The sequence below is a fragment of the Asparagus officinalis genome, chromosome 3 (assembly GCF_001876935.1).
Source record: "Asparagus officinalis chromosome 3, Aspof.V1, whole genome shotgun sequence".
In the NCBI taxonomy this organism is placed as follows: Eukaryota; Viridiplantae; Streptophyta; class Magnoliopsida; order Asparagales; family Asparagaceae; genus Asparagus; species Asparagus officinalis.
In genome coordinates this window covers 6,864,134-6,932,506 of record NC_033796.1, presented here as the reverse complement: position 1 = coordinate 6,932,506, position 68,373 = coordinate 6,864,134, and the positions used below count along the sequence as shown (strand labels likewise).

Sequence of the window (68,373 nt, the reverse complement as noted above, 5' to 3'; positions counted from 1 at the left end):
GAGTCAGTTGACAATTTTGTCAAGCGCTTCCGTAACATGGCAATGAATTGCAGAGATCCTATCACGGAGGAGTTCATCCTGCAAACATGCCACAATAATCTCTCCATCGATGTCCTGAAAGCCCTGGGGGTCGTACCATCCGAGACTTGGAAAGATTTGAAAATGCGTGGTGAACAAGCTGAACACTTTCTTAAAAGAAAGAAAGTTAAGAGAGGTCAACCAATGACATCCACAATTCCTGTGAACGCAACTCTCGATTCGAGGTTCCAAAAGGAGTATTCTTTCCAAGATGATGAAGCTCCAGCCATATTGGAATACCTCCTCGCCAATGACAAAATCGAGCTACCGCCTATTAAAGAAAGATCAGGAGGGAGCTAAGAGGATTACGGATCCAAACTACTATGTGTACCACAGAAGGGTTCTTCATCCCACTGAGATTTGCTTTGGACTCAAAAATAAGATCCAAGCCCTAATTGACTCCGGCGTCATAACGACGAAAGAAGTCGAGTAAAGACGATCATCCAACTCCAGTGGGTGCACGAGTATAAACTGTTTCCCCTCACTCCGAAAAGTATACGAGTATAAACTGCTCCTCGATACTCCAAAAGATATATGAGTCTAAACTATTTCCTTTCCTTCACGGGAAGTTCCTGGAGAATGCCATGCATGGTACTTTTAAGGATAACCCGATCATACAGCTAAACATGATGATAAACCCAGCTTCGCAAGAAAAGCTGGGGGTGGATGGGATAACCCGATCATTACAAACAAAGTGATAAACACTACATCCCCACGGTGATTTACGAATACTCTTTTGCTGAGGTGAGATTCGATCACTTCGTTGGATCAATCTTCCCTCACAAAATTCTCTCATGGTCAAACCTTTAAACAGTTAGGACCAAAGCCAAAATCCCCTCTCGATTCGTTCCATGAACGAGAGGTCCACAAATTGAATGATCAAACCTTTAAACAGTTAGGATCATCTCAGAACTCCCACTTGGTCAAACCTTACTACAGTTAGGACCAAAACCAAAATCCCCTTTCGATTCCTTCCATGAACGAGAGGTCCAGCTTCGATTTGTGCAATCAAAACTATAAAAGTTAAGATTGCTTCCAATCTCAATTGATCAAACCTTATTCAGATTCTCTGAATAGAAATCCCACTTCAAATTTCCTTTGTACCAGGAGATAGAATATAAAATTCTTCCTCTCCATCATCGGGTTCATCTCTACCAACAAACAAGAGACCAGGAGATAGAATATAAAATTCTTCCTCTCCATCATCGGGTTCATCTCTACCAACAAACAAGAGACCAGGAGATAGAATATAAAATTCTTCCTCTCCATCATCGGGTTTATCTCTACCGACAAACAAGAGACCAGGAGATAGGATATAAAATTCTTCCTCTCCAATTTCGGGTTTATCTCTACCAACAAACAAGAGACCAGGAGATAGAATATAAAATTCTTCCTCTCCATCATCGGGTTCATCTCTACCAACAAAAAAGAGACCAGGAGATAGAATATAAAAATTCTTCCTCTTCATCATTGGGTTCATCTCTACCAACAAAAAAGAGATCATATTGCTCCAATAGGTACATGAGTCTAAACTGTTTTCCTACCATCAACAGGAAGTTTCTGGAGAATATCACTCAAAATATTCTTAAGAATAACCTGGCTACCTCCCAACGGGTATACGAGGTTAAACTATTTCCCAAGAACTCTAAAAAAATACATGAGTATAAACTGTGTTCCTATGAAGACTGATACAGTGATTAACAATGCGGTATCAATTTCATGATAAAAGCTGAATTCACAAGTACAAATTTCAGCTTCAATTCAAGATCTCGACGACGGTCAAGCGATGAACGCCATGCCGAAAGGATCTTAACTATTCTACAAAGCACTGAATAGACTGAGAGACAAAGAGATCAAGTGTTGAAGCCATCTACAGGTTCTTCTATACGATCTACCCAACCAAGCATGGAAAAGATCATAAGTAAGACCTATCTTATCCAAAGCATCCCAGAACTCCTCTATAAAAGATTGAGTATGGAATACTTTGGAGGGGGTATCTGTAGGCGTCAAAAAATGCTGAGAGATATCCAAACACAGCTCAAAAGGAAGTCATCCAAAATGTCAAAAAGAACACAAGTATAGACTGTCTCGCACGCGAGACAGTCTTTACTGTCTCGCACGCGAGACAGACTTGACTGTCTCGCCGTGCGAGACAGTCTTTACTGTCTCGCCGCGCGAGACAGTCTTTACTGTCTCGCGGGCGAGACAGACTTTTACTATCTCGCCCACGCGAGACAGTCTTCACTGTCTCGCCGTGCGAGACAGTCTTTACTGTCTCGCCGTGCGAGACAGAGTTTACTGTCTCGCACGTGAGACAGTTCTCAGATGGTCAAAACCGCCTTTGTAACTGCTCTACACGTGGCCACTATCTGTTCAAGAACGTGGGAAACGTCGTGGGCGAGAATCACGTGGATAACTGCCAAAATAACGGAGTTTGAAACGTGGGAAAGCAGTTACATCGAAAACTGCCAGAAATGTAGACAGTATTTTACTGTCTCGCTGGGCGAGACAGCAAATTTACTGTCTCGCTGGGCGAGACAGCAAACACTGTCTCGCCCGCCGAGACAGCAAATGCTGTCTCGCGAGCACTGTTCATCCAGAGGGTTATAAATACCCCCCGAAGGCCATTTTCACGAGGAGGCTGCCAGCAGAGATCCAAGGCTGATCATTGAGAGCAATCCAGAGCAATCCAGAGCAGAGAGAGAGCAGAGGTGTTGATCTTACGGCCAATCTTGATAATCAGGCTTTGACTTGATTTCAAGAAGAACGACTATCTTACTTCGATAAGATATCGTTTCAATTTCTCGCTTCGATAAACGAAGTCAGAATCATAAACCCCTCACGATTCAATCAGAATCTGTGACTTGGCGGTCCACGAGTCAAAGCGCTCCCGGCATAGGCAAAGATCCCACGAAAGCAGTGATCCAAACAACGATCCTGCGTTTATTTTCTCAAGAGTTGTAATTTTCTTTTTGTTGTGTAAAAGAGTCTTATAAAAAGGCTGTTTTCTTTGAATTTATTGTAATCGACCGAAGATATAATGAATTCGACAACAAATTCGACTTTTGGCGAAAACAGAGGGGAGAGACGACGGGGAGCTTGGGGATGAGAGGAGGACGAGGGGGTGGACACGGTGGCCACGACGTCGAGTGGCGCATGGGAGTCGTCGGCGGCTGAGGGAGATGTGAAGAGAGAGATGGAGAGAGAGAGAGATGAAGAGAGAGAGAGAGATGGAGAGAGGAGGAGATGGATCTCAGATTTGAGATCTAATTTTGAGAGAGAGAAAGAATAAGACATTATATAAGAGGGAATTAGGGTTTAAGAGAAAATACAAGAAAAATACAGGGGATTAAGAAATACAAGAAAAATTAGGGAGGAATATAGGGAATGGGGTAGGCTAAAAAATCAATATAAGATAATTAATAACATTAATAATAATAATAATAATAATAATAAATAATCAAATATTAAATTAAAAAGTTTTTACTGTAACAAAAACCGTTAAAATAAATATAAACTAGATTTTTAAATCATAGAAAATTCTAGAAAATCGGGAAGAATATAAATACTCTTTAGAAAAATAAATTTTAATATTTAAATACTAGAAAAAATTATTTAATACAATATTAAAAAATTTTGGTCATTACGTAGCCGCAGCGGGTGCTATAAATTTCAATGTGTAGTGGCATCAGAAGTAAATCGTAGATATGAATTTCAATGTGTAGTGGCATTAGAAGTAAATAGTAGATATGAATTAGAAGTAAATCGTAGATATGAATTTCAATGGGTAGTGACATGAGAAGTAAATAGTAGATATGAATTTTAATGAGTAATGCCGCGAGAAGCAAATAGTAGATATAAATTTCAACGGGGAGTGACATTAGAAGTAATTATTAGAGTCCTATTTGGACCTAGGCTCTTGAAAAGAAATAAAAAAAAAGTTAAAATGCACTCCCTTGGATATTTATAATAAAAAATAAAAAATCGTAGAAATTACAGTTCTGTACCTAATCTGGAAATTGTAAAACAATCCATAATTACAATTTACTCCCCGACAAACCTTCAGAAATTGCATTTAAAACAACAGAAGATGCAATGCAGGCTATGCAGCCCAAAATCGTACTAAGACACACTAATAACTCATAGAAAAATCTATTATGGAGCTTCTACTAATAACTCATGTGATGGCGACTATGCAAGGACTCCATCATCCTGCGGCTCTCCGAACCTTTGTATTGCCTGAAAAAAGAGAAAACAACAAAAAGAACCACATAAAGAGCGCCAGAGCGCTACAACAAGATCACCTCCATCCGCCCCCAGGGGAAGGGCTACTAGATGGAGTGAAGGCTCTATCTATTAAGCATAGTCTATCTAGATCATTTTTTCTGTATCTAAGTGGAATTAATATTTAGAAACCTACAATACGAGACGTAGTACGTCGAGCGAAATAATTCAAATAAGGAAACCCTCATGTATATACCATATGTCTCAAATTGTGAATCGTTAATCATTGATCCCAACTAAGATATAAAGAAAGCAATAAAGGAAATAAAGACATCACTACATCGTATTTATATTATCCTCCACTATCACTATGGAGATAGAATAAATACTTTCAAGAGCAAAGTATCCCAGTCATATATCTCAATGATGAATCATATCCATAACTGACATCCACAAAAGACTCATGCTATCAATCAGCTATCTCAACGCAACTCTTTGTAAGATTTTAAAACTTAGCATCATCATGTGCAACGGACTATCCTGTAGGTATCCTAAACAGTGTACACAACTCATTAGTCTCATCGCGATCTCAATGCGTAACATGAGTGCGGGATGACCTACCATATAGGCATCCAAAAATATGGCTCACAAGCCTCATCGTACCCTCGTGCGGACGGACTGTTAGACAAGGCATCCAAACTCGACTCAATGGCCTGTACGAATGGAATATCGACGCACTACCCCGCGTAGTATTGAACTGAGCTCATCAACGATATCCATTTCATGTGTAAACTATGTAAATATGGTATATCGACGTACTATCCTATATAGTACTGAGCTGTGCTCATCAACGATATCCAACGAGTGTATGAACAATAAACAACCCAACACTTGACATAACCCCCTCTGGGATACTCACGTGTGTGCAAACGACATTGTACTTGTGCATTCGCCCAACACTTGACATAACCCCCTCTGGGATACTCACGTGTGTGCAAACGACATTGTACTTGTGCATTCGTGAATTTAATTACATGTAAAGGAGTGCGGCTCGAACCCCGTGAACACATCTCAAATAGATACAAAACACAAACTCAGAAAACAACCTTAGTAGTCGACTACTACGCTTAGTAGTCGACTACTCTGAGCCCATCCAGAATCTGAAAAATTAGACTAAGTGTGAGTAGTCGACTAATATGAATATTAGTCCACTACTCTGCTATGACAAACAATTCCGTGAGTCGCACCAGGAAAGGAGTAGTCGACTACACATGTTATTAGTCGACTACTCTGTGTTAAACAGATTTTTGTTTCTCAGGTTTTGATGTTTTTGTGATTATTTCTTAAACAAAACTCATTCATATCACATGGAACATAGGAAAAAGGTCTTAGTCTTCTGAAATTTACTATTAGAGATTAGTTCACATGATTTTTAACTCTTTGATTAAACACTAATTAGGGTTTAACTTCATAATTATTCAAACTCTCACATAAAAGCATGAATTATCACATGATTAACTTGAACAAGGTATAACTAACATTGAACAGAGATAAGCTTGTTTAAAACACGCTCATGTCATTGTGATATCACAACCTAAGATTTAAGCATGATTAATTTACAAGAAAACTCGATTAATTAACAAACTAGGGTTTGCACATGGGTTAAACTTAATTAATAAATTAAAAATGAAATTAACATTTATCATAATGATTATGATCATGTTTCTAATGTAAACAGCAAGAAAACCATGTAGATCTAACATTTGTTTACAATTTAATATAAAAAATCTAATCTTTTTCACATTAGATTAAGTTCTAAGCATCATATTTGTCATACTACTTCATAAAAACATGTTTATAAACTATGGGTAAGGTTTGGATGCAGATGATCTTGCCTTAATCCCATGTGCAAGCCTCTGAAATGAACAACAAGCAATCCAAAAGTGCAAACAACTCGTTCTACCTTGCCACACGTCGATGATCTCGCCCTCGTGTAGGTATTTTGCTTCACAAAGCTCACAAAACTCACAATAAATTGATCTAGGGGTTTTGAGGGGAGAGGGTGGTTGTAGGATTCAGAAATATGATAAAAGAGAAGAATTTTCGTAAAAAAATACAGGTATTTATAGAGGCAAACCCGAAACAAACCCGTTTAACACGAACCAGGAAACCTAGTCTGACTGGGAAAATAACATTCGGTATTTTGGTTGTAACTTTCTCGTCCGACCTCAGAATAAGGTGATTTAAGATTTGTTGGAAATCTACTGAAGATACCTATAACTTTTAGCTTTTGAGTGTTTCCAGATTCAAACTGTATCGGCGTGTAAAACACGTATACTCTTAACTGAACTTTTAGCTTTTGAGTGTTTCCAGATTCAAACTGTATCGGCGTGTAAAACACGTATACTCTTAACTGATCGTTTTTTCAGATTTCAGGCTCGTGTATATAGTGCATGATTTCGTGCATGTTTCTCATCTATATTCACATATATACATTGGATTGATCTCAAATCATTCCCTAGCATACTCAAATATCAAAACATGTCATTTATTACCATTTATTACAATTTATTCAAACCTTTTGGGGTTTTTAAGTTAAACTGGACCAAATTCTAAATTTGACCTCCACGTCGCTAAACTGGGTTCAAAACCAAATTTCCATTTCACGTCTCCAAGTTTGATCCAAACCCAAGTTTCAACCGCTGTATCTCTAGTCTCAGATTTTATTTAAAAATTTGTACACTTAGGGTATGCCCATGGTTAAGCCATGTATATGATCAAAATAATAATAATATTATTATTGTATTTTTTGGTTTTGTGAGTTTTTCTTGTTTTGATGATTTTTTTGACTCTTAGTCGAAGGTTCCTTTCATTAATAAGGGTAATTAACAATAGGCTCTTGAGTCTATTGAGAACCATGAATCCACATAAAAATAAAAACCTCAGAATATTTTTGTTCTTAGCTTGTCTCATTTTCAGAGGGTGCGTTGGGGCAGATTGTTTAGTCATAAGACTCAAAACATTAGAAACTTGACGCTTAAGCGTAAACTTTGACACGGAAGCTCGAGCTTTCTTTATGAACCAGGGACGACGCTCGCTCTAATTTCATACTAGAGGATATTTTATTTTTCAGAAATTTTGTTTCTAGCACCTTACACTTAAATTATCTTTTGACTCGGAGATGATCGGTCCCTTTCGGTAGCTTTAATTTTTATTTATGCTGAATTTTCTATGTTTCTTTTCGCATGATAGCTACGCGTCTCTTAATTTATCTCAATAATATCGATCTGTTTTTTAAAGTTTTATTTAAGTAATTATTGGAATCCCTGCTGGTCAAATTTCTGAAATTTCCAAGCTCTGAAATTTCCAAGCTGGAACATTCATGAACCTCCTAGGTCCTAACCAACCCAATAAACAAAACTTACTCATATGCGCGCGTATAAATACCTCTCTGCTTACTCAATTTACAACGGCAGAAAAAAATCCATTTAATTCAACAGCAACATCAACATGGCTGGAGACAAAGTGAAGGTTTTTGGGATGTGGGCAAGCCCCTTTGCGCTGAGAGTAGAGTTGGCTCTCAAGCTCAAGGGAGTTGACTATGAGTACATCAACGAAGACTTGCCTCATAACAAGAGTCGAGAGCTTTTGCAGTATAATCCTGTCACCAAGAAGATCCCTGTGCTCGTGCACAGAGAAAAGGCCGTAGCCGAGTCGTTGGTGATCGTCGAGTACATTGACGAGGCTTGGGGTGACGGATACAGCATCATGCCGAGGGATCCATTTGAACGCGCACAAGCGCGGTTCTGGGCGAAATTTGTAGAAGACAAGGTACGTATTTTATGGTTTGTTCATTAAAATGATTTTTTTCTGAACTTCTCTTTGTAAACCATACTTTATTTGTGATATACGTGCTGGCTATGAGGATAAGTAGGTGCTACGCTTGAAATGAATCATAACAATCCAGTAGACAGTTGATAGTTACGAATAAAAGTAATTGTCTCAATGATTTCCGTCAGCGGCCGGGGATGATACAATTAATTCTGTATTTATCTCACTTATATAAGATTTAACTCCAAATATAATTATCATCACGATCCTCCTACCTATCTATTAAAAGATGTATGGTTATGATTGACGAAGTGGCCTCTCCAATATTTTTGCCGCTGTTTTTAAAGCTTGTATATGTGTTGTAGACTAATTTGGTCGAAATTAAATACTGAACGTCCTTTTTTCTGATCTGTTGTATATATGATTCCATCCCAGTGCTTGCCTTCAGTCTACCAAGTTTATTTTAAAACCGGAGAGGAGCTACAAAAGGCCGTCATAGAGGCTCAAGAGAGCTTAAGGACACTCGAAGAGGCTCTCAAGGGGAAGAAGTTCTTCGGGGGCGAAAACATCGGATACGTGGACATAATCGCCGGCTGGATACCTTACTGGCTTCGTATGATCGAAGATCTCGCCGGAGTCAGCATAGTGAGCGACGAGAACTTGCCGTCGATCAATGCGTGGTTCAACGCGTTCTTGGACGTGGAGGCGGTGAAGGAGGCGTTGCCTCCCAAGGATAAACTGTACGCTTTCAATAGGGATAGAAGAGAGAAGCTCATTTCAGGAGAATTGAACTACAAGAAGTGATGAGATTGACATTATTGTAATAATTATTAGCATAATAAGGAACTCCGAGTTGGTATTTTCTATTGGTGGCAGCGAAGTAAGAGTGATTTTTGAGCTGGTGAGGGGACACCTCACTTGTCCCACCTATTGGTCCCATATTTTGGGTCCCTGTAACAAAGCTTTTTCTATTGATGAAAGAGAAATAAGAGCGATTTATTGCGGTGTGGTGGGTGTATCTCGTTTATTTTCACAGGTCTGAAGTCAAAGAAGGGGAGAAAAATCATATGTTTACTAAATATACATGATACCGTCCCGATGACATTTTTAAATTAAAAATCAATATTATCGTTATACAAGTGTTTTGCCCATGTGTTAGGTTTCATTCGTTTCTATATCCAATTTCTTTGTTATCTATAAGTTTCTTTTTTGGTTATGCCTGTGCTTCTAAAATTTTATTTATTTGAGTCATTGCTCCTTCAAATTTGAATAAATTGACCGGGTGTTTCCCCCCCTTATATAGGAAATGCAAAATAAAGGTGTGCATGTCTTTTATTTCAAAATTTAAAATTTAAAATTTAAAATTTAAAATTTAAATTAGATGACTTATTTAAAAGATCTGAAGAGAAGTCACTTGACATGCACCCATACGTGTAAGATTTGGTATGAGCTAAGCAATACGTTGAGTTAAATCTTACAACATGAAGCAATCAAGTAGAACGTTGTAATTAGATAAGTATAAGGGTTTAAAATGTTCATACAATAATCTTAAGAATACAAATACTTATTTTTAGAATAAATTTAAGAACCCATTACAATTTCATTCTAATTATTAGAAAATATTGGATAAACCAATAAATAAATAACAAAAAATTGATTCATTAACCAATAATATTTTAAGAAGAAGACTAATCCATCAATTTTAAATATAATGTGACAACCCCCTAACTATGGCGGATGTCTCATGAAATCCCCCTCAAAATTTGCGCATATTATAATTAACTCGACAAACTTTAAAAATTAGAGAAAACTCCCCTTAGCTATGGGGTGTCTCGGAAAATCCTCAAATCTTTCACACTTTTCTTACCAAAACCAACCCCCTCCTCTCGATATCATTTTAAAATGTAAAATTACTAAAATACCCTTTTGAAAATCGATGCATTTAGTTACAAAAAACCCCAACCGGGGAAAAAATCTTGATCAATATACAATGCATTTCTCCTCTTTCTCCCCTCTTTCTCTTATCTTAAAAAAGTCAGAATAATTTTTAATGATTGAGGGGTATTTTAGTCTTTTCTTAATCACCTACTACTTGTCATGTGACATGCTAGACTCAACAGAGTTAGCTTTTCAGGGTGTAAAGTGAGAAGAGTTCATGGGGATTTCTTGAGCTTTTGAACTTGAGGTGGATTACCTACAATAGGCTCGAACTTGAGGTCTAATTAAAATAGTTGATGATGATTTTCTGAGATACAACCCATATTAAAAAAACAATGACATTAACTCGTACCATTGAACTGCAACTTGCTGTTGTCTCTGCAATTTTTATTATTATTGTATTTATATGAATCTCGCATGAGTTATGATAAAATTATACCACAGAATTATGTGAAGGCGAGCTACAGTAGCGCATGAAATAGCCGTAGCGGGTGCTATGAATATTAATGTATAGTGGCATGAGAAGTAAATAGTAGATATGAATTTTAATGGATAGTGGCATCAGAAGTAAATAGTAGATATGAATTTGGATGAGTAATTCCATGAGAAGCAAATAGTAGATATAAATTTCATCGGGGAGTGGCATTAGAAGTAATTATTAGAGTCCTATTTGGATCTTGGTTCTTGAAAAGAAATAAAAAAGTTACAATGCACTCCCTATATTTATATTAAAAAAAAAAATCATGGAAATTGCAATTCAGTACCTAATTTGAAAACTATAAAACAATTTATAATTGCAATTTACTCCTCGACTAACCTGCAGATATTGCATTTAAAAAAATAGAAGCTGCAATGCAGCCCAGAATTTATAATTTACACCCCTTAAACCCGGAATTTACAATTTACACCCGTTGAAAACTACAGAAATTATATTTTTCAATCCAATTTTGCAATGCAGCTCAGAATTTACAGTTTTTACACTGAAGAAACTATAGAAATTGTGTTTCAGCCCAGTTTTGCAATCCAATCCAAAAATTGCGCGTTCATCCTTAAAATTCCATGAGCTACAAATAAATCTAAAGACAGCCATCAAACTTGGTAATGGACCTCTACATCCCTAAACTGCGTGCAAGAGTATTTTGCATAAAAAGGAAAATAAACACTCAAGAATAACCTTGTGTAAAAACATATGCCACCAAGTATAAGATCAAAATGTTCAACTGTATCGACCCCCTAAGTCGTTAAAATAGTCCAAATACACACTCCAGATTTAAAATTTCCAAGTTCAACCTCTCGACAAAATTCTGGATAGAATTCCAAATTCGACCTCTACGTCGTTAAACTAGAATAAATTCCAAATTCGACCTCTACGTCGTTATATTGGAATAAATTCCAAATTCGATATCTACATCATTTAAACTAGAGCAAATTCTAAATTGGGCATCTACGTTTAAACTGGAACAAATTTCCAAATTTGACCACTACGTCCGTTAAGTTGGAATAAATTTTTAAATTTGACCTCTACGTTGTTAAAATGGGCCAAATTTCAAGTTTGATCTCCACATCGTTAAACTGGAATGAATTCTAAATTTGACATCCACGTCGCTAAAATGGGTTCAAAACTAAATTTTCATTTCACGTCTCCAAGTCAGATCCAAACCCAAGTTTCAACCGTTGTATCTCTAGTCTAGGATTTTATTTGAAAATTTGTACACTACAGGTATGCCCATTGTTAAGCCACGTATGTGATCAAAATAATAATAATATTAATATTATTGTATTTTTTTGTTTTGTGAGTTTTTTCTTGTTTTGATGATTTTTATTGATTCTTAATCGAAGGTTCATTTCATTAATAAGGGTAATTAACAATAGGCTCTTGAGTCTATTGGGAACAATGAATCCACATAAAAATAAAACTCTCTCCCGTGGGGTAAATTTGACGAAATTGATATCCAAAATAAAGTTATCTATCTTAATTAGTTGTGCTTGTACACAACTAATTTAGATAGACAATTTTGATCCCACACTGTTGAACGATAACTACCTCATAGTTTCATTTTTCTTGGGGGTCAAGTTTTCCAAATAAATCCATCAATGATACCTAATGCGTGATGTCAAAGTTGGATAATATTTCTGTTCTTAGTCCGTCTCATTTTTAGGTGGTGCGCTGGGGCAGATTGTTTAGTCATAAGACTCATAACTGTAAAGACTGAAATACTCAGCTTATCATTACAATTGAAGAACAACTTTTTAATAGGCTAAGTACAAAAACAGAAAAAACTAAATTGCAACCCACTTCTTAGCTCGTTTGAATGCTAGTGGTAATCCTAAACAGGAATGAATCAAAATCTAACTACAACCCAACAAACTAGAGATTTATTTAACTAACCATAACAAACTTCACCTAATGCAAACAACTACCAGAGAATCTCAACAAACCCTCCCTTAAACTGAATGCACTTTCAGCAGTTAGTTTTACACAAGTACCTCACAAACACCAAGCTGCTCTCGAAGACGCTGAAAAGCTTCCAGTTTCAAAGGCTTGGTTAACACATCTGCAACTTGATCATGTGTACCACAAAACATCATCTTAACAATACCTTCATTAGGGAGATCTCTTAGAAAATAAAACCTCACATCAATATGCTTGCTTCGGCTATGAATCATTGGATTCTTGGCAAGTTTTATGGCTGAACTATTATCACACATGATGATTGTTCCTCCTTCTTGTGCATACCCCATTTCTTTTAAAATCCTTCTCATCCAGACAGCTTGATAAGCACAACTAGTTGCCGCAATGAATTCGACTTTAGTAGTGGACAAAGTAACAATTGGCTGTTTCTTAGAGGACCAAGCAACAGTAGCACCATTCATAAGAAACACATATCCAGAAGTGCTCCTTCTTCCTTCCAATTCACCGGCATAATCAGTGTCGGTAAAGCCTACTAGCTCTTCAGTTCCTCCTCTTTTATACAAAATTCCATTGTTGATGGTTCCTTTCAAATACCTGAGAACCCTCTTTGCAACCTGATAATGTAACTCAATTGGACTTGACATGAAACGAGCAATTAAACTCACCACAAACATTAAATCCGACCGAGTAGCTGTGATGTACATCAAACTGCCAACTATTTGTTTGAATTGTGTTTCATTCACCTTGACTCCTCCTCCATCTTTATTCAACTTGTGGCCTGGTATAATTGGATTGCAAACTGAATTACTATCCTCTATGTCAAACCGTCTCAGAACTTCCATTGCATACTCTCTCTGACAAATGTAGATTCCGTAGAGCTCTGCAATACTTCAACTCCCAAGAAAAATTTCATTTTCCCCAAATCTGTCATGTCAAATTCTTTTTGCATTGATTCTTTAAAATTGCTCATCATCAACCCACCATTTTCAGTATAAATAAGATCATCTACATATATACTGATAATGAGAATTTTACCTCCATCTTTCCTCTTGAAGAAAAGGGTTTGCTCACTTTGGCTCTTCTGGAACCCTTCTTGGAGAAAATAAGACTCAATACAGCTAAACCAAGCTCGTGGAGCCTGTTTTAAGCCGTACAAAGCCTTGTGAAGTTTATAGACCATCTGCTCACATCCTTTCTTCTCAAAGCCCTTTGGTTGATCTACATACACATCTTCATTCAAAGTTCTATGCAGAAACGCATATTTGACATCGAGTTGAAATATTGTCCAACCTCGTTGAGCAGCAAGAGCTAATATCATTCTCATTGTGTCCATCCTCACCACTGGTGCAAACACCTCCATATAATCTATCCCATGCTTCTGTGAATACCCCTTTGCCACTAGTCATGCCTTGAATTTGTCAACTTCACCAGACTCATTCAACTTTATCTTATAAATCCATTTGACACCAATTCTCTTTGCACTAATTGGTAATTCAGTCAGCTCCCAGGTTTTATTTTTTCAATTGCTTTGATCTCAGCCTCCATTGCTTGCCTCCACTTCGCACTCTTTACTGCCTCTTCGAAACTAACAGGGTCTGTGGAGTCCACCAATGCTATATTAGCAACTTCTTTATCTTTTGAAAAACCTTCACCTAAAATGTAGTCGTCCATCCATGTAGGCGGAGCTCTAACTCTGCCCTCCTCTGCTCTTGAGTCTTCTCGGTTAGCAATGTTTGATGTGCCAATGCCAACCTCTAAAGTCTCTATTTCTGCTGCCTCTTCTTCTTCACCTTCTTCTTCATTTTCTTCATTTTCTTCCTCTCCATTAGCACCAGTTTCTTCATCTTCCTATTCCAGGTCCCTGATTACTTCTTCTTGGTGACTTGCATCCCAATTCCACAAACAATCCTCTTCGAAAACAACATTCTTGCTCACGATAATCCTTTTAGCATTAGGATCATACATTCTGTAGCCCTTGGACTCGTCATTGACACCAAGTAATACACATCTCACACTCTTGTTCTCAAGTTTCGTTCTATTAGCATATGGAACATGAACATGCCCTACACAACCAAACACACTGAAGTGTTCTACAAAAGGCTTCTCACCACTCCATGCTTTTTCTGGTGTCATCTCCTTAACGGATAAAGTAGGAGACCAATTCAGCACATATATTGTCCACTTCACAGCTTCAGGCCAAAAAGTTTTAGGAACTCTTTTCTCAGACAATATTGACCTCACCAAATTCATGTCAGTCCTATTCTTACGCTCGGCTACTCCATTTTGTTGCAGAGTATAAACTGTATTCAATTGTCTCTTTTTATCCCACTTAATTTATAAAACTCATTAAATTCTATAGAATTGAATTCCCCTCCCCTATTTGTACGAAGACACATAATAGGCAAACTACTCTCCTTCTCAACTAGCATCTTAAAACACTTGAAGTAATAAAATGCTTCTGACTTCTCGAATAAAAAATATACCCATGCGTTTCTCGAATAATCATCTTCTATAAAGCATAGGACATACCTTCTTTGGTTGTTAGAAGCTGGAGTAATTGGGCCGAAAATGTTTGCATGAATCAACTGTAATTTTTTAGTAGCCCTCCACTGACTTTTCTTCGGAATCGGATCACGATGTTGCTTTCCCTTCATGTAGTCTTCACACACAGCTGTGGATGCTAGTAACCGAGGTAGGCCTCGAACCATTTTCTTATCATGAAGCGTTTTTAGACCCTTGTGGCTGAGGTGAGCATATCTGCAATGCCATAGGTGTGCTAGATTCGATGTAGTGGCCTGGAAGCATGCTTCCTTCCTTTCTTGAACTCGAGAAAACAACACAAACATCCTACTTATTGTTATGTTTGTTCGGATGATCAGTCCCGTGAGTGGATGATAAATTTGGCACATCCCTGATTGAATCAATATAGCTAAACCCCTTTCCTGTAATTGACCTATACTCAAGAGAACTCTGAAGTGCATCCACAGAAAGAAAATTGATATCTTTCGATTCTTCTATTGAGCACACAATATAATTGAACTTCTCAGTGAGTGTGCGCAATATCTTTTCCACAATCTTCACATCCTTCATATCTTCCCTAAGGTTATGTATGTTATTGGCTACCAACATAACCCTGGAGAAGTAATCAGTGACTGTCTCACCGATTGTCATCTCTAGCACTTCAAATTCCCTTCGAAGAGCTTGTAATTGTGCACACTGGACTCTTTCATTTCCTTGGTACTTTCTCTTTATCAAATCCGACAACTGCTTGGCCGTGTCCTTCTGAAGAATGGTCTTCAAAATGGACTTGTCAATTGCTTGGAAAAGGTAATTTTTTACCTTCAAATCTTCCAGCTTCAACTCTGCTAGGATTGTTTGTTGTGCAGCCGTCAACACCTCTCCTCTGGCAGGTTCAGTGTAGCCGATTTCGACAAGGCTCCACCATTCTTTTGATCTAAGTAGATTCTCCATCAACATGGACCAGTGCTCGTAATCACCATCAAACTTAGGAATACTCACCAAGTTCTGTCCTTCTTTTACCATCTCCAGAAAAAACACCCTTTTTCTCTCTCTCTCTCTCTAAGTGTTTCTCTCAACCTCTCATTTTCTCTAGTTTAGGAGACTGCGGTTCCCAAACTCACTCAATCAGGCCTCTAAGCTGGGCTCTGATACCAAATTGTAAATACTGAAATACGCAGCTTATCATTGCAATTGAAGAACAACCTTTTAATAGGCTAAGTACAAAAACAGAAAAAGCTAAATTGCAATCCACTTCTTAGCACGTTTGAACGCTAGTGGTAATCCTAAACATGAATGAATCAAAATCTAACTATAATTGTTTGGTGGAAAATTTGTGAAATGAAAATAAAAGAATTGTGTTTGATTCTATTCTTCCTAACTACTTAGAAAAAGAATATTTACAACTCTCTCAATCTCAATTACAATTTGGATTTCCTGATTATAAAAGAGAAAAGAATTGATCTGAATTTTCCCATTTGTTTAAGTATGGGTTCTTCCCGGTAGTGATGGAGTGCCTCTCTCGAATGCTCGCGTCGAGTTTTCTCTCCGTTGACGATCCGCACGTCTCAATTCACTGGAACGATATCTTCTCCTCACGATTTGACGCTGTGGAGAACTTGCAAAGTAAGTTTTAGAACTCTGAACGAGTTTAGAAGAATTTGTAGAGCAAATTTAAAACTCTTAATGAGTTAGGGAACTCCGTGCGAGTTATAACTCTATGGAAGAGTTGATTGATTTAACCAAAAATTGGTTTATAAGCCAAGTATAAAGAAAGCTTCTGTTGTTGATCTCCAAAGCTCTAACAATTCCCCTTAAAAACCAGCCAAAGATCTCTTCTTCGCTATCAAGTCGAAGGACCGAAGGATCTGAACTCAGTTGAGTTTACTCCTATTTATAAGGGATTAAGGGGTGTAACTGTCTCCTTAATTCGCTCCTAAGTGGGGCTGAATGGGGGTGTAACCACCCCCTTAAAGTGCTCTCCAAATCGTGGGGAAAATAATTTTGAAACCGTTCAGTTCGTGCTTTAACGAGTCAAACGCCAGTCTGGACGTTCTGGGTCCGAACTCTGCATTTTAGACTTGAAACGCAAAGTTGGGCCTGTTTTTGGTTGAAAACGCCGTGTTTGCACAGCGTTGTAAATCTGAAACGCAGAGTTGAGACGCAGAGATGAACTCCGCGTTTTGGACCTGGGACGCAGAGTTGGGCTCTGCATGAACTCTGCGCTTTGAGTCTACGAACTTTGCGTCTGGACTTGAATGCTGGGGATGACCTCTGCATTTTCAACTAGAATGTTGCGCATGACCTTTGCGTTTTGACTCTGGAACGCGGGCATGACCTCTGCGTTTTGATTTGAAGAAACCGTCAATTTGTAGTCTCTTTTGCTAGATCATTACAAAGAACGTCATCATATAATCTTCGTCTTGACTCCTTAAAAATATGAGAGACGTCAGATTATAACTCCCGATGTTTATTGTGAAGTCTGTTGATTAGAACTTTCATCAGTTGTTGTAAAGGTCGTCAGATTGTAACTTTCATCGATCTACGTGAAAGTCTTTAAATTGTAACCTTCTGAAAGCCGTCGAATTGTAACTTCCATCATTGGTGTTTGATGGGGATTAGCTATATGTTGTGATTTTTAGACAGCCTACGTACAACAACACAACAAACTAGAGATTTATTTAACTAACCATAACAAACTTCACCTAATGCAAACAAACTACCAGAGAATCTCAACAATAACATTAGAGACTTGACGCTTAAGCGATAACTTTGACACGGAAGCTCGAGCTTTCTTTACGAACCAGGGACGACGCTCGCTCTAATTTCATACTAGAAGATATTTTATTTTTCAGAAATTTTGTTTCTAGCATTTTACACTTAATTTCGAATAGGTAATGAGGCCATGCAGCTAGCGATCAGAAACAATCATACAAGTCACAAGGTCATACAACTAGATAGAATTAATACTTAAAAATCTACAACTCGAGACGTAGTACGTCGAGCGAAATAATCCAAACAAGGAAACCCTCATGTATATACCATATGTATCGAATTGTAAATAATTAAATATTAATCCCGATCTATGTATGAAAAGAGCAACACTGGTCTACATCTCAACAAAACTAACAAAGTCCACCATAAAGCACGCAAGCATGTTATTCTTGTTTTACATGTTATTTGAATTAGGGAAGAATATTTTGATGTATATAATCGGGTCCTCGTAAACCTGTCCGGGGGCCGCCTTCAAGTCAAGCATTGGCCATCTGGCCCATATATATAACACTCACGATATCACGATAACAGGAAAGCGCTGTGCCCGTTTATATACATGTTATATTCTCCGTCCAATTCCTCTTTATAACCCCATGTTTGTCATATTAATTGCGCAACTGTACATTAAATATTGTGCACTAGCCACAGAGTTACCGTGGAACGACTTCTGTAAAACTATAAAAATAACCGTGACCCGTAACACGTCCGATCAAGAGTGTATCGTCTAGTCAATGTTATAATAATAATAATAATAATCAAGGAAACCTCATACCGGGATATCGATATCGAGGCAACTCGGGACTCCTCACATCGGGATATCGATGTCGAGTGAGTATAGCCATGTTTGAAGCACGCTTACAAATCATACTTTTAACAGAAGTCGTCTTCATGTACAGTCTCTCCTATTGGATAACAACTAAGTGATAACACAACAAGCTTCCACACAGCTATTCATGTCAAGCAATCCCACACAGGTAATAATATATTACATACTAATCTAATTAACCAATTACTAACAGATATAAATATTAAAATGACAAGTCAATAAGTAATGTGATCTTACCTACGAGACCAAGGGGTCTGATGACGAGCGGCGGAGACGTGGATGGGTAAAGAGAGAGAGGCGGCGGCTGCGTTTTGGGGAAGAAGAGAAGGAGAGAGAGAAAAAGATGTGTATATATATACATATATAAATAATTAGGGTTTAGGGTTAAATAATTAAAACAAAAATAATTATAATAAATAATTTTGGGCACTTAAAAATTAAACTAATTACATAATAATTATCTACAAATAAAACGTACATGTTGTGCTAATATAACAGTTGATACAGAATAGTCAAAATATACTCATATTGTACAATTAAACAGAAATAATTAATAATAAAAATATATTTACTTACATTTAAAATCATATAATTATGAGACAATTATGTACACAGTAAGACGTACTAGTTATACTAATACGACAGATAATATGTAACAGAAAAAATAATACAACAAATTATACAAATAATACGTAATTAATAATACAATGTATTATACAAAAATATACGTAATAATAATAAAAAAACCACGTATTATCCAAAACGATACGTAATAGTATCGGTAACTCAATGGATAAATTTCAGAAATTTTCACCGCATAAAATTAATTTATAAATATTAATATCATTTAAATAAATATAAAGCTTGGACTTTAAATCATAAAAAATTGTAAAAATTCGAGAAAAATATAATTACTCTTTTAAAATCATAATTAAATATTTTAAAATACCAAAAAATTATTTTAACTAGTATCAAAATTTCACGGTCCTTACACAATCTCTCTCTCAAAAGCACAAAAGGACTGTTTGCACGTCGCACAAAAAGAACGCTGCCAACACTTTTGCACCTCTGCCTTTGCACGCCGTCGTACCCCCTCAAAATTGCACTGCTGCAGTCACCAATTAATTCCTCCTCTCAATTTATAAGCAGCAAGCAATCGGGTAGGCTCGGCTTTTGTCCGCTGAACAATTTCTCTGCTCATGAATTCTTGTTCACGTGAACTTCCCTTTCACGTGCTTTGTGGCCCTCACGAGAATCCAGCACTTCACGCGTTAGCTTCATGAAGGTGGCCCCCACATGAACCATTTCACTTTCTCTTCACGCGGTTTGGGATGCGGCTGAACTCGTGACTCCACCAATCAATAATTCTCCACCTCGATGAAGTTTTCCCAAAACTAAACCGACACCAACCAAACCAAATGTCTCACTTGTTACGTCCTGTACGAAGTGAAATAATTCATGATAACGGACTCAATCCACAACAAGTCAAGAACCCAAATGAGAATGTAATCACTCTCCAAATATTGGTATCAACCCACAAATCGGCTGCATCATAAATAACTGTCTACGTATCATCTTGCCCAAGGAATCAAGCCTCATGTGGTTCACCCAAATGGCCGCGAACGACCTCAATCGAATAGAAGAGTTCGCAACCCTTCTTCAATATCATCAACTCTACGGCTGATAGCACCTCCAATGGCCTCAAACACCTCCACCTGAAGTGAACCAATGGCCATATCCAAACTATGTCTGCCAGCTGCACTCGAATCAAAACCCAACTCATCATTTGCACCTAAATCCAAGTGATCCCTAAGCTGTGTCACCTCAGCTAGAATCCTAAACAATGCAGTATGATCTGGAGTAATCTTCACCCAATGTGGAGTAGCATCCCTCTCCGCCCGTTGTGATACATCTAAGGTCTGTCCAAAACTCTCCATCTGCTGAGAGTCAAATAGCTTCCTCATCAAAGCCTCAACCTAAGTGACACTACCAAACCAAACACCCAATTGAGTTTTACCTCTTATCACAGCAGTTGACAACTCTTTAGTAAGATGGCTCGAATATGTTGAAACCTCAATCCAGAAACTCTTCTGCAGACCATTGCTTGACAACAAACACCGATCCTCCTCCAGCAAGGCACGGTTCTCCAAATTTGCCACCCTATCTCGTTACCCCAAGATTTCCTTTCCAACGAAGTGTCTCGAAATGCCGTAAGCTCAGCTCAAATACAGAAATAGTTCCATCTTGTACCTCCCAACAAAATCAGAATGAAGTATCTTCACCTTTCTGTCCATCTTACACTTCTTCAAACTGTTAGAGACTACTAGGACTTTCTCCAATGGGGATTTGGTTGCAACCCAAACACGCCTAGAATAGCCACCAATAAAGGAAACCAAATGCCTATTACCTCCCAATGATGTTCCCTTGGAAGGCCCCTAAACATCCACGTGAACTCCTCCAGAACGATCCTTAGCACGGTGAATAGAGGTGCCAAACTTCACCTCGATCTTCTTGCTCACATCAACATGTTCACTGGACTTCAAACTGTAGGTCTTCACACCTTATTTTAATCTATGCGAGGAATCAATACTGGAATGGTCAAGCCCTAAATGTCGCAGTCTAGTCGAATCAATAGAAGTCGTCATTTCTCCACCTGTCACTATACCTACAGTCAAGTAATACAAGTTATTCCTCCTGACGCCCTTCACACAATCCGAGAGTCTTTCACAATCTTGAGAACCATGTTCTCAATTCGAACATTCAGACCCTCTCCAACCAAAGCTCCAATCGTGATCAAGTTCTTCCTCAAGGAAGGAACATATCTCACATCATATAACTCCCTAATAGTCCCGTCAAACATCTTGATGCGAATTCTTCCTATCCCAAGGATTTGGCATGCACGGTTATCAGCAATGTACATCACACCACTATCCAATTTCTCAAAACTGGAGAACCATTCCCTTCTAGGGTACACATGATAGGTCGCACCACTATGTAACATCCATTCAGATTCCTCTGAATAGCTATCTGTAGGACTGATAGAAAGCCAATAAATAGAAGAGTCAGAATTATTACCATCTGATATAACGATGTTTGCTTCTGATGATGGTTGTTTCCCTTTTCCTTTCTGCTTATTCTTCATTCATTCGTCGAGTTTTGGACAATCTTTCTTCCAATGACCAGTCTCCTTGCACCAAGCACACTGATCTTTTCTAATTGTAGGATGTCCTACTCCAGACTGTGACTTCCAATTCTTCCGGTTTGGACCCTTCCCTCTTGCGACCAACGCCTCTGCTACCGGCTCAACTAAAGCCTCCTTATCCTTCTTTCGAAGCTGATAGTTCACAAGTGCAGTAGTCACCTCACTATATGAAAGAGATGCCTTCCTAATAATCAGAGTAAGAACAAGGTCTCATATTCCTCGTCGGGTAAGGAACTCAACAATAGCAACGCCTTATCCTTATCTTCAATTATGACATCCACATTTGCCAAATCCGTAAGAAGCTTTGTGTAGGTGTTCATGTGATCACTAATTAAGGTTCCCTTCTTCAACTGGAAACGATAAAGTCTCCTCTTCAAATGCAAGCGGTTCTCAACACTCTTTGTCAGATACTTGCTTTCGAGAATCTCCCAAATCTTCTTCGCAGAAGTCTCATTCATCACATCATATTTTAGATCTTGTGTCAAACAAGACCTAATTACATCATGCGCCGTTCGATTCATTTTCTTCCAAACTTTCTCTTCAATATCATCCGGCTTGCCATCTAACTCCAAGGTAACCACCAAATTCTACGCGTTCAGCGCATCCAAAACCTCGCATATCCATAATCCAAAGTTATTTGTGCCATTAAACTTCTCCACATCTATCTTCATAGAGTGGATATTCAAACTCTGAATGGTCTTCACGCCAGAAGCACCACCCTCGACACCCGAAGCACATTCTTTCCCCGACATCTTTCTCAACGCACCAACGAACGAAGAATAGATCCAAAACTAAAAAGATAGAATCTTTTACCAAAAGATCCTACTTTTATCACCAAACAAAGCCCTAGACGAGCTTTCAAATCGATCTACTCATCCAAATAGCCCAAGCGTAGCTCGAGCTCTGATACCACTTGTTGTGCGCAGCGAAAATTTCGGCATAGTTTCTGGTGCACAATAAGAGAGAAAGATCAATAAGAATTCCCGTCTCACCAAGAAAACAAGAATCTAAAGCGAATATCTCAACAAAGTGAGATATCGACTCTTCCTCTCATCAGTTCTAGGACTGACTTGTCGATGCATCCTAAAAAACTATTACAATGGTCACAAACACAAACAAACCAATTTTACGTGGTTCGGCAAACTGCCTACGTCCACGGGGCAAGAAGGGGGAGATCTACTATTAGAGGGAGAGATACAACTAGTATTTATAATCACTCAATCTAAACACTCAAACAATCTCTCTCACTCAAAAGCACAAAAGGACTCTTTGCACGCCGCCCAAAAAGAACGCTGCCAACACTTTTGCACCTCTGCCTTTGCACGCCGCCGTACCCCCTCAAATTTGCACTGTTACAGCCGCTAATTAATTCCTCCTCTCAATCTTGCATGGCAAACAAAAAACCTAGAAACCAATGTGTATTTATAAGCAGCAAGCAATCGGGTGGGCTCGGCTTTTGTCCGCTGAACAATTTCTCTGCTCATGAATTCTTGTTCACGTGAACTTCCCTTTCACGTGCTTTGTGGCCCCCACGAGAATCCAGCACTTCACGCGTTAGCTTCATGAAGGTGGCCCCCACATGAACCATTTCATTTGCTCTTCATGCGGGTTGGGATGCGGCTGAACTTGTGGCCTCACAAAAAACCGCTGGATCTTTGTGATCCCCCCCACGTGACTCCCCACGTGACTCCACCAATCAACAATGATTAAGGAAGTGGCCTCTCCAATATTTTTTAAAGCTTGTATATGTGTTGTAGACTAATTTGGTTGAAATTAAATACTGAACGTCCTTTTTTTGTGTATATGATTCCTCCCAGTGCTTGCCTTCAATCTACCAAGTTTATTTTAAGGCCGGAGAGGAGCTACAAAAGGCCGTCATAGAGGTTCAAGAGAGCTTAAGGACACTCGAAGAGGCTCTCAAGGGGAAGAAGTTCTTCGGGGGCGAAAACATCGGATACGTGGACATAATCGCCGGCTGGATTCCTTACTGGCTTCATATGATCGAAGATCTCGCTAGAGTCAGCATACTGAGCGACGGGAACTTGCCGTTGATCAATGCGTGGTTCAACGCGTTCTTGGACGTGGAGGCGGTGAAGGAGGCGTTGCCTCCCAAGGATAAACTGTACGCTTTCAATAGGGATAGAAGAGAGAAGATCATTTCAGGAGAATTGAACTACAAGAGGTGACGAGATTGGCATTATTGTAATAATTATTTGCATAATAAGGAACTCCGAGTTGGTATTTTCTATTGATGGCAGCAAAATAAGAGTGATTTTTGAGCTGGTATTTTCTATCGATGAAAGAGAAATAAGAGCGATATATTGCGGTGTGGTGGATGTATCTCGTTTATTTTCACAGGTCTGAAGTCAAAGAAGAAGAAGAAAAAAAATCATATATTTACTAAAGAATACATGATACCTGTCCCCGATGCCTTTTTTTCATTAAATAAGAAAAAAAATCATATATTTACTAAAGAATACATGATACCTGTCCCCGATGCCTTTTTTTCATTAAATTAATATTATCTTTATGCAAGTGTTTTGCCCATGTTCGCACGGATGAGTTTGGTTTCATTCGTTTCTATATCCAATTTCTTTGTTATCAATAAATTTCTTTTTTGGTTATGCCTGTGCTTCTAAAAAATTATTTCTTTGAGTTGTTGCTCCTTCAAAATTGCATAAATTGACCGGGTGTTCTTCCCCCCTATATAGGAAATACAAAATAAGGGTGTGCATGTCTTTTATTTTAAAATTTAAAATTTAAATTAGATGACTTATTTAAAAGAGCTAAAGAAAAGTCACTTGAAACCCATATGTTTAAGATTTGGTATGAACTAAGCAATACATTGAGTTAAATCTTACAACATGAAGCAATCAAGTATATGTTTAAGATTTGGTATGAACTAAGCAATACATTGAGTTAAATCTTACAACATGAAGCAATCAAGTACAACGTTGTAATTAGATAAGTATAAATGTTTAAAATATTCATACAATAAACTTAAGAATACAAATACTTATTTTTAGAATAATTTTAAGAACCTATTAGAATTTCAATCTAATTGTTAGAAAATATTAAATAAAGTAGGGATATCAAAACCAATAAATAAATAACAAAAAATTGATCGATTAGTCAATAATATTTTAATAAGTAGACTAATCCATCAACTTTAAATATAATGTGACAAATGTATAATTTTACATATATAGTACTAGGATAGTTTTAGAAAAACCCCTCAACTATGACAGATGTCTCATGAAATCCCCCTTAAAATTTGCGCATATTATAGTTAACCTAACCAACTTTAAAAATTAGAGAAAACTCCCCTCATCTATGCGGTGTCTCACAAAACCCTCGAATCTTTCACACTTTTCTCACCAAAACCAACCCCCTCCTCTCGACGTCATTTTAAAATGTAAAATAACTAAAATACCCTTTTGAAAATCAATGCATTCAGTAAAAAAAACCCCCAACCGGGAAAAAAATCTAGATCAATATACAATGCAATTCTCATCTTTCTCCTCTCTTTCTCTTATCTTAAAAAAATCAGAATAAATTTTAATGATAGGGGTATTTTAGTCTTTTCTTAAGCACATACTTGTCATGTGACATGTTAGACTCAACAATGTTAGCTTTTCAGGGTGTAAAGTGAGAAGAGTTCATAGGGATTTCTTGAGTTTTTGAACCTGAGGTGGATTAACTACTATAGGCTCGAACTTGAGGGGATTTCTCAAATTAAAATAGTTGATGAGGGTTTTCTGAAATACACCCCATATTAAAAAAATAATGACAGCAACTCGTACCATTGAATTGCAACTTGCTGTTGTCTCTGCACTTTTTTTACTAGTGTATTTATATGAATCTCGCATGAGTTCTGATCAAATTATACCCCAGAACTCTGTGAATACGAACCACAATAGCGCATGAAATAGTCTACCACGCCCCGCTTCCCAAAATTTTGGGGAATCAGAACGTGAACAAGTCCGTGACATAGTAGATTGAGGAGAAATGTACTAACCTTTTACTAAATCTAATACGCTAAGCGTCAAGCAATATAAAGCAAAGTCACAGGTCCCCGATCACAGTAGCAAGAATATAATAAACAACCCATAATAACATGATACATATCATAAGAGAAATATCATCCAAGACATCATATACGAGTCAACATGTTCTGATACAAAAAGTACAACTGAAACTGGATAGTCATAAAATACATCAACTGAACAAAAAGGGAAAGTACTACAAAAGTAATCTACGACATCAATAACTATGGAAAAGAAATGGCTAAGATTCAGATTGTTCTTCTGCTCCATCTGGAAGACACTCCGGCTGAGAATACTCCGGCTCTAATGCATCTCCATACTGGACCCGTCCGTCCTTTAAATCTGACGTACACCAGAGAAAACAGGTATATGTCAGCGTGCATGGCACACAACAAGATCCCATAAGGGAGAAATAAAATGGTCGAATGACCAATGCAATGACAATAATAATAATAGAAACATACAACTGGAATTCTAACAGTCTAGATGCAAACCACTACTAGAGTATAACGATCAGAATAATCATCAAGTAACAAGATCATGTAACTAGCCATCCTATAACATGTCATTGGTCCAATAACGATCAGAATAATCATCAAGTAACAAGATCATGTAACTAGCCATCCTATAACATGTCATTGGTCCACATCTCACACAGAGTCAACGCTTATATAATCGGATAACTGACTATTCACAAATCCCCTATGTGTATCCAAACCCGCTAAACAAGCAGAAAGGGGACTACACACAATCCGATTTCGGCCTGGTCTCAAGCAGAACTCGGGTGACGAAACAAGTCACTGACCACGTGAAGAAAAAATTCACTGGCCTAACAGACTAACCCTAGGCCAAAACAAGACACTGGTGCGAGCTTGGAAGATACATCAATAACCATAACCGATTACATGAACCAAGACTTTCCCATCCCAACTCTTCTGGTTAATTTTCTAAGTCAACCAACATGACCTACAATAGATCTCTGGTCCACTTCCTAAATTTAGTCAGCACACACACATGTCACTAAGTATTGTTCATGACACGCAAAGCCACTAAGTCATGAACTACTAATGGTTCTCAATCACAACAAGGAAAATAGTAAATAAATACAACCAATCATGTGCAATAATATCATAACATGTCAAGAAATTAAAATAAAGATTGTAAAACATGTACGGAGACTATGAACAGTACAGTGTGTATGTAAAATAGCAGTGAGCAGATCAAATAATAATTCCTTTTTCAAAATAAATTCTTTTTCAAGATAATTTATTTAATACTCATAATAATTATTCATAAATAATTTTCTTTTCAAAATAAATTCATTATAATTATTCTAAAATGATTCTTTTGTCAAAATAAATTCTTTTTCTTACGGTATATTATTTATTATTATCATTCATCAACAAACCCACGCAGATAATCATACTATAGTATACACGCTACAATTAATCACAATACAGCTAAATATATGCATATAATTTATAATGGATCTAAAATTTAGATTTGAGTAAGAGGAATCTTGCCTCGGGGATATTGTCGAACGAGACGACGCTATCGTGCGAGGCTACGAGCCCGCGAATGAGACGACGACGACAAGGGATGGCGACGACGGGGCTGAGGCGGTCGGCTGTCGAAGGAGGCGAGGCGGCGGTGACAATCGGGGCTGTGCGCGGAGGCTGGTTGAGGCTGCGGATCATAGGTGGCTTGACGGAGCGAGGATGGGGAGGGGCTGGGCTGGAGAGAGCAGGACGATGAGGGGATGTGGGACGAGCGGTGCAGGGTCGGGGCTGCGGAAGAGAGGCGTGGACGAGGAGGGGTAGGTGGTGGTTGGATTCGGCGTTGCGGGTGGCGGAGGGGGCTAGAAGGAGAGGCGACGGGGAGCTTGGGGATGAGAGGAGGACGAGGGTGGACGCAGTGGCCCGAACGTCGAGTGCGCATGGGAGTCGTCGGCGGCTGAGGGAGATGTGAAGAGAGATGAAGAGAGAGAGAGAGAGAGATGGAGAGAGAGGAGAGAGAGAGAGAGAGAAGAGAGAGAGAGAGAGAGAGATGGAGACGAGAGAGGAGATGGATCTCAAATTTGAGATCTAATTTTGAGAGAGAGAAAGAATAAGACATTATATAGGAGGGAATTAGGGTTTAAGAGAAAATACAAGAAAAATACAGGGGATTAAGAAATACAAGAAAAATTAAGGAGGAATATAGGGAATGGGGTAGGCTAAAAAATCAATATAAGATAATTAATAACATTAATAATAATAATAATAATAAATAATCAAATATTAATTTAAAAAGTTTTTACTGTAACAAAAACCATTAAAATAAATATAAACTAGATTTTTAAATCATAGAAAATTCTAGAAAATCGGGAAGAATATAAATACTCTTTAGAAAAATAAAATTTAATATTTAAATACTAGAAAAATTTATTTAATATAATATTAAAAAATTTTGGTCATTACGTAGCCGCAGTGGGTGCTATAAATTTCAATGTGTAGTGGCATCAGAAGTAAATCGTAGATATGAATTTCAATGTGTAGTGGCATTAGAAGTAAATAGTAGATATGAATTAGATGTAAATCGTAGATATGAATTTCAATGGGTAGTGACATGAGAAGTAAATAGTAGATATGAATTTTAATGAGTAATGCCGTGAGAAGCAAATAGTAGATATAAATTTCAACGGGGAGTGACATTAGAAGTAATTATTAGAGTCCTATTTGGACCTAGGCTCTTGAAAAGAAATAAAAAAAAGTTAAAATGCACTCCCTTGGATATTTATAATAAAAAATAAAAAATCGTAGAAATTACAGTTCTGTACCTAATCTGGAAATTGTAAAACAATCCATAATTACAATTTACTCCCCGACAAACCTTCAGAAATTGCATTTAAAACAACAAAAGCTGCAATGCAGGCTATGCAGCCCAAAACCGTACTAAGACACACTAATAACTCATAGAAAAATCTATTATGGAGCTTCTACTAATAACTCATGTGATGGCGACTATGCAAGGACTCCATCATCCTGCGGCTCTCCGAATCTTTGTATTGCCTGAAAGAAGAGAAAACAACAAAAAGAACCACATAAAGAGCGCCAGAGCGCTACAACAAGATCACCTCCATCCGCCTCCAGGGGAAGGGCTACTAGATGGAGTGAATGCTCTATCTATTAAGTATAGTCTATCTAGATCATTTTTCTGTATCTAAGTGGAATTAATATTTAGAAACCTATAATACGAGACGTAGTACGTCGAGCGAAATAATTCAAATAAGGAAACCATCATGTATATACCATATGTCTCAAATTGTGAATCGCTAATCATTGATCCCAACTAAGATATAAAGAAAGCAATAAAGGAAATAAAGACATCACTACATCGTATTTATATTATCCTCCACTATCACTATGGAGATAGAATAAATACTTTCAAGAGCAAAGTATCCCATCGTATTTATATTATCCTCCACTATCACTATGGAGATAGAATAAATACTTTCAAGAGCAAAGTATCCCGGTCATATATCTCAATGATGAATCATATCCATAACTGACATCCACAAAAGACTGATGCTATCAATCAGCTATCTCAACGCAACTCTTTGTAAGATTTTAAAACTTAGCATCATCATGTGCAACGGACTATCCTGTAGGTATCCTAAACAGTGTACACAGCTCATTAGTCTCATCGCGATCTCAATGCGTAACATGAGTGCGGGATGACCTACCATATAGGCATCCAAAAAGATGGCTCACAAGCCTCATCGTACCCTCGTGCGGACGGACTGTTAGACAAGACATCCAAACTCGACTCAATGGCCTGGAATATCGACGCACTACCCCGCGTAGTATTGAACTGAGCTCATCAACGATATCCATTTTCATGTGTAAACTATGTAAATATGGTATATCTACGTACTATCCTATATAGTACTGAGCTGTGCTCATCAACGATATCCAACGAGTGTATGAACAATAAACAACCCAACACTTGACATAACCCCCTCTGGGATACTCACGTGTGTGCAAACGACATTGTACTTGTGCATTCGCCCAACACTTGACATAACCCCCTCTGGGATACTCACGTGTGTGCAAACGACATTGTACTTGTGCATTCGGGAATTTACATGTAAAGGAGTGCGGCTCGAACCCCGTGAACACATCTCAAATAGATACAAAACACAAACTCAGAAAACAACCTTAGTAGTCGACTACTACGCTTAGTAGTCGACTACTCTGAGCCCATCCAGAATCTGAAAAATTACAACCTTAGTAGTCGACTACTACGCTTAGTAGTCGACTACTCTGAGCCCATCCAGAATCTGAAAAATTGGACTAAGTGTGAGTAGTCGACTAATATGAATATTAGTCCACTACTCTGCTATGACAAACAATTTCGTGAGTCGCACCAGGAAAGGAGTAGTCGACTACACATGTTATTAGTCGACTACTCTGTGTTAAACAGATTTTTGTTTCTCAGGTTTTGATGTTTTTGTGATTATTTCTTAAACAAAACTCATTCATATCACATGGAACATAGGAAAAAGGTCTTAGTCTTCTGAAATTTACTATTAGAGATTAGTTCACATGATTTTTAACTCTTTGATTAAACACTAATTAGGGTTTAACTACATAATTATTCAAACTCTCACATAAAAGCATGAATTATCACATGATTAACTTGAACAAGGTATAACTAACATTGAACAGAGATAAGCTTGTTTAAAACACGCTCATGTCATTGTGATATCACAACCTAAGATTTAAGCATGATTAATTTACAAGAAAACTCGATTAATTAACAAACTAGGGTTTGCACATGGGTTAAACTTAATTAATAAATTAAAAATGAAATTAACATTTATCATAATGATCATGATCATGTTTCTAATGTAAACAGCAAGAAAACCATGTAGATCTAACATTTGTTTACAATTTAATATAAAAAATCTAATCTTTTTCACATTAGATTAAGTTCTAAGCATCATATTTGTCATATTACTTCATAAAAACATGTTTATAAACTATGGGTAAGGTTTGGATGTAGATGATCTTGCCTTAATCTCATGTGCAAGCCTCTGAAATAAACAACAAGCAATCCAAAAGTGCAAACAACTCATTCTCCCTTGCCACACGTCGATGATCTCGCCCTTGTGTAGGTATTTTGCTTCACAAAGCTCACAAAACTCACAATAAATTGATCTAGGGGTTTTGAGGGGAGAGAGTGGTTGTAGGATTCAGAAATATGATAAAAGAGAAGAATTTTCATAAAAAATATAGGTATTTATAGAGGCAAACCCGAAACAAACCCGTTTAACACGAACCAGGAAACCTAGTCTGACTAGGAAAATAACCTTCGGTATTTTGGCTATAACTTTCTCGTCCGACCTCAGAATAAGGTGATTTAAGATTTGTTGGAAATCTACTGAAGATACCTATAACTTTTAGCTTTTGAGTGTTTCCAGATTCAAACTGTATCGGCGTGTAAAACACGTATACTCTTAACTGGTCGTTTTTTTAGATTTCAGGCTTGTGTATATAGTGCATGATTTCGTGCATGTTTCTCATATATTCACATATATACATTGGATTGATCTCAAATCATTCCCTAGCATACTCAAATATCAAAATATGTCATTTATTACCATTTATTACAATTTATTCAAACTTTTTGGGGTTTTTAAGTTAAACTGGACCAAATTCTAAATTTGACCTCCACATCGCTAAACTGGGTTCAAAACCAAATTTCCATTTCACGTCTCCAAGTTTGATCCAAACCCAAGTTTCAACCGCTGTATCTCTAGTCTCAGATTTTATTTAAAAATTTGTACACTTAGGGTATGCCCATGGTTAAGCCATGTATATATATGATCAAAATAATAATAATATTATTATTGTATTGTTTTGTTTTGTGAGTTTTTCTTGTTTTGATGATTTTTATTGACTCTTAGTCGAAGGTTCCTTTCATTAACAAGGGTAATTAACAATAGGCTCTTGAGTCTATTGAGAACCATGAATCCACATAAAAATAAAAACCTCAGCCGTGGGGTAAATTTGACTAAATTGATATCCAAAATAAAGTTTCTATCTTAATTAGATGCACTTGTACACAACTAACTTAGATAGACAATTTTGACCCAACACTGTTGAACGATGACGAGGGGGGTCAAATTTTCCAAATAAATCCGTCAATGATACCTAATGCGTGATGTCAAAGTTAGTAAAATATTTTTGTTCTTAGCTTGTCTCATTTTCAGAGGGTGCGTTGGGGCAGATTGTTTAGTCATAAGACTCAAAACATTAGAAACTTGACGCTTAAGCGTAAACTTTGACACGGAAGCTCGAGCTTTCTTTATGAACCAGGGACGACGCTCGCTCTAATTTCATACTAGAGGATATTTTATTTTTCAGAAATTTTGTTTCTAGCACTTTACACTTAAATTATACTTTGACTCGGAGATGATCAGTGCCTTTCGGTAGCTTTAATTTCATTTAGGCTGAATTTTCTATGTTTCTTTCCGCATGCTAGCTATGCATCTCTTAATTCATCTCAATAGTACCTGTTATTTTAAAGTTTTATTTAAGTAATTATTGGAATCCGTGCTGGTCAAATTAGAGCAGCTCATCTGAAATTTCCAAGCTCTGAAATGTCCAAGCTGGAACATTCATGAACCTCCTAACCAAACCCAATAAACAAAACTTACTCTTATGCGCGCGTATAAATACCTCTCTGCTTACTCAATTTACAACGGCAGAAAAAATCCATTTAATTCAACAGCAACATCAAGATGGCTGGAGACAAAGTGAAGGTTTTTGGGATGTGGGCAAGCCCCTTTGCGCTGAGAGTAGAGTGGGCTCTCAAGCTCAAGGGAGTTGACTATGAGTACATCAACGAAGACTTGCCCCATAACAAGAGCCGAGAGCTTTTGCAGTATAATCCTGTCACCCAGAAGATCCCCGTGCTCGTGCACAGAGGAAAGGCCGTAGCCGAGTCGTCGGTGATCGTCGAGTACATTGACGAGGCTTGGGGTGACGGATACAGCATCATGCCGAGGGATCCATTTGAACGCGCACAAGCGCGGTTCTGGGCGAAATTTGTAGAAGACAAGGTACGTATTTTATGGTTTGTTCATTAAAATGAATTTTTCTAAACTTGGCTTTGTAAACCATACTTTCTTTGTGATATAAGTGCTGACTATGAGGATAAGTAGGTGCTACACTTGAAATGAATCATAACAATAAAAGTAATTGTCTCTATGATTGCCGTTAGCGGCCGGGGATGATACAATCTACATTCCCAGGTCACAATTCTGCATTTATCTCAATTAATTGCCGTTAGCGGCCGGGGATGATACAATCTACATTCCCAGGTCACAATTCTGCATTTATCTCAATTAAAATTCAACCCAAACATAATTATCATCATGATCCTCTTACCTATCTATTAAAAGATGTATGGTTATGATTAAGGAAGTGGCCTCTCCAATATTTTTTAAAGCTTGTATATGTGTTGTAGACTAATTTGGTCGAAATTAAATACTGAACGTCCTTTTTTTCTGCTCTGTTGTATATATGATTCCATCCCAGTGCTTGCCTTCAATCTACCAATTAGTTTATTTTACGACCGGAGAGGAGCTACAAAAGGCCGTCATAGAGGTTCAAGAGAGCTTAAGGACACTCGAAGAGGCTCTCAAGGGGAAGAAGTTCTTCGGGGGCGAAAACATCGGATACGTGGACATAATCGCCGGCTGGATTCCTTACTGGCTTCGTATGATCGAAGATCTCGCCGGAGTCAGCATACTGAGCGACGGGAACTTGCCGTCGATCAATGCGTGGTTCGACGCGTTCTTGGACGTGGAGGCGGTGAAGGAGGCGTTGCCTCCCAAGGATAAACTGTACGCTTTCAATAGGGATAGAAGAGAGAAGCTCATTTCAGGAGAATTGAACTAAAAAAAGTGATGAGATTGGCATTATTGTAATAATTATTAGCATAATAAGGAACTCCGAGTTGGTATTTTCTATTGGTGGCAGCGAAGTAAGAGTGGTTTTTGAGCTGGCGTTTTCTATCGATGAAAGAGAAATAAGAGCGATATATTGCGGTGTGGTGGATGTATCTCGTTTATTTTCACAGGTCTGAAGTCAAAGAAGGAGAAAAAAAAAGGGCTTTTTGTTTTTAGGTCCATTTGTTTACCTAGCTTTATTTTTAAACCCAAGAATTATTAGGTGTATCTTTAAACCCAACTTTCTTTTTGTATTTATCTTTAAACCCAATTCCAAAATATAATACTCTCATATGTGGGTCCCCCTATATAAAGAAATTGGGTTTAAAGATAAATTCAAAAAGAAAGTTGGGTTTAAAGAAACAACTAATAATACTTGGGTTTAAAGATAAAGTCAGGTAAACAAATGGACCTAAAAACAAAAAGCCCAAAAAAAAATCATATATTTAATACATGATACCTGTCCCCGGTGCCATTTTTTCATTAAATCAATATTATCTTTTACAAGTGTTTTGCCCATGTTCTCACGGATGAGTTTGCTTTCATTCGTTTCTATATCGAATTTCTTTGTTATCTATAAGTTTCTTTTTTGGTTATGTGTGTGCTTCTAAAAATTTATTTCTTTGAGCTGTTGCTCCTTCAAAATTGCTTAAATTGACCGGGTGTTCTTTCCCCTTATATAGGAAATACAAAATAAGGGTTTGCATGTCTTTTATTTTAAAATTTAAAATTCAAATTAAATGACTTATTTAAAAGAGCTGAAGAGAAGTCACCTGACACCCATATGTGTAAGATTTGGTATGAACTAAGCAATACTTTGAAGCAATCAAGTAGAACGTTGTAATTAGATAAGTATAACGGTTTAAAATATTCATACAATAATCTTAAGAATACAAATACTTATTTTAGAATAATTTTAAGAACCTATTAGAATTTCAATCTAATTATTAGAAAATATTGGATAAAGTAGGGGCATCAAAACCAATAAATATATAACAAAAAAATTGATCGATTAATCAATAATATTTTAAGAAGTAGACTAATCCATCAACTTTAAATATAATGTGACAAATGTATAATTTTACATATATGGTTCTAGGATAGTTTTAGAAAACCCTCTCAACTATGGCAGATGTCTCGTGAAATCCCCCTCAAAATTTGCGCATATTATAGTTAACATGTCCAACTTTAAGAATTAGAGAAGACTCCCCTCGGCTATGAGGTATTTCACAAAACCCTCGAATCTTTCACACTTTTCTCACCAAAACCAACCCCATCCTCTCGACGTCATCTTAAAATATAAAATAACTAAAATACCCTTTTGAAAATCAATGCATTCAGTTACAAGAAAACCCTAACCGAGGAAAAATCTTGATCAATATACAATGCATTTCTCCTCTTTCTCTTATCTTAAAAAATAAGAATAATTTTTAATGATTGAGGGGGTGTTTTGGTCTTTTCTTAATCACCTAATTGTCATGTGACATGCTAGACTCAACAGTGTTAGCTTTTCAGGGTGTAAAGTGAGAAGAGTTCATGGGGATTTCTTAATTTTCAAAGTTAAGGGGGTTGTTTACAATATGCTCAAACTTGAAGGGGAAGAACTTTCAAATTAAAATAGCTGAGGGGATTTTTTAGGACGCCTCTCACGGTTGACATGAGTTTTCTAAAATTAAATCATGATTCTTTATAGAGAGGCTCTCTACATGAGTTATTTCAATTTCTATATTTGTATATATGTTTATGGTATTTTTTAAATTATAGATTGTTACAATCTAATAACTAAAAAACATTTGATAGTTGGAATTCTCTCTCATTTACAATCCCCTCTTTCTCCTCTCTCTCTCTCTCTCTCTCTCTCTCTCTCTCTCTCTCTCTCTCTTATTTAAAAAAAAATTAGAGTAATTTTTTTTAATGATTGAGGGGTATTTTGATCTTTTTTTCAATCACTTACTTGTTATCTGACATGTTAGACATAACAGTGTCAACTTACCTGGTGTAAAGTGAGAATAGTTCATAAGAGTTTCTCAAATTTTCAAAGTATACACTGTTAGACCCTAGAGGGGGGGGGTGATTAGGGTCTTATGCTAATCTAATATGATTTTATGCCAATTAAAATTAATTAACAAATATATTCTTGCAAGATAGATATACAAAGAGTTATGTGCAAGAATATGCAATATACACAAGGTGATATATCCTAGCAAAGAGGTATACTATATGATATATGCAAGGATATGCAAACACAAGGGTAACATAAACAAATGATATAGTGGATGAAATAAATAATGAGAGAAAGGCTATAAAGATGAACAGATATAAGTGTGTTAAGCCAAACTCAAACAAGCAATATGATCACGGAGTTCGGACCTTCCGTCCTACGTCTCCGCTCCCCACTCCCGGGGAGAAATCCACTATCACAATCCGGTTTGGAAGCCGGAACTTCTACACACTCGGTTTACAAGCTTACCGAAACCTCTCACACAACAAACACTATGCAATCACACTCTACACCCTCACAAGTGTTGGACCTAGCCGTGTCTCCCTTAAGTGCTCTCACCAACCCAAATATACTATGTATGAAAATACAATAAGCTCAATGTGGGTGTGTGTAACAATGAGATAATATAATCAAATCTAAACTCAATATAAAAACTAGCTTTAAAGAAAGATAATCAAATAACTAAGCAAATGTAAAGCTAGATAAGAGTTTAGAAAACTTCTCAATAGATCAAGAGGTGGAGGGAGAATAGTTGGAAGCTCAAACTTTAATAGATGATCTCCTCAAGCTCTTGTGGAATTTTCTTCACAAACAAACTCTTGAAACAAACTTAAAAACCCTTCAACAAACTTGTAAAACTCTTTTTAAAACTCTCTTAAACATCCATAAGAAACAATGAAAGTTGAGGGCTTTTTATAGCCTCTTAAACCAGCCACAAACTCCCAAAAACCGAAAATATCAAAAACTAGCCGTTATTGGCTGAAAAGACCAAAATACCCCTAAATTCAGCATTCTGAAAATTTACGTATCTGGTTTTGTAAAATCAATTAAAAATAGTAAATAAACTCCAAAACTTATGAAACTTTGAGGGAAGGTTCTAAACAAGTAGAAGAATATGTTAGAGAAAGAATTTCTGAAAAATCATTTCTAATTTGAGAGAAATAAATGTTTGAACACAAAAATACAGTTTCTGAAAATCTGCTGACATACACGATTTTGTAAAATCAATTGGGCACAGTAAATCAACTCCAAAAATAGTAAAATTTTGAGAAAAGTTTCTAAACATGTAGATAAACATGTTAAAGAAAGAATTTATTAAATATCACTTCCCATTTATGAAAACTCATCTGTTTTGTAAAACATGCACGAACATGTGCACGAACAAAAACATGATTTTGTAAATTCCATTAAACATAACAAATCAATTCCAAACTTGATGAAACTTTGCAAAATATTTATAAACATGAAAACAAACTTGTTACAAAAATAAATTTTCAATTTTCATTTCTCAATTGTGAAAACTCATTATTTTGTAGAAACATGCATGAATATGAATTTGTTAAGAACATGTTTTTGACAAAAAGAGTTTAAACGCATATTGAAACTTTATGAAATATCTTCATAAACATTATAACACATGAATATAAAGTAAACATGGTCAATAAAACAATATCATAAAGTTTTCTCAAAATAGCTCATTTTGTGAGAAAATCCAATATTGTGTGTGTATATGATATTGAGCGTAGAGTATTAAACACACATAATATAAATCCTAAACTAAATTACCCAAGCTTGATCTTGATCTTCATTGAGCATGACTTGGTAAACTTTGCGGATGAAGCTTGAACTTGATCTTTGACTTGAATTGTATGTTGCTTCACTCCACAATTCCTCCAACCTCCATTGGATATGATCGTTATGGCGCAATCCATCCATCCTCCAACTCGTTGTTTGCCTAGAAAAAAAATAAGAAAACACAAATACTAGACAAACAACATTAGTGGTAAATTGTTTGTTAAACATCATCAAAATAAGAAGGCCAACATACACGAGTTATCTTCTGATAGGATAGATATGAACACAGGATAGATATGAACACATGAATATTTATGATATGACAAATGTTAATTTTTTATGCTTTATAATGTGACACATGTTAATTTTTTGCATCTTTATAAGTTCCACCAATTTTTCTTTATATATAAAGGAGGAAGAAATTTTCAAAATCACCTCAACGGAATTTTTTTTAAAGAAATCGACCACATTCACTTTTAATTATAGAAATTGACCCACTTTGAGTTAATTACGGTACTAATTAGTTGGGGTTGCCAACCCCGACTAATTAGTAGCCTAATTAGCAGCCGCAAACCTTCCCCTCTCCTTTTAGTTGGGGTTGCCAACCCCGACTAATTAGTAGCCTAATTAGCAGCCGCAAACCTTCCCCTCTCCTTGACCCCACTTGTAATTAGGCTACTAATTAATCGCGGTTCGCAACTCCGACTAATTAGTACCACAATTAACTCAAAGTAAGTCGATTTCTATAGTAAAAAACGAATGGAGTCTATTTCTTAAAAAAAAAAATCCGTTGAGGTGACTTTGAAAATTTCTTCAATAAAGGAGGGATAATATCAAATCAAGGGATATAAGTACGAACAACTAAAATGTCAGTATAAACAATTAATATCAGTAAAATCTTGATAATGTATCAATGCAAACATCAATTTTAACAAATGCATCCTAGAAAAGTATTGTAATCTTAATACCGTGCATGACTGTCCACGGAGGAGCCTCGGTTTTTTTTTGTCAAGCAAGCCCTTCAACAAGTCAACATGACCGATATCAAGTCAATCATTTAGGGAACATCCACGAGCATCCAATACCAACTCCGACACGGAACAATGACATTCTCATGATAGATCTAATAAGAACTTGAGATCTAAATCTTAAAGCCATGATTAATTCAAAGAGATTAATAAGAATCAAAAGGTGCGGAAGCATATGATTAATTCAAAGAGATTAATAAGAATCAAAAGGTGCGGAAGCATATACCTGAATCCATTGAAGAAAACATGATTAGGGTTTTGATGATCTTATACCTGAATCCATTGAAGAAAACATGATTAGGGTTTTGATGATCTTCTAACCTTAGGGTTTCTCTAGTCAAATTTCTCTTTAGATGGGGGCGAAGAGAATTAGAGAATGTAACCCTAGATTAGGGACCATAACCCCTTATTTATAAGTGTTGTACATTTATAATTTGGCCCTTCATCAAATTACAATTACAACCTGGTATCTGCACATATAACCCCATGATTATATTTAAATATCCATTAACCCAAATTGATTGATCACTTTAGTAGGTTATCCTGAAGGATAGCAATACACACAGATTAATCATATGTGCCCACAAATAGATTTAATTAGATTTAAATCCAACAATCTCCCACTTGGGCACCATATGGTTCTTTAAATTATGTATAACCTTATGAGCTCAAAATTGTTATCACTGAAAAGATATTTCCAAACAATCTCGTCCATTGACTATATCAATAAAGGATCAAAGCGGCCTCCGTTACATTTATCGTGATTCGACCCATCAATGGTCACATATACCAATACAATCAAACGACATAGATCAATTATGGATGTGCAGCATGAAAATTACATGCAATGTGATCAGTACATGTCTATTTTTAACTGGTCCTATTTTAGTGAGGTCAAAACCAAACATAATGTAACAGAGTGTTTGAACTGAAAAACTTTATTCTGATCAGATAATACAACCTAACATAAAGCACCACAATTACAAACTCCCACTAAATCATGATATCCTCGAATATCACCACACCCATATGAGCGGTGTGCTCATGAAAGACCTTGGGTGGCAATCCCTTAGTAAGAGGATCTGCTATCATGGAGTTTGTCACAATGTGCTCTATGAATATCTGTCCACTCTGTACCTTTTCTTTCACAACCAGGAACTTAATGTCAATATGTTTTGACTTAGTTGAGCTCCTGTTGTTATTGGAATATATTACTGCAGATTTATTGTTACAATATAATCTTAGTGGTCTTTCCATATTTTCCAAAATGCGCAGTCCCGTGATAAAATTTCGCAGCGATATTCCCTGATTGGATGCCTCATAGCAAGCTACAAATTCTGCTGCCATAGTGGAGGAAGCTATGAGTTTCTGTTTAACACTTTTTCATGATATAACTCCTGCTAACATATAAATGTAGCCTGATGTAGACTTTCTGCTATCTGGGCATCCAGCAAAATCAGAATCAGAGTACCCAATGACCTCCAGCTGTTCTGATTTTCTGTATGTGAGCATATAATCTTTTGTTTTCTGAAGATACCTCATAACCCTTTTGACTGCTACCCAATGATCCGTACCAGGGTTGCTTAAGTATATGCCAAACATCCTAACAATGTACGCAATATCCGGACGCGTACATACCTGAGCAAACATTAGACTTCCTATAGCCGAAGCATAAGAAATCTTCTGTATTTCTTGAATTTCAAGGTTACCTTTAGGACACTGATTGAGACTAAACTTGTCTCCTTTAGCAACAGGGGTATCTCCTGGTCTACAGTCTTGCATGCCAAACATTTCAAGTACTTTATCGATATAGCTCTTTTGTGATAATCCAAGTATACCTCGAGAGCGATCTCGATGTATCTGGATTCCTAATATAAAAGAGGCGTCCCCAAGATCTTTCATCTCAAAATTCTTTGATAGAAATCTCTTTGTTTCGTACAACATGCATATATCATTAGTGACAAGCAATATGTCATCGACATACAAAACCAGAAAAATATACTTACTCCCACTGAACTTGTGATATACACAGTCATCAACAATGTTCATCTCAAAACCGAACAAGATAATTATTTGTTGAAACTTATGATACCATTGACGAGGAGCTTGCTTGAATCCATAGATGGATTTTCTTAATTTACAAACCATATTCTTTGGGTCTTCTGACACAAAGTTTTCTGGTTGCACCATATAAATCATCTCATCAATGTCGCCACTGAGAAATGCAGTCTTAACATCCATCTGATGTAACTCAAGATCATAATGAGTAACAAGTATCATGATTGTTCTAAAAGAATCTTTCGATAAAACCGAAGAGAAAGTCTCTGTATAATTAATGCATTCCTTTTGAGTAAAGCCTTTAGCTACAAGACGTGCCTTATACCTCTCCACATTACCATTTGCATCCTGCTTGGTTTTAAAAATCCATTTATAACCAATTGGTTTTGCACCTTCTGGCAATGGGACAAGTTCCCAAACCTTATTGTCTTGCATAGACTTGTACTCTTCATTCATAGCATCAATCCACTGTTGAGAGTTAGAACTTTTCATGGCCTGAGAGAAGTTGATTGGATCATCTTCTAACATTCCACTACTTTCCTCATGTTCTTGGAGAAATACAATATAATCATCCGGAATAGCATTTCTCCTTTCTCTCGTGGATCTCCTTAATGGCACTGGTTCTTGAGGTTGTTGAGTTGGTGATAATCTCTGCAAGGCAAGACGCGGAGGTCCTCCCCGTGTTACAACATCAAAACGCCAGGGTCAAACCTCGCGTTTCAACATCAAAACGCCATGGTTCGAACCCGCGTTACAACATCAAAACGCTGGAGTCGGACCCGCGTTACAACAAGCGAAACATGAGCGACCCTCGCGTTCGTAAGGGTCCAGCCAACACCGACCCCCGTGTTTCTAAGCTACAACAAACCAAAACGCGAGCGACCCTCGCGTTCATCAATGTTCAGCCAACACCCAACTTCGCGTCTCAATTCTAAGAGGCGAAGTTGGGTTCTGAACGCCAGATTGGGAGTTTTGACTTGTTCAAACACAAGCCGAACGGCCTCAAAACCGTTATCCCACGTTCTGAGGGATTTTCGCCCACTTAGGAGCGGATTTAGAGGGCAGTTACAACCTCTTATCCCCCTATAAAAACTCAACAAACTCAACTGAGTTAAGCGTTCGATTTTGATTGGCTTGAATCGACCATTGAAGGCTGGCTTTTTGGAGCTGAGAATTGGCAGCAACAGGAGAGATCCTTGGGCGAGCTTTTGAGGGGATCGACATCATCCTCCAACGAAGATTATCTTCAACTTCGACAACAGAGAGCTTTGATCCTTGGCTTATCAACCGAACTTTCGGTTCAAATCAACTCTTTTTCAAGAGTTCAAACTCGATCAGAGTTATCAACTCATCAAGAGTTTTAAACTTGCCACGCAAGTTCTCCACAACGTCAAATCGTGAAGAGAAGACATCGTTCCAGTGAATCAAGACGTGCGGATCGTCAACGGAGAGCAAACTCGACGCGAGCATTCGAGGGAGGCACTCCATCGCCACCGTGAAGAACCTAGTTTTAAACAAAGAGGAAGAACCAATTGCGTTCTCCTCTCTTTTGTAATCGAATTGTAACCGAGATTAAAAGAATCAAAGTCAAATTTCTTTTCTTCTCTTTACTGCAATTTTCCGTTGAGAGTTAGAACTTTTCATGGCCTGAGAGAAGTTGATTGGATCATCTTCCAATATTCCATTACTTTCCTCATGTTCTTGGAGAAATATAATATAATCATCCGAAATAGCATTTCTCCTTTCTCTCGTGGATCTCCTTAATGGCACTGGTTCTTGAGGTTGTTGAGTTTGTTCTTCTGGAACAGGGAGTTGTTCAACATTGTCATCTTGAGATTCCGGATTTACTTCTTGAGCAACAACATGTATAGGAACCTGAATATTATCAAAAGTAACTGTATGGATTGGATCTGATGCCAATTCCTCCTCAAAAGCAGTGTCTCTAATCTTATTTTTTCCCCCCAAACTCAACATCTTCAAAGAATGTTGCTGTTCCCATCTCAAAAATATTTCTTAGTGTAGGATCATAAAACTTATAGCCCATAGAGCGTTCAAAGTATCCAATAAAGTAGCTGCTAATTGTTTTGGAGTCCATTTTTTTCATTTGGCCTATAAGGCCTTACCTCAACTGGACATCCCCAAATATGTAAGTGTTTTAAACTGGGCTTTCGACCAGTCCAAAGCTTATAAGGTGTTTTAGCAACTGGTTTACTTGGTATTCTATTCAGAATGTAAGCTGCTGTCTTAAGTGCTTCTCCCCATAGTGACTCTGGTAAAGAAGAATGAGAGATCATACTTCTTACCATATCCTTAAGAGTTCTGTTTCGTCTTTCAGCTACACCATTCATGCTAGGTGAACCCGACATGGTGTACTATGGGACGATACCGCATTCCTCTAGGTATCTAGCAAATGCTCTTGGACGTTGTTCACCTGAACCATCATATCTGCCGTAGTACTCACCACTACGATCAGATCTAACGGTTTTAATTCTTCTGTTGAGTTGATTCTCAACTTCAGCTTTATAGGCTTTGAACATGTTCAGAGACTCAGATTTTTTATGAATATGATATAGGTACCCATAACGTGAGTAATCATCTATGAATGATATAAAATATTATTGACCATTTCAGGATGCCGTAGGGAATGACCCACAAATATCCGTATGTATCAATTCTAAGACATCCGAAGATCTGTTGGCACCTAATCTCTTAACTTTGGTCTGTTTTTCCTTGATACATTCAACACATATGTCGAAGTTCGAAAAATTAAGGGAATCCAAAATGCCATCAGACACAAGACGCTCTAACTCTACCTTTTGAGATATGACCCAAGCGCTTATGCCATAATGTCGCCGAATTTTTCTTATTTAATTTACGCTTAGTACCACGTGATTCCACATGCAATGATTTATTATAAGAAGCAATTGTATCGAGCAAATATAGGTTGTCATAAGTACTCAAGTAACCAGTTCCCATAATATTTGAATTAAAAGATAAACTGAATTGATTGTTTCCAAATGAACAAAAATAACCTGATTTGTCCAATACAGAAACTGAAATCAAATTCCGTCTAAAAGACGGTACTACAAAAGTATCTTTCAAATCCAAATAAGAACCAGTTCCTAATAGCAACCTAAAATGTCCAATTGCTTCCACATCTACCGATTGTTCGTCGCCCACAAAGATGTGTCTTTTAACATCACTTGGCTTTCGGTAGCTCAAGCAACCCTGCATAGAATTACTTATGTGAGTAGTAGCACCAGAGTCTAACCACCAAGTGTTTTTAGGTACTGAAGCTAAATTAACCTCAGAACAGACCAAAGTAAGGAACGTACCCTTATTAGCACGCCAGACGTGATATTTGGTACAATCCTTCTTTACGTGTCCAAGCTTGTTACAGAAGAAACAATCCTGATTATCATTATGTTGTTTCTTCTGAACTGGACCCTTAGCAGCTTCATTATCATTCTTTGTTTTCTTGCCCTTATCCTTAGAGGCATAGGCCAAATAAGCACTTTCTGTCTTATCTTGCTTCAACCTGTCCCTTATCCTTAGAGGCATAGGCCAAATAAGCACTTTCTGTCTTATCTTGCTTCAACCTGTCTTCTTCTTACACACAGTATGAAATGAGCTCATTTAGTCTTGCTTCAACCTGTCTTCTTCTTACACACAGTATGAAATGAGCTCATTTAGAGTCCATTTCTCTTTTTAGCAGTTATAACTAACATTAAACTGATTGAATTGTACAGGAAGAGACAACAAAACCAGATACACCAATAACTCATCACAAAGATCGAGTTTAAGTGCCTTAAGCTTTGAAGCAATATGAGACATTTCTATAATGTACTCCCTGATATTTTCTTTGCTCTTATACTTCATTGAAATCAAGCGAGCTAAAAGCGTGCTTGTTTCTACTTTATCGTTTTTCGTAAAACGTTTCTCAATTTCGGCAATAAAATCTTTAGCCTTAGTAATCCCTTCGGATTTTATGCCCCTGAAGGCTTCCGGAACGCCGCGCTTAATGATCATAAGACTCATGCGATTTGAACGCTCCCACTTCTCATACTCATTCTTTGCATCAGGAGTGTTATCCGCATTGAGAGGTTGGGGTTGTTCAATTCTTAATGCAAGGTCTAGATCCATGCAGCCAAGAACAATTAATATGTTCTCTTTCCAAACCTTGAAGTTTGTCCCATTTAGCATGAGAATTGAGTTGATGTTAGCAAAAATTGTTGCAGCAGATGCATTAGCTGAAATAAAACAAAAAAGCTCACACCAATAACCATAATTAGTAATCAATAAAATTCAAATAATGACAAATCCCATCCAAGATATCTGGCACAACATTAATATCAAGTCTTTGGACAGTAATATTAACTTGTAAGTGATACCTTGTTGTAACGATCAAACATTGACAATAACTCATGTCAAATAATAAAACTATCTTTGGATCGATTCATTATTCACATGTAAACCTTATAATTATCACATGTTTATCATCGCAGATGTGTATGCAGTCTAAATAAATATTAAACTTCCTTTGGGCCGATTAAATATTTACATGAAAGTATACACACAAACATCTCACATTCCTCATAAACAATCTACACAAGAGAGGTTACTTTGGCAACTTCTTGTTTTAATTAAACAATTGGAGTGAGAGACAACCTTAATACCTTAGTGTCATAATATTTGAATTAAATAATTGATTAGCTGCCAAATTAAATTTAAATTAAATTAAATTTCCATAGCTTAAATAGGGCCTCATTGCTTAGTTAGAGCCCATAACTTAATTGAATAAATTAAGTATACCAAAGTGGACCCATAAAAAAACCGAAACTTAAGCATAGTGAACACGAAGTTCGCTTGACTTCGAACGCAAGGTTCGACTGTATTGAGTACAAGACTCACCTAAGAACGAACGCGAGATTCGTTTGAAAAATGAACGTGATGTCTCACCTAAGAACGAACGCGAGATTCGTTTGAAAAATGAACGTGATGTTCAACTTGAGAACGAACGCGAGGTTCGTTTGGATTGAGCACAGGACGTGATGTTCAACTTGAGAACGAACGCGAGGTTCGTTTGGATTGAGCACAGGGCTCGCCTGAGGATGAATGTGGAGTTCGACCTGAGAATGAACGCAATGTTCAACTTGAGAACGAACGCGAGGTTCGACCTGAATTGAGCACGAAGCTCACCTTAGAACGAACGTAAAGTTTGTTTAAATTGAGCGCGCGGCTCACCTTAGAACGAACGCGAAGTTCGTTGAAGCTTTCAAACTTCGCCAAAAAATGAGGTAATCACCTCCTTAATTCCCGCAGGTTTTCACGCACGAACCCTTAGGGTTTCATTCTGAAACCGCCGCCGCCATTACTCCTGCACCCAAGGTCGAAACCCTAGGTTTTCCTGACACCGCCGTCGGAGTCGAGAGCGAGGCCGCCAGCGAAACTTCGTCGACGAGGAGCATGAGACCGAAGACCAAACCCAAAAAATCCAAAAATTCCTCGATTTTATTTTCAAAACCAGATCCAGAATCGAAAAAAAACAAAGGATGATTTCTTGATCCATATCCCAAAAAATCGTAGAAAAAAAAACTTTACTGTTCACGGTGATTTTTTTACCGTTCATCCAAAAAATAAAAAAGTTACTGTTCATCCATGAACAGATCTGAATAATACAAATTAAGATCAAAGAATCCTAATTTTAATCTTAATCTCTTAGAACAAATCAATGTGACTCTGATACCACTTGATAGATCTAATAAGAACTTGAGATCTAAACCTTAAAGCCATGATTAATTCAAAGAGATTAATAATAAGAATCAAAAGGTACGGAAGCATATACCTAAATCCATTGAAGAAAACATGATCAGAGTTTTGATGATCTTCTAACCTTAGGGTTTCTCTAGCCAAATTTCTCTCTAGATGGGGGTAAAGAGAATTAAAAGATATAACCCTAGATTAGAGACCATAACCCCTTATTTATAGGTGTTGTACATTTATAATTTGACTCCTCATCAAATTACAATTACAACCTGGTATATGTACATATAACCCCATGATTATATTTAAATACCCATTAACCCAAATTGATTAATCACTTTAGTGGTTTATCCTAAAGGATAGCAATACACACAGATTAATCATACGTGCCCACAAATAGATTTAATTAGATTTAAATCCAACATCTCAAAGCTGCAGCCATCATCTCAACCCCCTAGACTTTCCTTCTCCAATGAATATTCTTCCTCTTAAGACTTGGTCCAATTTCGACTTCCAACTGTTTTGACCTCACCAAGTTACATCTCTCCATAAGCACCCACATATTTCACCCAAACATTCAAGCAATTAAAAAAGAGAAAACACTCATATCTCCTCATTTCCAAGTTTACAATTCAATTCCGAAGCTGAAGGTATGGTTGAAGACGGATTGAAGCTCTACGGAACAAAGCTTAGCCCATTTGTGCTTCGTGTCGAATGGGCTCTTGAGGTCAAAGGCATCAAGTACGAATATGTCACCGAGGACCTCAAGAACAAGAGCCCCCAACTCCTGGAGTACAACCCTGTTTACAAAATGGTTCCGGTTCTCGTCCACCACGAGAACCCAGTATGTGAATCAATCATGATTCTGGAGTATATCGAGGATGTGTGGAAGAATCATGGATCCTCAATTCTCCCCTCGGATCCATATGAGAGGGCCGAGGCTCGGTTCTGGGCTAAATTCTCTGAAGAAAAGGTTTGTCTCCCAATTCATCAGTAAAAAAAAAATCAAGAGTTTAATTGCACACAGACCCCCCTGTGGTGTTGCTGTTTTGAACTTTACCACCCCTCTAGCTCCGCTGTTGCAGATAGACCCCCCTGAATTGAATTTTTTTTGGCCCTTTTACCCTTGGTGAATATTTGGCAAATATTGCCCATGGGTGAAATTAGTAAATACATCTAATGGTAAAAAAGTCAAAAGGGCTTAACCAAGGAGTCTATCTGCAAGAATGAAACTAAGGGGCAGTAGGTTCAAGAAAATAATAATAGCGGGTTCTACGTGCGATTAACCCAAAAACCAATTAGATTGGTTGCTTATTTCTCTTTTCCTTCAGCAGTGCCTGCAGGGATGTTTCGAGGTGTTCTCAAAGACTGGTGAAGAGCAGCTCAAGGCCGTAAAGGAGCTTCAAGAGAGGCTTAAAACACTTGAAGAGTACCTTGAAGGCAAAAAATTCTTCGGTGGTGAGACTATCGGGCTGGTGGATATTGTTGCAGGCTGGATTCCTTCTTGGATTCCCATCATAGAAGAGATCGTTGGCATAAAGATAGTAGATGAAGAGGAGCTGCCATTGATATATGCATGGATGCATGATATCTTGGAGTTGGACCTAGTGAAGAAGACCATGCCTCCTTTGGATGAAGTGAAGACTCACATGAGAAACATTAGAGAGGATGTTCTGAGAAAAACCAATTGATAGGCTATACTTTATTCACCCCAACCGAAAGGACCTTGTTCTGTCCCGAATAATTGCCTTTCAATCTTCTTTCAGTAATTTCCACAGTAATAAAATGCATTACCATCTGTATGGAAAAATAATGAATGGTATAATTTGTACCTGATATCAGGAATTTTATGAATCTCGCCTTCAGCATCCATGGGCTGAGCAGCCTGTGGTATTTCAATGGTTCATTGCTGTAAAGGGTAGATATTGTTGAGTAAGATTCTGCAATCTGCTGATATGCCATTCACATCTTGCCATTCATCATTGTCCCAGTCTTCTTTCGTGTAATGGAATACGAGATTCAGTTGTAGAATGGTTGTGTTAGGATTGAACCTGACAACGGACTTACTGGGACAATAGTCTGAGATGAGGCAAAGTTATGTGCAAAACTGATGCTAGCTACATCAGCTAAAATACACAAAGGGAAGCTTCGACCAAGGTACATATGAATCACCAATAATGAGTGAAAAATGACTTTAAAGGAGTAGGGCATGATATCAATTTCTTAAACATATCAGAGTTTCTCGGTTGGTTAGCCTGCTGTATTAGCGCTCTAACCTCCTCATCTAACTCGATTTTATCTCTCTCCATCATCTCAATAATATCCAGAGCTTTTGCCTCCAGATTTATGTGTGTTCTGAGAGCTAATTTGTACAATGGCAAGCTCATCAAACCAAGATCCTCAAGAACCTTTATGTACCTTCTCATTTCCCCAATATTGCATTGCTCCTCAAAATACTCTGCAATAGCCAAAATAATTTTCTCAGGTGGCTTCCATATACAACCCTTCAGCTTAGAGAAACCCTTCCTCATGGCTTCTACAGCTTTATCCATCTGCCCATTATTCACCCAACCCTCCATCAAAATCTCCCAAGTCTTGTAATTTGGAACAGCACCTCTCTCCAACGTGTAGAGATGAAATGCTTCAGCCTTATCCATCCATCTATTCCTCATGTAAGCACCCAGAAGAACATTAGAAACCCTAACATCATAGTTATGACATTGCAGCTCCCATTCTCTGAAAATTCCCTCCGCTGCTTTTAAATCACCAATTTTGATCAAAGATAACATAACTGACATATAATTAGCACAAGTGATCCTTGTTGGAACCCTTTTACTGGATTCCCAAACCCGTAAAACCCCGGCTCCATCTTTCAGTGCAGCATAGCAAGTCATGATGAAAGAATAGGCGAGCCTATTGCTCACTGATAGCATCCTTTCAGCAACCTTTAGGACAGAAGAAGCCTTGTCAAAATGACCAGCTTTGGTATAGATGTTAGCTAAAGTAGCATAAGTGCTCCAACCCACCTTAACATTCTCGTCATTAATCATGTCCTTATAAACCATCTCCACTGAAGAAACACCAGAAATTTCACCGCTGGCATTCAACCAAAGGCTATAAGAAAGACCAGTGAGAGGGATTTTGCTAAGTTTCATATGTCTTATTACAGAAAGTACCTCATCGAATTGACCTGTGGCCACATAGAGCTTCATCATCTCATTGAAAAGATGAGGACTCACAGCTAGTCCTGAATTGAGCAGCCTCTGCATAAGTGCCTCAAGCCTCTGCATAAGTGCCTCAGCTTTCTTCAAGTTTCTATCCTTCACATAAGAATGGAGGAGAGGGAAAGCTGCAGCTTTTTGTGAAGAACTAGTAGATAGCCTATCAAAATAGGCCTCTGCCTCAGATAAACTGTGCACTTTGGTAATCAGTTCAAGTTTAGTGGCGTGATCAGGTGCTCTCATCTGAAAATTGCCTTGAGATTCCATCCATGTCATTATCTGCAGCAGGAGGGATAAATGTTTAGGCTGCTGGTCACCTGTAAAAATCAAGCGCAATTGCCATATATAACTTTGCAGGAGTCAATACACATTTGCTTATAGTTAAGTGAAAAAAGACAACGGCCAACTTCAATTTTAAAGCATGGCAGAATTTTAGGCATACATCAACTATCAAAATAAAACTTCAGAAATAGAAAACACTATTGTAATTGCCCATTGGGAAGAGACAAGCATACTATGGTAAAAAAAAAACTGCAATTAAATGAGATAGAGATGCACGATTAATCAAGTGGAGGTAAACATCATTGACAAGAAAATAGTGAAATAGTCACTCCACATGTGAAGGGTAAATAAATATTAGAGAATATTACAACACAACATTTGTTATTAATTTTAGATGCTAAAACTGCTTTAACATGGAACAAATTATATGTTGCAAGATTCACTGAAATTATTGATCGTCAAGGCTGCTTGAGAGTTTATAATTCCTCTGTAGCATTAGCCCTTGAAAAGATTCGGCTACTTCAAGTAAACCGGCCTTCACAATAGCATCCAAAAGGCGATTGCAAGCAGACAGATCAAATTCAAGGACTTTTGATTGCGTCCACTCATCAATAACTTGTCCAGCTTCCTTCAATTGCCCAAGCACGAGATACGAAGACAAAATACATGCATAATTTCTGCCTGTCATTTTCTGGGATATCATTTTCAAAGATTTCCATATTTCATTTATTCCTTCTTTATTTCCAAGGCCAGAATACAGAATGATTAGGAAATCATAAGTTATCCATTCTCTCTGACTAATCTTTTTTTCAGCTCCAACAAGCGAATTATCTGAACTCATAAGATGACCAGCAGTGACATATATGTCAGCCAACTTAATATATGTTTTCCATCCCTCATGAATGTTTGAACTATGAGACATTTCATCAAGGATCTTTCTTACACCTTTGACATCCAAACTAGCAGCAGAAGCACTTATCCAGAGGTTATAAGTAAATAGATCTGGCGCAACTTCCTTTCTTTTCAGTTCTTCAATAACTAAGGGAACCTTTTCCAGCTGCCCAACTGACATATAAAGTGTCATCATCTCATTGTAAGTTAAAGCATTTGGAGAGAAATTTGATTCCTTGATTCTCTCAAACAGGTTCTCAGCTTTTTCTACCAGCTTTCCTCTCGCATATGCATGGAGAAGGGCAGTGTATACATCACAGGATTTTGCAGTGGATGGAAGCCCTTCAAAAAATTCTTCAGCAGCATTTACTCCAAAAACCTTGGTTATCAAGTCTATCCGCATTGCGTAATCACTATCAGACAACTGATATTCTTGATGGGATTTCATCCATTCTGATATCTGCAAACTTGCATCAGTTTCGAGAATGATAGAAACAACATTCTAGCATTTGCACACAAAAATGTAGTGATCTTCATCTAATCATTTAAAATCAGATTTAATGTTCACTTGAGAATAAGTATGTATGACAGGATCTTGATCCTCTCATATTGTTTTCGACAGGACGTGCCATTTTGTTAACATAATTGTCCACTACTTTGTGGACACTTGTCTCTCTTTTCGTACATAAAGAAAATCACAATAATCACAACACAGTTTAGGCTGGGCAGGGGGGTTAAGATTAACACATTGGACTATCCAATACCAAAAAAAGCAGATGAGAGACTCAAATCCATAGAAATGTTGCGAAAGCAAGTAAAAGGACAATATAGGCTACAAGACTGCATAAGTTATCAAATATGGGGACACTAGGAGGTATAATAGTTACAAAGACTAAGGGTAATAAGGACTGAAAGCATGCTACCCTCATCTCACCAAAACACAACAATACTATGAAAATATTTATGCACATAAATTAATGTTGCCATAATTCAATGTACATATCAAAGTGGTGTTTGTATTTAAGGACAGGTCCCAGGACTGGAAAACTTCCACTCAGATATTGACCAGGATTCATGGAAGCTGCTTGAACCAGTTTAGGGGTTCAAGGATTCGGTCATCAAGGTATGAATAAGTTAGCATAAAGAAAATTTCCAGCCTCCTTGATTATGTGTATACAGTGTATTTCATATTCAATTGAAGAAAATGTTGGTCTTATCTTTCAAACAGCCTATTCATGGAGATCTGCCAATCTAATAAAGTGCATTATACTTCAGAGGTATATTCTACAAACTACACTATTATCGGGATGGGACTCATGCAGGTTGTTATATATGAAAAGGTTATATCCATTCTGCGCTCTTTGACATATCCACAAATAACTATGAGATTAACTTCCCTATTCATGTACACAATGGCCACATTAACTATGATCGAAACATTCAATTTTATTGCCTTGCGACCTGAACCAAAGCACCCAAATGCATTTTATGCCGTATGCATCATCTATGTTTACCAATCATCAATGGGTCAGAAGAGAATTTAGTAGAGTTAGGTGCTTAGCTAATAAGTCGGAAACTTCCTTGCCTTGATTATGAGTACCTTAGTGCTTAATATTTTGCTCCACAAGAATATCTGTAGGCTACATAAATCCAAAATCCCACCTTAATCCAAAAAATATGAGATAAAATTCATTCGAAAAACTAATCTATATCTATACACAGAGAAAACCCTATATACCCGAAGCCCAACCTTAATCCTAAAAATATGAGATTAAATTAATTTGAAAAACTAACCTATATCTACACATAAGGTGAATGATAATGAACGAATGATATCATTTAAAAAATTAATTAGATTAAATGACAGCAATATCTAAAGCAATGCCATCCCAATCACATTCACCGAAATCATATCTTTCATCAAAGACTTCGTTTTTACTCCATCTCAAATTGGATTAAAGCAATACTAAACTAAAGAGCAATCCTTTTAATACTTTCATTGTAGCCCATTACCGATCTCAATTTTACTAACAACATAAGAAAATGTTCAAATTTCATCCAGCTAACAAAAAAAAAAAAAAAAATTGCAACTTAAACCCACTAACCTCAAGCGCGTGCTTGTACCGCTTCGATCGATTCAAGTCCTTCGCAATCTGCCGGAGCTCCGACTGCGCAACCGTATTCCCCTCCCCGACCCACTTATCGAGAGCTGACGTGGCGCTCCGCTTGGGGAATCGGAGCCTAAAGATCCGGCTCCGCAGATCATCGTTCGGGCTCGGGGTTTCGGGCTCGGAGTCGGGTTCGGGTTCCGGCTCGACGGATAGAGTGAAGCTTATCGGAGTTCCGCCGCCGGAGGAGAAGGATCGAAGGGGGAGCGATCGAAGGTTGTTGAGGAGGGAGCGCCTGAGGAGAGAGGAGAGGGGCATTTTGGGAATCGGGTAGGGTTTGGTAGAGGGTTTAGGGTTTGCGTATTTATTGACGTGGCTTGGGATGGGCCTGGTTTGGATGGGCTAAAGCCTACTGCATGGCTCTATCAACATTGGCAACTAAATATTTGGGGCAGGTTTGGCAATTTGGATTATAAAATTATAATTCGTTGGGTTTATAATCCACGCTATAAGCCAGGTAAGTTATAAGCCGAAGTATATAGTGAATTTACTCATTTAGTGGGCTGTAGAAATTCACTTTTGTAAAGTAATTGGCAAATGAGTGACTTAAACGTCTTTTTCTTTTTCTAGGAAACGGATGGGGGCATCAGATTGATACCTCCGCCCTTCTATTACTAATCAAAGCGGTTGTTATAAAGTTAAAATCATACTCCCAACTCGAAATGTATCGCTATATGGTTCTAAACATATTTACAAAAGTATTCACACGCCCAGAAGTACCAGAGATAGCTGGAAAAGACAAAACCCAAACCAAACTAGAAGTCATCATTATCGTCAAAATAACCAAAAAAAAAAAACAATTAATAAGATCAGAGAGATATAAATAGGGTTTGAAATTATAAACCACATTTGCCAAACACGTCAAAGTGACTTATAAGCCACATTTTGTGGCTTATAAATCACTTTTTACTACTTGCAAAACATGTTCTGAGATTCACGCGCCATAAAAAATGACAAAGATTTTTATGTCCCCAAAACAAAAAAGTTATTGAGATGTGTTAAATGAAAAGGAGTAAATGATAACTGGGGCGATGAAGCCAATGTTATTGAAGGAAAGAATCTCGACTGATTAGTAATTGATTAGATGACATCCTGTAATTGTTGTCATTGAAACAACTTACTTAGAATAACTCCTAGATTAGTGGAGTTATTATGTGTAATCATGTATTTGCTGTCTTACCTAAAACTACTCCTAGATTGGTGGATGATAAACTATATATATGCTGTAAGACTTGGTATAATAAAAGTACAGAAAAATAATTCTCATCTTAAAAATCTTTCTGGTATCAGAGCAAGGTTCTTGAGAACCTAGAAATTCATACAAACAAAATACCTCATGGGTGGTGACGAAGAGCAGAGATTCATTGAGTCCGGAAAGGGCATGGGCTTGATGTATGATTTTATTTGCTAAAAACTTTGACATTCGATTCTCTTTAGTGGACCTGATTTTTTGTCTTTATCTTTATTATGATTCCTCATTCCATTTGAAATGATTGACCATAATACTCATGGAATTTTTGGCAAACCCCCAGCCTTCAACGGGTTTGGGTGCAGTCAATGGACATGGCGCTCACCATCAAAAACAAGAAGGGTTTCATTGATGGAACCCTAAACCGACCAACTCACAATCCTAATGAACAACTGCAATGGGACCGATGTAACGTCCTTGTCAAAACCTGGTTGTTAGCAGCCTTTTCAAAGGACATCTCAAGCAGTGTCATCCATTGCAAGGATGCTAGAGATATGTGGTTAGAGTTGCAAGAGAGATTCTCTCACACTAATACAGTTTCATTGTTTCATGTAGAGAACGCCATACATGAATGTGAACAGGGCACAGACTCAGTCACCTCCTTCTTCACAAAACTCAAAAGCTTATGGGATGAAAAGGATGCTCTCTGTTCCTTTCCAACTTGTACATGTGAAGCAGCTGCTGAAGTTAAGAAGTTCATGGAGACACAAAAGACCATGAAATTTCTTATGGGGCTTAATGAGAATTATGCACAGACCCACAGCAACATAATAGGGTTGGATCCACTTCCGAACTTGAACAAAGCCTATGCCATGGTACTACGCCAAGAGAAGCATGCAGAGACTACTGCTGGCAAGTCCATGACACCACCAGAACCCTCTGTTTTTTCAGTAACGAAGGAGACTCGTGATTTCAAGTCTGTAGAAGGAGAGGCCAAATTCTGTAAAAAAATGCAACATGACCAACCACAACACAAAGAATTGCAGAGCCCATCTCAAATGCACATATTGCAATGGCAAGGGACATACGTATGACTACTGTCGAAGGAGAAAGAATGCTACTGAAAGTGGCCAAGTAAGATCAAAAGCAAATCATGTAGCCCCTCAAAATGATCAAAAGGAAGCTATGGCTGACTTCCCATTTTCTCGAGAAGAGTGTCACCAACTTCTCAATCAGCTCCTAACCAAAACAAAGACTGCTTTAGCCAACTTGGTCGGTAACATTCCCAATTATGAAGAACTTTCAGGTAAAATTTCCTCCTTGTCACAAAGCAGTAAAAAGCCAATATGGATATTAGATAGTGGTGCAAGCGATCATATTGTTTGTAATCCCAGCTTGCTTACCTCATTCAAGTCAGTCCCTAATCGTTGGGTCAAGCTTCCTGATGGCACCACAACACATGTTACTCATGTTGGCACCGTAGCTTTCTCCCCACATTTTGTTCTTCATAATGTCCTATGTGTTCCCTTGTTTTATCTCAACTTGATTTCTGTGAGCAAACTAGCGTTCGACTCTTTCTATATTACCATTTTTCTAAGACAAATTTGTGTCATACAGGACCTACAATCGGGGAAGATGATTGGGACGGGAACTGAGAAGGAGGGACTCTACCGACTCAATCTACCACAGAAAGGAACATGCAATGCGGTACACACCGACTCGGACAGTTTATGGCATCAACGACTTGGTCATCCTTCAAATAAAGCATCTTTATTATTTTCTTTCCTTTCAAATAAAGCTTGTGATTCAAGCTCCTGTTCTGTTTGCCCTTTAGCCAAACTCACTAGACAACCATTTCCATTAAGTATTACTCGGAGTGTATCCTGCTTTGATTTAATTCACATTGATATTTGGGGAGGTTATCATGTTCCAACTTTTTCTGGTGCGCAATATTTTCTAACCATTGTTGATGACTATTCAAGAAACACTTGGGTGTATTTAATGAAACACAAGTCTGAAGCACGTACTCTCCTCATCCATTTTATTCATTTGGTTGCAACTCAGTTTGGTAAAAATATTAAGGTCGTTAGGAGTGATAATGGTCTGGAGTTTAAGATTCCCTAATTTTATTCTTCTAAAGGCATTATCCATCAAACTAGCTGCGTCAACACACCACAACAAAATGGTGTGGCTGAACGCAAACATCGACACTTGCTAAATGTAGCTAGGGCTCTACTTTTCCAAGCCAATTTGCCGAAACCCTTTTGGGGGGATGCCATACTCACAGCAGCTTACTTGATTAATCGAACACCAACTCCAATTCTTCAAGGGAAAACACCTTTTGAAAAACTTTTCCATAAGGAACCTAGTTATCCTCATTTAAGAGTTTTTGGTTGTCAATGCTTTGTATCAACACATCCAACTCGTCCTAGTAAGTTTGACCCTCGATCAATGGAGTGCATTTTCCTTGGCTATCCACACGGCCAAAAGGGGTATAAAGTTTATAACTTGACAACTAAGAAATCCCTAGTTTCAAGGGATGTGGTTTTCTTTGAAAATGTGTTTCCTTTCAAGAAAGATTCAGAGTCTTTTCCATCACAAAATTCTGATTTGTTTTCTTCTCCAATTCGTTTGGCCCATTATGATAATCCTTCAATTCCAACTCCTACAATTCCTCCTTCGAGTCCCACATATAACTCTACACCTACAATCCCTCAAAACCCCCAGTCTTCCGCTGAACACCATCCTAATCACTCTCCTTCCAAATCTCTCCCATCTACAGAACCTGCACCTTATGATATCACCTTTTCTAATTCAGACACAATCTCCTCCGATCCCATTCAATCATCTCTGCCTACAGAACAATCTTCACCACAACCACGCAAGTCTTCTCGAGCTACAAAACTCCCTACTGCATTGCAGGACTTTCACATTGATGCGGCCCTCCCCTCACGTCTCGTTCCGTCGTCTTCTTCGAACAAGGTCACAACTCCTGGTACGACTCATAGTCTCTCACATGTTCTTTCTTATGTCAACCTTTCTTCTCCTCATAGAGCCTTTACTGCTAATATTACCTTGCAAAGAGAGCCTACATCTTTTTCTCAGGCAGTTAAAGACCCAAAGTGGAGAGAAGCGATGCAGCTAGAGGTTGAAGCACTGCAAGCTAACATGGAGTCTAGTTCCACCACCAGCTCACAAACACCCAATCGGCTGCAAATGGGTGTATAAAATCAAGTACAATCCCGATGGAACCATTGAACGCTATAAGGCCAGGTTAGTGGCCAAGGGTTACAGCCAAGTAGAAGGCCTTGATTATAGGGAAACGTTCGCGCCAGTTGCCAAGCTCACTACAGTTCGAGTCTTGCTCAGTCTCGCAGCTCAACAAAATTGGCATCTTCACCAACTGGATGTGAATAATGCGTTTCTCAATGGAGACCTTCATGAAGATGTGTACATGCAACTTCCTCCGGGCTTCGAACGAAAGGGGGAGAATAAGGTCTGTAAGTTACACAAATCATTATACGGCTTGAAGCAAGCCTCTAGGCAATGGTTTTTGAAGCTCTCCTCAGCTCTCAAGTCAGCCGGTTTCAAGCAATCATGGTCCGATTATTCCATGTTCGTCTGAAGCCAGCAAGGTCTCTTCACAACTTTATTGGTTTATGTGGACGATGTAATTCTCGCAGGAAATGACTTAGATGATATTATGAGAACCAAAATTTTTTTATCAAGTCACTTCAAACTGAAGGACATGGGACAGTTGAAATACTTTCTTGGATTGGAAGTAGCGAGGTCCAAGCACGTCATTGCATTAAGTCAAAGAAAGTATGCATTGGAAATACTTGAAGACACAGGATTCCTTGGTGCAAAGCCTTCACGTTTTCCAGTTGAGCAAAATATAACCCTCACACAAGAAGATGGAAGATTGTTAGAAGATGCATCTCAATATCGAAGGCTTGTTGGACGCCTCATTTATCTTACAATCACAAGGCCGGACCTTGTGTATGCAGTCCATATACTCAGTCAGTTCATGGATAAACCAAGACAACCTCACTTAGATGCAGCCCACAAGGTGTTGAGATATCTCAAACAGACACCAGGTCAGGGTATTTTTCTACCTTCAAAAGGACCATTAGAATTAAGAGCATATTGTGATGCAGATTGGGCGCGCTGCAAAGACACTAGAAGGTCAACAACAGGTTACTGCATCTTCCTCGGACACGCTCCCATTTCATGGAAAACGAAGAAGCAGAGTACGGTCTCACGTTCGAGTGCAGAAGCCGAGTATCGCTCTATGGCCACTACTTCTTGTGAGATAACATGGTTACAATACATTTTAAAAGACTTGAATGTTAAACATTCACAACCAGTCAAGTTGTTCTGCGATAACAAAGCCACAATACACATAGCGTCTAATCCTGTGTTCCATGAAAGAACCAAGCATATAGAAATAGACTGCCATGTTGTAAGAGAGAAAGTGCAAAGAGGATTGATTCAAACAGAGCATATAAGAACCAAGGAGCAACCAACAGACATTTTCACAAAGCCCCTGAGTTCAAATCAGTTTTCATTGTTGCTGGACAAGTTAGGAGTGATCAATATCCACTCTAACTTGAGGGGGAGTATTGAAGGAAAGAATCTCGACTGATTAGTAATTGATTAGATGACATCCTGTAATTGTTGTCATTGAAACAACTTACTTAGAATAACTCCTAGATTAGTGGAGTTATTATGTGTAATCATGTATTTGCTGTCTTACCTAAAACTGCTCCTAGATTGGTGGATGATAAACTGTATATATGCTGTAAGACTTGGTATAATAAAAGTACAGAAAAATAATTCTCATCTCAAAAATCTTTCCAACGTTGTGTCCCAAACGTAAAAGAATCAGTAATCTATTGAATATTGGTCATCCTTGATCTTGTGCAGCTACATAGAGCACCGAAAAAATCTTAATTCTACGAATGGTGTTCGGTACATTGCTGAGAACCAAACAATTTAGGGGTTAAAAGTTTATCATTACACTGATTTGGGGGCAACCATAAAAATGCCTACAATATCATTACACTGATTAATGATTCTGCATTAACGGGTTTGGTTCTGAATCGTAGGTGTATCAAAACAAACCCGACCCGTTTATAGTCTTCCCCTGCGAGAACCAGGACGAGAAAGCACCGCTAGTTTTCACTGCACAGAATTCAGTCGCTGAGCAATGCGCCGGCGGTGAATCGGGTCTCTCTCCCGTACACCGCGAATGGGTAGATTCGGCTGGCTAGGGTTTTCGAGATCGCTGCTTCTGCAAACTACAAAGGTAGCCAAATTTCTTTCCTTAATCGATTATTTGTTCTTTTTTTTAATGACTATTTCCGCTTCTAATTCAATCTAATTAGCAGTCTCTTGGGTCATCTTCGGCCACGATTGATCGGAGGCACGAAGGATTGTTGCCATTTCTTAGAGCGATTTCTTACCAATCTCCAGGTAAGCTTTTCCCTCCTTAATTCGTCTGTACATATTTCATTATTTCGGTGGATTTATAAATTTATGAACTTTTCTTCTATTTTTCTGTTTTCCGATGATTGTTAAGTCTCAATATGGTATCAAAAATAAATTATCAATGCAATATGGGTATCTATTAAGGGGTCATTTCGTTGATACACAGGCTTAGTACTCATCCCAACAGAAGGGTTCTCTAATTTAGCTGCAGAAATTTTAGTGTCAAGTTTGTGTGAGTATAAACCTGGATATCAATGTTATTTTATGACCCCAAGATGCATGCAAAAGGGGGCAATTACAAAATTCTTGTCTTTGTTATCATGATATGCGAATTTAGCCAAAAGATCAGATGTCATTGGCAAGCGAGAGGATACAAAGTTCACTAATTAGCATAAGATATAAAAGAGATGAATACAACTTTGTTGCGAGTTAATAGGAGGAGGGAATTTTGAGGTGCAAATTCAAGAATATTTTTGACATTACAAGTGTCGCTAAATACAATCTGTTTGCTTTGCATCTACAATTTTCTCTACTTAGACATGCGCCATCATATTATATGTTTTACTACTACTCTCTTTAGGCGAATCTTGTGAATCTCATTAAGTATTCTGCTGCACTATCTTCTCAGTTTCATGCGGATGCAAAGGCCATAACGCCAGCAGAACTTATAATCAGTTCAGACACACATATTTTTCGATCCGATCTTTTCATGCTACGGGTACTTCTCTTTAATTACTTATTACACTGCTTCACATTTCCTACATTTAAAATCTTGTGAAGTCCGCATAAAGTTTCATATCTCTAATATTTGATTGATGCAGGGATATGTTGTATTATAGACCGAGACTACTATGAAATCCTCGGTGTTCCCAAAGGTGCTAGTCAAGATGATATCAAAAAAGCTTTTCATGCAGTAAGTATCTGTCATGGATTTTCTTTTCTTGCAAACCTAGAGTATTGTCAAGAGTAGGGGCTGTGTTGAATGGTAAACAGTTGTGTTGGGTATTGTTATGTGCGAGGTTTGAGTCTTGATATTCTTTGAAAGAAACTTAAAAATAAGTTGCAGATGCTTGTTGCCATAGAGCGCTGAAGCAGCTCACTGTTTTGTGTTGAAGCAACATGTCTGTTTATCATTTTGATAAGAAAGCGCCCAAGATTATGATTGTTTAGGTTGTTTCATAATATGTTACTTCTTATTGAATATTATTGAATAAAGTGGTGCATGGCACTTATAACTTGTTTTTTTAAAGAGAAAAATTATAATACAATTCTTCTACTTGTCTTTTTAGCTGCTGCAAATGATAAACCTTGAGGGCTTGACTGATCCTATTTAGTCTACAAGTAGACATGAGACTAAATTTTTATCAAATTGTTGTCTGATTGAATAAGGAGCTTAAACTAGAGATGTGAGACCAATACAAGTTCAATAGTTAAATGAAGATGGCCATGGACATTAAGAAAGGACAGAGAGAAATATAGATGTACGGAATACCGGTGCTTGCCTGCTTGGACATGAAGATAGACAAAAAACAGTGACTCAGAAATATGTGGTTGGCATTCCAGTGGATAATCAGTATCATCCACCATGTTCTCTTGTGTCCTAAAAGTAATTATGGATGAGGATGGCCGTGGTTTTAAAACACCAGCTCTGCACATTTGAAGTGAAAATTGTTCACATCGTATGATTTCTCATCCACATGTTCCTATGGGGATTAAGGTTGAACCTGACTGATAGATCAACCATTGGGATGTCTCATATACGTTTTTGAGCTGGCATTCTGGAACTTTCCCCACAACATCAGCTTATTTTTATTTTCTCTTATGTGCCTGTGCATGTTTAATACTATTATGTAGAATAGCTAGTTAATTGCACATTATCCATGTCATTGTTTCTGTTGTTAATTGTATAGTTTATTGATATTTGATATTGTGGCTAAAGTTCCAATTTTTTTATTATCTTATACTGTACTATCACTCCTATGTTGGTGTTGCTTGACCGTAGCATCTTTCATGAAGTTATAATTACTAATCAATTTGCTTAATTGCATCAAATTCAGATTTTTGTTTGCTGGTTTATTCTCCATTATTTCATCTTGCTCTAATGCCTTCATATTCATATATAACAAATATTGATGATGATTATTAGTTATCAGGGTTTGGCTTTAAGAATCCTTCCTCTACTATTTTGACATCTTTTTGCAGCAGAATTTCTTAGTACTTTTTTAATTCTGATTTCTTGATTGAGTAGTTGGTGAATTGCAGCTTGCAAAGAAATATCATCCAGATGCAAATAGAAATAGTCCTGCTTCTAAAAGAAAGTTCCAGGAGATAAGGGATGCATATGAGGTTAGTACTTTGTACAACAAGTTATCTAGTGAAGTTTTTTTCCCTTTCTTTTTATATATATTTCATCCTGTCACTAACTTTCTTCTTCTTACTTTATCTTCTGTGTAAGGTGAATCCAGACATTGAGCGATGCTGAAAAGAGAGCACATTATGACAGGGTATCTGTCTTTTGGATGCATATTGTGAAAAAAACATTTTTGTTTAGTTTGAGTAGAAAAGTATCCATCTTTATGCCTCATGCCGTCGAAAGTTCACGTCCCATATTGTATTACTACATTTTTCTTGTTTTGTTGAATCTCAATGAACTACATAAAAACTGATCGTTATACTATTAAGTCAGCCTATAGTATCAATGTACCATATCAACTGTTGTCACTTATTACTCTACTGTTGTAATAGGAATTCTTGAGAAAATCTGAGGAGTCGAGGTACCCTGATGAAGATGCCAATGGCTTTCGAAGAGCCTATGAAGATCCTTTCTCTGATACGTTCTATAAGATATTCTCTGAGGTGAATTTGGTGTTATCTTATGGTAGTAGTCCTTTCAGCATTTCTTTGGGGAGTTCCATAATTATTGATCTTGCTGTAGGTCTTTGAACATGATAGAGAAAGATATGCAGATGACCTACAGGTTAAGTTTTTATTTTCTCAGTCTTCAGGAGCTAATCATGCTGTCTGCCTCATCCTACTTGATGTTCAATAATCTGTGGTTCTGAACCTATCTACCGCTTTTTACATATTTTGTAGGTGAAATTAGATCTCACTTTCACTGAGGCTGCTAAAGGTTGCACAAAACATGTGTCTTTCAGAGCACAAGTTCCTTGTGATTCATGCTGTGAGTAAATACTTCTTCCGACTTAGTTTAAGAACATCTCTTTCTTCTTACTCACTTCAGATTGCTTTTTGATGATAAACTATTTAAGTTTCCTGGTTCCTAAAGTTTCCACATACATCATCCTTACATTTCTTTCATAGACATACATATTTTAAACTTTTGTTCATAATTTTCTCTTGCATTACTTATTTATGTATTCATTTGTTTAACATAGCTCGATCAATGAAAGAAGTTCTGGTTATGCTGTTCCTAGCAGTAGTGATAATAACAGGCTTAACAGCAAAAAACAACAATTAAAGAACCCTTTTTCTCTGTTTATCTTTATTAAGCTCTGTATCCTTTGTTAAAATATCAACTACCATATCCTTTTAATATTCCTATACCTTTTGTGTTGGCTTATGCTACTCCATGCAGCTTCCTCCATAGCTCCTCTATTATCCTTTTTTTTATTCCTCAGTCCATGTAATATCCTCTAAAGTCTCTTGGATTTGTATCAACCATCTCAAAAGGTAACCCCTCATTTTTATCTCAGTTGAAACTGGCTTTACCTTTTTATGTGTCCGCTCATCTCTTATCATATTTTGTAGGTGAAGCATGATTTAACTTACTTTAAGTAAACTCTTCTCTGCAACTTTACAGAATTTATGTTCATGTAATGTTATTTGTTATGAATTAAGCTATGTAATATGTTCATTTCATGTGCTAATCTTTTTTGTTTATGTTTTAAGCCAAACTTTTGTTTTTTTCTCTTTTACTGAGATACAGATGGAAGGGGTCACTCTGTCAATGCAAAGCCATCTATATGTCCTACATGTAAAGGCGTTGGAAAAGTGGGCATCCGTATCCTTATTCTTTTTATTTGTAATGTTTATAATTTCTGAAGTTGAACTGTAGAATGTCTTTACTTGTTAGAAATTATGAATTTTAATTTGCTGATTGACTGATTTGGTTGGATATCTCTTAATTCAGGTTACAATTTTTCCATTCACGACTACGTGTAGTTCTTGCAAAGGTCGAGGGAAAATAATTAAGGTTGATACCTAGCAGCTAAAGACGCATTATTTCATCTGATTTTCAGTTTACCTGAGTAGTAATAGTGCTATTCTTACGTATGTAGGATTATTGTTTGGCATGTAGAGGATCTGGGGTGGTTGATGGTGTAAAGAATGTCAGTGTTACCATTCCACCAGGTGACTTACAACAGTTTATGCAAGCTTACTTGAGTTCTATTTCCTGATTTTAGATCTATGTTTCTGTTGTGTTAGTAGTCATGCAGGTGAAAACAGTCACCTTATCTGTGTTAGTATTCCACCATGTGACTTACAACAGTTTTTATGCAAGCTTACTTGAGTTCTATTTACTGATTTTAGATCTATATTTCTGTTGTTTTAGTAGTCATGCAGGTGAAAACAGTCACCTTATCTGTGTTGTACCTATTTAATGTCATTATATTGGTAACAACTATTTTCTTGTGTATTAACATTATTTCTTAATGTCTTCTCGCACACTATTGTTATTGTTGTTGTTCTTTTTTAAATCAGCCTTCTTAAACATCCACCGATACTTGTTTTTTTTAACCTTAGGAGTTAGCTCTCAGTTGCAACAAGTAATATATTTTTTATTTATTACTATAGGTCTATGAAATAGGAATCAGATCCAGTTTTCTTCCTTTGGCTTTCTTATGCTCAGAGATAAATGTGTTTCTTAAGCTGAATCTTATCATCTCACATATTAATCTGATCCTAAGCCTGGGAGTTTGTTACTTGGTGGAATGAGCCTAAACTGTGAATAATTTCTATGTTTACTCAGCTGGCTCTTGGTCACTGAGGGTTTGTAGCCCTCGCTTTTTGGTAATTTTCTTGACATCAATTTGGTACATCTTGTTGAGGGTTGACACCACTTTGACGGTTTACTGTAAAAACTCTTATCTTGTGGAGATTTCTCTACTTTGAGCAATGCATCCTAGCACTTTATTTTGATGTGTAAACCTTAGTCTGTGGAAATGATGAGGTGACCATTCAACATGCTTTGCATGCTGTTACCACCTAGTTTTTTTTGTCTTCAATAAATGTCGGTGAATGACACTTGATATATATCATGGTGCTTTCTTCCTTTTCTTAAGATAATAACAAGTTAACAACCATTTATAGGTGATCTTTTCTTCTGTTGTATACATTCATGCATATACAGTCCCTAAAATGTTGTTGCAAGTATAAGATCTTCTTGTTCATCATTCTACTGTTTTAAGCTAAGTTGCATGGAAACGGGCACGGGTACTAGTACGGGTGCGGGTGCGGGTAGGGGACACAGTAAAATTGTAAAATGTAGGGTACGGGGACACGACTACATATATATATTGAATTAATAATGTACATGAGATATAATTTTCCCGCTTCATGTGTCATTAGAATTAAAATTCCGATTATATTTTTGAGTTTCTTTTATCATATTGATTATTGTGAATTGTAAATTACTAGACATCTAAATGACCATTAACTATATAGTTTTGAACTTAGGTATGGACTGAAACGAACCCGACCTGTATCTCATTAGTTTCAAAAGACGGATGTGAAGTGTAAGCTCTACGTCTAGGAAGTCTTTGACAAGTGTCGGATGTGAAGTGTAAGCTCTACGTCTAGGAAGTCTTTGACAAGTGTTTTAAATTAACACATATATCGTATAATTGAGTACATGTTGTAATAAATGCATGCATATATTCAAGAAGTGTCCAGAAGTTTGGGTATGGGAAAGTGTCGGGTACGTGTCCGGTACGGGTACGGCTTCATTATAGAAGTACCCGGGTAACATAGGTTTTAAGTTAGCATGAATTTTTTCTTATTCATGTCTAATTGTTCACTTACTTCATATAGGAGTCGATTCTGGTGATACGATTCAGGTTCAAAAGGCTGGGAATCAAGGGGGACATAGCGTCGGTCCAGGCAATTTGTATATTAAACTGCAGGTAGTACTTTCCCAATTTGTACATCTCAAGCATAGTCAAAATCGTAGGTTTTTTATTTAGCTTAGGGTGCCTACGAATTATTGGAAAGATTGAAGTGTCTGGATTTACGATTTGGTAATGAGGTAAATTTCATGGTGACCTGGCACCCGCACATGGCACCCCAACCCCAACATCCTCCCAGCTAGCTTTGCGAACTATCCATTTTGGATTTATGGTGACCCTATGCTCCAGTACATAATTTCTTTGGCTTGGATTTCAGCATTGAATTATAGGATTGAAGACAGTTTTGTATTAAAAAAAATCCTTAAAAGATTTTGGAATGTTATGGTCCACAGGACCACAGCTGACCCCAAATAGATAGGAAAAAGGTGTTGTGGTGGCAGGGAGTGTAGTCTGTAATGGAAGTCATGCACATTAATCTCAGATTTTTTTGGGTTAAATATGCTCTTTATGATGTTCTTGAACTTAGAATGGGTTTATATAAGAAGCACTGGTATTGACATGGAACATGAATGCAGCCCACTAAAGCCTCACTTTAGCTGAAATAAGCCATTGAGTGCTTCACTTTACCCAAAAGTTGTAAAATGCCTCTAATCCACTTACAGACATGAAATTTATCTTTGTACTCCTTTAGGAGCTCAAAAGTTCCGATTCAATCTGCTTCCCAATTTGGTTTATCATTTATGTGTTCCTTAAGGTCTATTCTCCAATGTACTACTCATGGTCTTAGTGACAACTGACAAATTTGTTGATTGCGAAAGAGTTCTGTGATTACAAAAGCTCCCACAAGTCTTCACAAATGTTAACTCTTAGTTATTTAACATTTTTTGTTTAAAAGCCGTTAAAATCATTTTCCCAAAAATTTTAATTCTTTGTACGACATTCTTTTATTAATTCTTAGTTATTTAATATTCTTAGTTATTTAATATTCATTGTTATTTCACTGTTTGGATTTGTAAGAAAGTTCTCTTTGCCTTCATAGGAGTTTTGGGTAGATTTATTATGTCTAACTAATATATGCTTAATAAAAAGTTCTGTACTTCATATTCATATTATTTTAAAATCTACAAAACATAAGGCGTTGGTACTTCTTTTGTTCTGTACTAACATGTTTATTGACTGAGTCTCATATGTTGTATTGTCCATCTGGTATGCATGATTTGTCTCCTTTTTGTCTTATAGGTAGAGAAGGACCCCATTTTCCAAAGAGACGGAGCTGATGTCTATATAGATGCTCGTATTAGCTTTACACAGGCAAGACTATTATGTCTCACGTGTTTATTATTGATATATTAGATAGTTTGTTGCATTATTGAAATGTTATCTTTGCATCCTCCTAATTCCAACCTTGCAACATCTCTTTATTATAACAGGCTATTCTTGGGGGTAACATTGAAGTACCAACCTTGTCCGGAATGACGCAAGTGAAGGTATAGAGTTTTGCTACCTTAAGCTTTCAGTTAAACTGAATCTTTCATAATTCATGTTTCTTGCTGTAATTTCACTTTCTATTTTGTTTTATTATGAAATATTAATGAGATGTTTTGATGAAAACAGATGCATAATCCATGAACATGCTCTCATTTTTTGGGCTGTGTTCACATGATAAAGATGTATATGCTTTCATTGCTATGTTGATGTTCTTTTTGTGCTATACACACATTATAAGTTTTTTGCTTAGTCCAACCAATGTAGAACACATGGTTGCTATAATTTTGGGGGAAAAAGGAATTTCTACAACATATGAGTTCACCGATACAAACTGCTTATAAAACATAGAAGAGTGACTTTTAGAGATAACAGAAAGCAATTGTTTGATTTATGCTCGTAAAGGAGTAAATTTTAGTGGGTTTGGGTAGATTGAGATATAAGTTGAACTTTCCGCTGTTACCTCAACTTAGACATGGCATTGTATTTGTGGAGAGGAACAGAAGGCCTCATATCCTAAACCAATTCAGCTATTGTTATGTTGGTGTTTCTTCATCTCTTGTAATCATATCGCTGATCCATATTTTATCTAGACCTTTACATAGTTTGGCAACGTTCTTTATGGTTTTGTGGTTCTGAGAGATTAAACTACAATTGCTGGTTAAGTGGTTTCTGTACCCAATGTTTGTCCTTCTAGGTTATGTGGAAACTGTTTTTCATGCCCATAGTTCCCTGGTCAGGAATTTGTAACCAACTCAGAGGTTCATGTCAGATGTCGAATATCAATCCTAACAACAAAAATGAAGCCTTTTTTTTAAAACCTCTGAGTTAGATTATATCAATTCTTTTCCTTCATTCAGGTCTCTTAAGGATCACCTCCTCCATTAGATTAACAACCATTTACCGCCACAATTTGTCCTTGATCTGTTAACTATTAATATTATCCTATTATTTCGTGGAATTGATGCACTTACTAATCATTGGCCTCTTATTCACAAACACAAGCCATCACAGCCATTTCTCCCTTATTATCTTTAAGAAGAAGTATCTTTAACTTAATGAAGCAC

The 68,373-nt window shown here is 37.3% G+C and overlaps 5 protein-coding genes across 12 annotated transcripts in view; 4 read left to right on the top strand and 1 right to left on the bottom strand.

Moving 5' to 3' along the window:
• LOC109832809 (glutathione transferase GST 23-like) lies at positions 7,647 to 24,227 on the top strand. Of its 2 annotated transcripts, none has more exons than XM_020400248.1 (2): positions 7,647 to 8,133; positions 23,622 to 24,227. In XM_020400248.1, the coding sequence occupies exons 1-2, from the start codon at positions 7,813 to 7,815 to the stop codon at positions 23,988 to 23,990; spliced, it is 690 nt and encodes a 229-aa protein (XP_020255837.1). In that variant the 5' UTR covers positions 7,647 to 7,812; the 3' UTR covers positions 23,991 to 24,227. The 2 variants fall into 2 exon arrangements, with proteins under 2 accessions (XP_020255837.1, XP_020255836.1); XM_020400247.1 differs by lacking the exon at positions 23,622 to 24,227 and adding an exon at positions 8,569 to 9,130 and having other exon boundaries at positions 7,698 to 8,133.
• On the top strand, positions 32,532 to 48,473 carry LOC109832808 (glutathione transferase GST 23-like). 4 transcript variants are annotated; one of them, XM_020400246.1, is made up of 2 exons: positions 32,532 to 32,958; positions 47,829 to 48,473. In XM_020400246.1, the coding sequence occupies exons 1-2, from the start codon at positions 32,638 to 32,640 to the stop codon at positions 48,183 to 48,185; spliced, it is 678 nt and encodes a 225-aa protein (XP_020255835.1). In that variant the 5' UTR covers positions 32,532 to 32,637; the 3' UTR covers positions 48,186 to 48,473. The 4 variants fall into 4 exon arrangements, with proteins under 4 accessions (XP_020255835.1, XP_020255832.1, XP_020255833.1 ...); XM_020400243.1 differs by lacking the exon at positions 47,829 to 48,473 and adding an exon at positions 33,437 to 34,025 and having other exon boundaries at positions 32,552 to 32,958; XM_020400244.1 differs by lacking the exon at positions 32,532 to 32,958 and adding an exon at positions 46,811 to 47,467 and having other exon boundaries at positions 47,826 to 48,473.
• LOC109832807 (pentatricopeptide repeat-containing protein At5g27460-like) lies at positions 48,543 to 53,336 on the bottom strand. Of its 3 annotated transcripts, XM_020400241.1 has the most exons (3): positions 52,994 to 53,336; positions 49,521 to 49,994; positions 48,543 to 49,439 (listed from the first exon to the last, which is right to left on the bottom strand). In XM_020400241.1, exons 1-3 carry the CDS (start codon positions 53,312 to 53,314, stop codon positions 48,663 to 48,665), a joined length of 1,572 nt encoding a protein of 523 aa, XP_020255830.1. In that variant the 5' UTR covers positions 53,315 to 53,336; the 3' UTR covers positions 48,543 to 48,662. The 3 variants fall into 3 exon arrangements, with proteins under 3 accessions (XP_020255830.1, XP_020255829.1, XP_020255831.1); XM_020400240.1 differs by having other exon boundaries at positions 48,543 to 49,994; XM_020400242.1 differs by having other exon boundaries at positions 48,543 to 50,032; positions 52,994 to 53,078.
• Positions 57,994 to 58,890, top strand: LOC109834558 (uncharacterized mitochondrial protein AtMg00810-like). Its single transcript, XM_020402595.1, has one exon. It carries the CDS (start codon positions 57,994 to 57,996, stop codon positions 58,888 to 58,890), a length of 897 nt encoding a protein of 298 aa, XP_020258184.1.
• The window catches only part of LOC109832806 (chaperone protein dnaJ 1, mitochondrial), a 12,471-nt gene continuing 3,485 nt past the window's right edge, over positions 59,388 to 68,373 (top strand). For both annotated transcript variants that reach the window (XM_020400238.1, XM_020400239.1), the window contains exons 1-15: positions 59,388 to 59,553; positions 59,636 to 59,720; positions 60,364 to 60,453; positions 60,557 to 60,648; positions 61,998 to 62,081; positions 62,201 to 62,239; positions 62,481 to 62,591; positions 62,671 to 62,712; positions 62,829 to 62,916; positions 63,682 to 63,746; positions 63,886 to 63,948; positions 64,034 to 64,106; positions 65,787 to 65,878; positions 67,061 to 67,132; positions 67,252 to 67,308. In XM_020400238.1, the coding sequence (XP_020255827.1) occupies positions 59,497 to 59,553; positions 59,636 to 59,720; positions 60,364 to 60,453; positions 60,557 to 60,648; positions 61,998 to 62,081; positions 62,201 to 62,239; positions 62,481 to 62,591; positions 62,671 to 62,712; positions 62,829 to 62,916; positions 63,682 to 63,746; positions 63,886 to 63,948; positions 64,034 to 64,106; positions 65,787 to 65,878; positions 67,061 to 67,132; positions 67,252 to 67,308 (1,110 nt within the window). In that variant the 5' untranslated portion in view covers positions 59,388 to 59,496. The remainder of the gene's footprint in view (positions 59,554 to 59,635; positions 59,721 to 60,363; positions 60,454 to 60,556; positions 60,649 to 61,997; positions 62,082 to 62,200; positions 62,240 to 62,480; positions 62,592 to 62,670; positions 62,713 to 62,828; positions 62,917 to 63,681; positions 63,747 to 63,885; positions 63,949 to 64,033; positions 64,107 to 65,786; positions 65,879 to 67,060; positions 67,133 to 67,251; positions 67,309 to 68,373) is intronic.

Excerpts from the sequence above, each read along its gene's own strand:
- LOC109832809 (XM_020400248.1), top strand. The coding sequence starts at position 7,813 with ATGGCTGGAGACAAAGTGAAGGTTTTTGGGATGTGGGCAAGCCCCTTT. Across the intron at positions 8,134-23,621 it reads CGAAATTTGTAGAAGACAAG|TGCTTGCCTTCAATCTACCA; the intron begins GTACGTATTTTA and ends GATTCCTCCCAG.
- LOC109832808 (XM_020400243.1), top strand. The coding sequence starts at position 32,638 with ATGGCTGGAGACAAAGTGAAGGTTTTTGGGATGTGGGCAAGCCCCTTT. Across the intron at positions 32,959-33,436 it reads CGAAATTTGTAGAAGACAAG|TGCTTGCCTTCAATCTACCA; the intron begins GTACGTATTTTA and ends ATTCCATCCCAG.
- LOC109832807 (XM_020400240.1), bottom strand. The coding sequence starts at position 53,314 with ATGCCCCTCTCCTCTCTCCTCAGGCGCTCCCTCCTCAACAACCTTCGA. Across the intron at positions 49,995-52,993 it reads GGTACAAGCACGCGCTTGAG|ATAATGACATGGATGGAATC; the intron begins GTTAGTGGGTTT and ends CTCCTGCTGCAG.
- LOC109834558 (XM_020402595.1), top strand. The coding sequence starts at position 57,994 with ATGGGACAGTTGAAATACTTTCTTGGATTGGAAGTAGCGAGGTCCAAG.